The 72,089-nt window shown below is 46.3% G+C and overlaps 1 pseudogene; it reads left to right on the forward strand.

The window, feature by feature from the left end:
• Positions 1–16,183: 16,183 nt before the first annotated feature.
• Positions 16,184–56,937, forward strand: LOC147737801 (uncharacterized; annotated as a pseudogene).
• The last annotated feature ends 15,152 nt before the right edge of the window (positions 56,938–72,089 follow it).

Raw genomic sequence — 72,089 nt, forward strand, 5'->3', positions numbered from 1 at the left:
TTAACCAGAGTCATTGTGAGCTGTGGATAAAGCTAGAGTGATCCCTCGCTCTGGTGCCTCAGGAGAGACATAGCCATCTCCCCAGCTCAGAAAAAGGATATTGAGGTGGGCAATCTTTGATTTTCTAAAATTATTTGTAGCCCATGTGAGCAAACTCCAGAATTATGCGATTTACTCTTGTCAGATGTTCCAAGAGGTCATCATCCGTCAGATATAGGACATCGACACAGGACAATACCTGGTCATTAAAATCTTTTACTAGCTTTGTTACTCTGGCTGAAAACAGCCCGGGTTATTCTCATCAAAATCTAAATTGCGATCTTGGCGGTAGGGCTGAGGAAGAACACCCATTCAAGTAGGCCAGTTTTGGGGACCCCAAAGATCTTTATTCTTCCCCAGAATCAGGACCTTAGTTTTCTCTCCATTGAGTTTGAGAAAATTGGCCTGCATCCAGTATGCAATTTTACTCCACCCCATCTGGAGAGCAGATGTCTCAGACACCCTCTCCACAGAGAGAGAGAAGACTATCAGGGTGTCGTCAGCATAGGAGAACAGGGACAGCCCGCCTCCTCTGCAATGTCAGCCAGAGGTCTGACACTAACGTTAAATAACAAAGGGCTAAGAATGGAGCCATAGGGTTCCCCGCAGGGAGAGGAATGAGTAACAGAACTGGCCGTTGGGGCGAAGACCTTGAACGTTCAGTCGGTGAGAAAAGAGATAAGCTCGTGAGGAATCTATGTTGTATGTTGTGTGCGGAAAATAGTGAAATAAGAATTAACCTACAATGCAATCTAATCCTACATATACATAAATGAATAGTTTACTACATGTCCTGGTAGAGCCGAACCGCATTTCTGCGTTTGTGTTATACCAGGGTCTTCGCCTTTTCAATAGTGAGAGCTATTTCTGATCTACTGCCTTTATCACGTGGCTTAGCTAAGGGTAGATGAATGCCAAACAACCTAATTGCACACCTAGAACGCCCAGTCCTGCTGCAGTGAGTACATAGCATTTGTAGCACTGGGTTAGGAAAGGTTTACCTGTAGGGCCCCTAAGCCTTTGTAGCACTGTTAGGTTTACCTGCGGGACCCCAAGCATTTATAGTACTGGTAGGAACGGTGTATCTGTGGGGTTCCCAGGAACCCGTTTTGTTCATTTTATTCTTATTAACGAATCACATCTGAGAGGTGAGTGTTTCACTGAGGGTTGTGGTCTCTTTCTCATGCAATGCATGGGATGGCATTGTTCTCTCTAAGTGAGTGTGAAGACAGAAGACTTCTATTATCTGGTGAGTTGCCCTCCTGTTCATTGGCTCCTGTCCAGATCCTGGCCCTGGTTTAACAATTCAAGATTAATGTTCAGTAGTGGCAGTCACAGTATAAGGACTGTGAGCAAGACCTGCTGTATAGTTTTCGCTGTCCTAGGAAATATACCTGCGCTGATTGCAGTGTCCGATTTATTAAAAATTGCACACAGAGTACCCCTTAGAGGGCTCCCCTAAAATCTACCAATCCTTATTGTGGTCACCGACTGGCCTGAGCCAGCCTGCAACCACCAGAGTGTATTCTGTTCTCGTGGGGAGAGTGCCTGTGCACTTCGAGGTCAATAACAATGCCTTTCCTGGGTGGAGGTGCTCACACCTCCCCCTAGTCAGGAAGAGCCATCTTTGGTAAGGATTTTCAAACGCCTTGCCGCCTTTGTAATGCGACCCCAACCTCTCCTGTTAGAGGGAGCAAGCGATCTTCCTGTCCTCACCCCCTTTTAGGTGCAAGGACAGGTGGGAAACCTTAGATACAACAGGAGGTGTGCCCCCGCCCCCTCTGTTAACTCCATCCCTCAGGTGCTAGAGGCGAGGTGAAGTACACTTTGTAGTGCCCACCATCTTGAAGATGATGGGACTTATCCAATCAGGGCTAGGACTATGTCCCCTTCCCACAGGAGGTGGGCATGATAGAGGGTGTAGACACCCCAGGAAAGGGGCCCATTAGCCTCTACCTGTCACTCCCTTGTAACATCCTTAAATCAAGATTTTAGGTGTCATCCCCAGACCCTGAATTTCAGTTCTTGGCGACCTAAGGGCACTGCAGCCTTCTCTGCTGGTGAGGATCTGTAGAGAACTATTGTCTTGGTCCCAGTCATACTGGCCTGTCTGCATCCCTGGATGATCCAGAACCAAAAGTTAAGTCGTCTTGCAGCCCAGCGACCTCCAGTACCTTGGGAGGACTATCTGCCTTCGATAAAGGGCAATCTAGTTTTATGTAGTGGGATTTGGCCAGGGAGTGTCAGGACAAGCCAAGCTATGCTACTCACTCTATATTTGCAGACTTTGTGTTTTTGGTCTAATCACTCTCACTAATGTGCACCGTATTTTCGGTGTCAACACCATCGATTGAGCACTTGTTCAATAAAAAGAGATTTACAAAGTACCTGTGTCTTGGCAAGATAAGCAGCGTGCTGGTCATTTATTCAATCGAGTCTGTTGTTGAGCTCTGAGTTCAAGCTGCCCTTTAATGTAAACAGGGTCATTGATTTGGCAGTATCACTATCTGTAGTTAAATTAGACATAAATGAGTTCTAATTGCCAACTCCCTGACACCCTGAATGACCTCAACCCAATCGCCATCGCCAAGCGGGCCTAGATCCCTCTCCCACACAGCTCTCCGCGTCCCCAAGGCATCCAGAGAATTGTAGATCAACTTCCTATAGATGGTTGAGATTGCTTTTTCGGTCAGGAGATCAATTAGTAGCTGGTCCTCCAGTAGGGGTGCATCAGGCAACTGCCCCCCTTCCCGGATGTGACTTTGCAGAGCGTGGCCACCTGCAAATGCCAGAACTGTTTTTATTCCCCTAATTTATACTTTTGTTGTAGGATCGTGAAGGACACAAGCGCCTGTCCCCCCACACATCGCCCGGCTGCTCTAGGCTAATCAATCCCCATTTTGTGAAGACCTGCAATACTCCAGCTGCACCTAAGAGATCACCATCATACAGTGGAGTAATTTCAGTCAGCTTACCTTCCCAGCCTAAATACCTGGTAGCCTCTTTCCACACCTTTACCAATGTTTGGTTATGAGTAGGTATGGTGCACTCATACTTTCTTCGATACAGCACCAGGGTGGGGTAACCTCTCTTGCCCATGGCCAATCTATCTACCCGGTAAGCAGGATACTCACAGTCTGCAAAAACCCAGTTGTTGACTGCCACCAGCTGCGAGGCCCAGTAATACTTGTGAATGCTCCGGGCCGCCAGTCCACCTTAATAAACTCCCCTCTGCAACTTACTCAGCGTGACGCGCCGCCATCCCACAACAGGAGCCGAAGTTCTCAGACTACCTTCTGTAGGATCTTAAAGGACATTTTTTGCCCAATGTACAGGAGACCCTGGAGGGTCATCACTTTAAATAGGGCCACCCAGCCCAGTAAGGAGAGCGGGAGCGCCTGCAAGTGTGGGGCATCCCAGCGAAGACGGTCTAATTTCAGGAGTGTGTTCCTGCCTGTGCTCTCTTGTAATGAACACAACCAAATATTTAAAGCCATGTAGTGCCACCCTAACTGTGCACCTAGAGAGCAGCCGCAGGGTCCCTGCCACCAGCAGGAATATTAAGGACGTCTTACAGTTGATATTATTTCCTGAATAATCTCCAAGTATGTGAAAAATGTGTAGGATTCATTCACTCGAGAATGCTGGCTACGTGCCATATACCAAAACGTCTGAGTAGACGGAGATTCTCACATCCCACTCCTGATCAACTGGAATACCCCATATGAGAGGTCCTGGTGAACCCAAACATGTGTGAAGAGCATAGGAGACAAGGAACATCCCTGTCGGATGGCAAAGACTCAGTAGACTGTATTATTGAGGCGCATGCTCGCTAGAGGAGCCACATACAAGAGCTTAACAGCAGCGCCACTGGTTCAGCAAAGGAATCCCCTATTGCATATGGTACTCCATTAAGGTGTCGGAGATTTAAGCGCGTTCCCTGGTGTGGTATAAAGCCCAATTGATCAGGATGAACCACTGTTGCAATTACTGTCCGCAGGCAGATCGCCAGGGCGTTCGCAGGGACCTTAGTCTCAATATGAAGAGGGGAGATAGGCCTATAAGACCCACACTCAGTTGCTGGTTCGTCCTTTTTAGGGCTCGGGCCAACCGTCCCATTGCGTCCGCAGTGGGCGTGGCCTAAGAGTCATTTTCTCAGGGCTTCCGAAAACGTACCTAACAAATTCCTGGCTGCTCGTGGTTTTTCGTGCTTTTTTTTGCTATGTGCACTGCTATTGGCCTTCGTGTGCGTGTGCTTTAGAAATAGAACACGCAATAGGCCATAGGCGGTCGAGTAGCTCCACCTATGGCCTATTGGTGTCTGTTACGCGCACCAGAAGGCCATATATCTTCAATTATCTCAGCCGTCACGGCAGAGATAATTCAAGACATATGGTGGCAGTGGCGTGCGCGCGTGCACCACTCGCCGGCGGTTTACGATTATGTTTCTTTCTTTTTTTTTGCGGTTTCTGTTTTTTGTGGCGAGTTGCTCTCGTATCGGGCATACTAATATCTGTTATGAGATCGAGTAGGCAGGGGTGCTGAGAGATAGACTCGTATATTATATTTAAATTATATTTAAAACTTTTAATTGAGAGACTGGATACATTTCATGCCCATGATTTATGTCAGCAAATGGGGCCGCTTAGCTGTCTATGAACTGAATAACAAGAGCATTTGGGGCCGGCGCTTGCTTTCCAGCTGGAGTTGGTAAACTGCAAAAATTCCAAATATGTATTTAGAGCAAGGAGCTCTCTGTGTCTACGCTGGGCTTAGACAGGGTCAGTCTGCTCCCAGGGCGTGGTTCTTGCGACACAGAGGGGCGCTGGGCTGGGGCAGGGTCAGTCAGCTTCTAGGGCATGGTTCTTGCAGACACAGAGGGGCGCTGGGCTGGGGTAGGGTCAGAGAGTGTTGAGTGCAGAGAGTGTTGAGGGCAGAGAGTGTTGAGTGCAGAGAGTGTTGAGGGCAGAGAGTGTTGAGGGCAGAGAGTGTTGAGGGCAGAGTGTTGAGGGCAGAGTGTTGAGGGCAGAGTGTTGAGGGCAGAGGGCAGAGTGTTGAGGGCAGAGTGTTGAGGGCAGAGTGTTGAGGGCAGAGTGTTGAGGGCGTGCAGAGTGTTGAGGGCGTGCAGAGTGTTAAGGGCGGGCAGAGTGTTGAGGGCAGAGTGTTGAGGGCAGCGTGTTGAGGGCAGCGTGTTGAGGGCGTGCAGAGGGCAGAGTGTTGAGGGCAGCGTGTTGAGGGCAGCGTGTTGAGGGCAGAGTGTTGAGGGCAGCGTGTTGAGGGCAGCATGTTGAGGGCATACAGAGTGTGTGAGTGCAGAGTGTTGAGGGTGTGCAGAGGGCAGAGTGTTGAGGGCAGTGTTGAGGGCGTGCAGAGAGCAGAGTGTTGAGGGCGTGCAGAGGGCAGAGTGTTGAGGGCGTGCAGAGAGCAGAGTGTTGAGGGCGTGCAGAGGGCAGCGTGTTGAGGGCAGCGTGCTGAGGGCAGCGTGTTGAGGGCAGAGTGTTGAGGGCAGCATGTTGAGGGCGTGCAGAGTGTGTGTGAGTGCAGAGTGTTGAGGGCGTGCAGAGGGCAGAGTGTTGAGGGCAGTGTTGAGGGCGTGCAGAGGGCAGCGTGTTGAGGGCAGCGTGTTGAGGGCAGCGTGTTGAGGGCAGTCTGTTGAGGGCATGCAGAGGGCAGAGTGTTGAGGGCAGCGTGTTGAGGGCAGCGTATTGAGGGCAGCGTGTTGAGAGCAGCGTGTTGAGTGCAGCATGTGAATGAGTGCGGCAGAGTGTGAGTGAGTGCGGCAGAGTGTGAGTGAGTGCAGCATGCCACCATTGCTACAATTCCAATCCAACCCACATAATTCCACTACACACCACCTGCATACACTCCATAGCACATGGCTAAAAGACATTACCATTGACAATGCCATTAGCTCTAACTCAAATAAATCCGAGACCTATTGCATTTCTAATGCTTGTTGGGATGACCACCACCTCAGATGTTCTTTGGTGCTCCGGGAGACACCCTTATTTTCAGGCAGTCTGAAACCTACTCTGGAGGTACTCCCTGATTTTATCCATCATGCTTTTATATAATTCTGAGGGTAGCTCATCAGGCCCCATCACTTGTCCTGTTTTCAAGGTTCCTATTGTCTTATTTATTTAGTCTACTGTCAGGTCTTGGTCTAGTGCGTCTCGGTCCTCATTCGTTAGCATTGGCAGGGTCAGGTCTTTCAGGAAGTCTCTCCCAGTATTTCCGTCCCCTTGTTGTCAGTGTCCTCAAGGATCCAGTTCCGTTCTTTGTCCTGTCTCTCTAACCATGTAAGCAACTCATTGGCTTTATCACCGACATCATAGAGACAATGCTGGGTAGCCAGCGCATGAGTGCACGCTATTTTCCATTAGTGCTCTTAATGTGTGCTGCTTCAGTTGATGGTGCAATGGGAGAGAAACTGATTCCCCACTTGCCACACGAACCTCCAGGAAAGCACATTCCTTGTCCTGAGCCTCGCACTTCAATTTACGTTCCGTCGACATTCTCCCAATAAAGACTTGTGTCTGGCCTCGAATCACTGCCTTGAATTCACCCTATAGCACGCAAGCTGATTCAACAGGCCGCCCGTTCTCCTTAAAATAGAATTCTGCTCTATCTCTCATACGAGCTTTGAACGTCTTGTCTTTTAAATATCACGGATAAACCCTTGGGGGTAGGATAAAGTCCACAACCGGACCATCGAGTTGCACCTCCACCAGCGAATGGTCTGAGATTCCCCCTGCTATGTGCGTAACAGCTCTAAAATCAACTTTATGGACAGTCTGGGTGAAAGGATGGTGCAGGCATGCCAGACTACCATGTGCTGCAGATAGGTGCGTCCGGTTCTGATACCCTCTTCCCCTCTAGGGGAAGAGGAGAAGTGTGGCTCACCGATTAGAGCGGCAGACCCTGAGGTAGAGGTCTGGCCCGGGACCAGGGTTCAGTTCCCGACGCGGCAGGGTCTTGGGCTCAATGTCCACGGACTTGATAATTCTCGCCTAGGTGCCTACTCTAATCATGGATCCCACTCTGAAACTCTGGGCAATAGCTTGCTTAATCTCCACAACGGCCCCGAAAGCGCTAGGATGCCTGGCCTCACCGTGGAGGTGCCCAGTAAGGGGGCATCTCACAGGGAAAGCCAGGAAGGGTTCCACAGCGGTATACAGCACCATGATACCTTTCAGGTGATAGTGCGCTTTACAAGTATACCCACATTTACATTTACGTTTAGGAGTATCATGAATATAGTATAGGTGCAGTTCTGTCACTCCAGTCACCCCAATGCGTATATGCTCTGTCGTAAGCGTTTTATCCTTCCACAGGATGAGTCAGTCTTTTCTGGGTCTCTTTCCTGTTTCCCGGCACTTGAATGGCACGCCCGACACTCGAGAGAGCAGTGACCCACCAGCAGGCTTTTGTGGAGCGCTTTTGTCCTGGATGTAGGGCTGCATACAGTAGGGCATCCACTCTGTCTTTTCTTTGCCTTTGCCTGAAGATCAGCAGTCCCAAGGTAGAAGTCACACCTGGCCTGTCGGAGCCCCTCTGGAGGCCCGACTGTCAGCAATTAAGCCCACACTGTGGCCGGCTGGACCACAGGCGTAAGCTCATACAGGGTGTTCGACACTGGCGTAGTTGTAGTCACTCATGGGCCTCTGACACAGAGTAGTCAGAAATTCAGCAGCTAAAAGCCCAACACAGGCTCTCCAGGAAGCCAGTAGATTCAGACCCTTTTGTGTTAGGAATTTGGCAAATGCAACCTTGAACGGGGTGTTGCCAGCACACAATCGTCCAACTGGGCCTCAACAATCACGTTGTGGTAGAGTTTTATTTCCTGCCTTGATCTGTTGGGAGAGTCTTGGCGGGGGAGGAGGGGGTCCCTCAGACTAGCTGGTCCTGCTGGATGGCTTTCCGGCCCGCCCTACAAATAACGAGGATGTGTCGGACCTTGCTTTTTCCAGGACAGCCTTGTCCTCCTGCTGGATAGTCAAACTCATTTCCCTTTCTTACCAGAGTATAAAAGAGGGATAGATGGTCCCACTTGTATACACACCTGGCAGGCAGGAGATGCAGTTTACTCTGTCGCACTCTCACATTGCTTTTATGCTACGCACACCAACACCCTAAACACGCACATGATGTTAGCGCAAAGTCTGGGCACAGGCATAGAAATAGAGCATTACATGGGTGTGTCATCTATTCCAGGTGTAGCAGTTCTGAATAAACCCAGGGCATTTTCTTTTGACCGGAAGCTTCTCCTGGATGAGCAGTTTATTGTGTATATGCAGGCTTGGATGGCTGAATTCCTTCGTATTAATCGGGGTAGTACTGATCCTGAGTATGTTTGGGATGCATTCAAGGCTGCTTTTAGGGGAGAAACCCTTAGTTATGGTTTGTATAATCAGAAGCAACAGGCATTAAAGGAACATGAGCTATATCAGGGTCTGGTCAGAGCTGAAGAGGCTCTAGTTCAGGGTATTCATATGGGTAGGGACATTGGGGCATTTGTAGTAGAAGTGTCAAAGATCAAGGCGAAAATAAATCTCCAATGGAGCCAAGAGGCTGCTAAAAAATATGTAGTAAGACAGCGACTTAACTATGAATATGGGGAGGCCAGCGGTAGGTGCTTGGCGTAAAAATTAAGGATGTAGGAGGCAGCTGAGAGAATCAATTACATTTGGGATAGTAATGGCCAGTGCGTTGAGGATGAGAATGGTATTCTGGAGGTGTTCAGAAGTTTTATATGAAGCATTATACACGGATGATCAATATGATGTCCGGAAAGTCAAGGAATTTGTATCTCAACAGTGTGAGCAAGATATTGGGGAGGAGGACGTAACGAGATTAGAAGCTCCTATTACAATGCTGGAACGCGAACAAGCTATTAAGGAACTTGCAATTGGTAAGGCTGCGGGCCCTGATAAATTACCATTGGAGGTATATAAAGCTTTCTTCGAGTTTATAAAAGATGATATGTTATTAATATTTAAAAGAGCACAAGGTGGATTGGCACCGAAATCACGGGGCGAAGCCAGTATTATTGTGTTTAGAAAAAAGGTAAACCAGCGTAGCTTCCAGCATCGTATCGCCCCATATCTCTTTTAAACGCGGATGGCAAAATGTATTAAAAAATGTTGGCCCCTCGGCTTGCCACCGTAATATCGCCACTTGTGTCTATTAGACAACATGGCTTTATCCCTAAGCGTGGCACTACAAATCATGTTAGTAGAGTTATTGCATTATTAGATAACGCCAACGCTACTGGGGACCCGCTGAGCCTTATTTTGTTAGATGCCGAGAAGGCGTTTGACCGAGTGTCTTGGTGTTTTTTATGGGAAGTAATGCGGCAGCGGGGTTTTGGGCAGCAATATATAGTAGCAATACAAACGCTATACTGCCAACCTGTCGCTAAGATCTGTACCCTGGGCCTCGAGTCAAAAGCAGTGGTAATAAAGTGGGGTACTAGGCAGGGCTACCCCTGCTCCCCATTATTATTTGCCCTGTATATAGAGCCTTTTTTGAAAATGCTTGACCATAGCCCACAAGTACAGCCTGTTATTGTTCAGCAGCAACAATATCGGGTTCTGGCTTACGCAGACGATGTTGCGGTGCTTTCTGTTAAACCTGCAGCAGCAATACAGGCAGTAGAACATCTCGCTGCAGAATATGGGTCTGTTTCGGGATATAAATTAAACACCGCCAAAACGCAAATCTTGTGCCATAATGTTAGAGGTTTTAATGACCCAAGGGTCTCACAGGAAGTAACATATCTAGGAGTGCTATTAAGGACGTCGGCACCAGCATTAGTTGGCGCTAATTGTTGGAAGCTTGTACAAGGGGTGTGTAGACAGCTTGATCGGTGTGAATGCTTGCATCTGTCATTAGTTGGCAGGTGCAATATGCTGAAAATGATGATCCTGCCAAAAATACTGTATTTTAGATGTGTCTCACGCACTCATTTGACACAATTACAGTCATTATGTATGAACTTTATATGGGCACGAGGGAAGGCCCGCAGAGCTGCACGGTTTATGGTGTTACCTAGAGCGGTTGGGGTGTGGTCTGTACCGGACTTTACACTCTACTACTATGCATGCATGCTCCAACATATGAATATACTCTTTACTGGAATAGGGCCAAGTGTGGCTGCTGAATCTCCTGCTATATATCATATGTTGCTGGGGTCAGATGCAAAAAACTGTTTGTTCATTCACCTAGACTGGAGCTATTATTAGCGCACAAGATTCAAGACTGTATTAGCAGCTTGGAAGGTTTGGAAAGCTATTAAGAAAATGTTCATGATAGAGAAAGTCTCCTGGTATACCCCATTAACTGTTGTTACTTGCTTTCTGAGTGTATTTTGGGATAGGACAGTGCAGAACTGGCAGAGTAAGGGTATAAAAATAGTGGGGGGTTTGTATACGGAAGGGGGTCTGAAATCGTTTAATCAGATCATGGAACAATACCATATACCCGGGCAGATTTTTTAAAATATTTACAAATTAGGAACTATCTCCTCACTGCCCGGTGGAATATTCAGACTAATTCTCTTATTGAAGCTAGCCGAAAAGCAGTAAGAATAGGGGGGTTATATAGTTGTATGTTAGAAACAAGATCCAATGATTTGGAAGAACATAATCGTAAGTGGGAAAGCAGGTTAGGATGTTCTGATATTAGTTTGGAGACCTCCATTGAATTAGCTAGTCGATTATTTATGACTGCTAACCTGTCTGCCCAACATTATAAAACTATTTTTTATTTATATATGACACCTCATAAGATTGCCAAATGGGGTGGTGGACAGGAGGGGAAATGCTTTCGCTGTGATAACCCTGATGTAGATGTGATGCATATCTTCTGTACGTGTCCACTATTAAAAGAATTATTAGAGCATGTTGATAAATTTCTAACTGCTATTTTGGAAACACCTATTGATTTGTCGCCTACGCAGCTTTTGTTGGGTGTAGAGATGGGGGTAAATGCTGATAGTGTACCAAGGAATGCTATATATTTGAATTTTTTAGCAACAGCAGTATTAAGGCTATGTATAGCTTCAAGCTGATAACAAAGGGATCCCCCATAGTTTGAGGCTTGGAGGGCTAGGTTCTAGGCTAAATTTAATTTAGAGTATAGTTTGTATGCATTAAAAGGTAGGCGTAAGCGAAAGCTGGGCGTACAAATTTGGGGTCCTGTTTTATCTTATTTGGATTTTTGAATGGCAATTTTTTTTTTGTTGTGTGTAATTCTATGTACTAAAGTTGGGCATACCAGAAGAAGTCGATCTGCTATGGAACTGTCCGAGTTAAATGTATATGCTTAAATGTGGTGTGATGGTTAAGACGCATGTACTCACTATACTTTAATTTGTTTGTACTCTTGTGAGTTGAATACTCATGTATTGCTAATAAAAAACAAAAAACAAAAAAATAAACATAGGTGTGTCAGCAGGACGCCACTCCACTGACCATGATGCAAAGATCTCATCAGGCTATTGATCCTTACAACAGGGTGCATTGCCACCACCGCTCAAGCTGTTAAACCCATGATAGTCCTCTGGCTTAAATAAGGGAACACTTGGTGTGACCCTCCAGGTCACAGGACCGGTCCAAGACCGCTCATAGTCCCTTGTTAGAAGTTGCACAGTGCTGGAGTGGCAGAAAAATCTCATGTTATTGTTTTTTTTTAAACTTTGTGGTATATTTACCCCAGCAACATGCAGTCACAAGTTTGACGCCACGGACAGGGGAGTTGCCACGAGGAACAGATTCGTCTGCCTGTCAAACCACATGCCATTCACTATTTCATAGTGTTTTTCTGCTTTTATTTACCACTTGTTTTAAGCAGGTGGTAGATAAATGCATGTGGTTGGTTGGGCGATGGGTGAAGCAGGGGAGGGAAGAGGAAAGCATTTTCTAACAGAGGGGAGAATTGTGTGTTTCTCCCAGTTTGTATATAAACAGCATAAGTATTGGCTGCTTCTGCTGCACCCAGAGTCTTGTGCGTCTTTTCAGTCTTATTTTCCTGTCTGGAAAAAAATGGTGTCCTGTTTTTTTGCACCCGGTACATCCAGGTGCAGAAAAACCTAACAACTGATAATCAGGTGGAATAAAATGAGCACATGAAAGTACTCCTTAATTTCATTGCCCTTGATTCATACTCTGGGCCATAGTTGAGGGATATGTCTAGGCATAGTCCTCGCAGCACACAATAGATTTGTGTGCGGCAGAGGCCAAACTCAAAAGTCAGGATACCAGATACAAGTAGGTGGTAACTCAGGGCAGGGGAAACGCCTGTTGTCCATGGAGGGGAAATTCCCGTCCCAGAAATCTACATTAAAAATTAATTAATAGTATCCTTTTTTAAATATCTGTTTGGTGCCAGTGCATATGACTTTAATTTCTGCCTTTGGGATTCAATGTTACAAGTCCATAGGGTGGACTTGTAACATCAAGCGGGCCAAGGCGACTTTTATACAAACGTCCCTGCTGCAGGCGCCTAATAAATCTCAAGCCCTGTTCAAAATTGTCAAGGACTTGTCTCATCCGGATTGTGCGGCTAATTCGGTCCGGGCGTCACAGGCTCTGTGCGACTCGTTGGCTCTTGCCTTCGAGGAGAAGACCGCTAAGATCCTGGAGGGCTTAACACATCCCGTATCTGCGGAGGCCAGCCTGGGAATGGCCTGTCTAGTCGATCTTGTATTAGTGTTGCCGACCGGGGGCTGGGAGCTCTGGCTAGCTCACCCAGCCGACCGCAGACGATCGGGGTGGGAGCTCCGGAGGAGCAGCCCAGTCGACCCCAGACGTGCATTGTTGCCTCTGATCTGGGAGCTCCGGGCAGCTCACCCAGTCGACCCCAGCCGATCGGTGTGGGAGCTCCGGTGGAGCAGCCCAGTCGACCCCAGACGGCTACCGCTGCCCATTTTACCCAGGCTATCCCGGCTGAATTTCCCCCCCCCCCCCCTTCCTTTGAAGAATTTTGTAAGATTGCTCATTCGGTGTCATCGGGGTCTCCGCTTGATCCGCTGCCCCCCAAGTTTTGGAAGGCCTTTCATGCAGAACTTCTTCCGCCTCTGTTTTCGATCTGCCTCCAATCCTTGGAATCGGCGTCGGTGCCAGAAAGCTGGAAGTTAGCAGTTGTGTCGCCTCTGCTAAAAAAGCCAACTTTGGATCCGGCCTGTTTCTCCAACTACAGGCCGATCTCCTTGCTTCCTTTTCCGATCAAGATCCTGGAAAAGTGGGTAACTCGCTCTCTCTCTGGCTTCCTGGAGAACATCGGGTGGTTCGACGAGGCCCAGTTTGGCTTCCGCCCTGGACATGGGACGGAGACCGCGCTGGTGACCGTATTGGACAATCTGCGTTCGCGTGTCGACAGTGGTCGGGCAGCCTTTTTGGTGCTGCTCGACATGTCGGCCGCGTTCGATACGGTCTGCCATCGGACCCTGGTCCGGAGGCTGGAGGAGTGCGGGGTCACCGAGGGGGCTAGAGACTGGCTGATTTCATATCTTGGTGGTGGGCAACAGTTGGTCTCACTTCCGCCTTTCAGCTCTGAGCCAAGGAAAATAGGACAAGGGGTTCCACAGGGCTCGGCCATCAGCCCGATACTGTTCAACCTGTACCTCCGCCCTTTAGTCCAGCTAATAAAATCTTTCGGTGTCTCGGCATTTAATTATGCCGACGACACCCAGCTGGTCTTCTCCTTGGAAGGGAATAATGCGGTCTCGCTGGGCACCTTCCATCGCTGTATGGCAGCCACAGCGGACTGGCTACGAGCTAACTCTCTGCCATTCAACAGCTCGAAGACGGAGGTGCTCCACTGTTCTACTGATCGTATTCCGCGGGTACTGCCCGAGAACTTCTGGCCCAGTACCTTTTCCGAACCAGTGCTGGCATCGAAGTCAGCACGCAACCTGGGGGTAATGTTTGGCCCTAATTTACAACTTGACATACACGTCAACAAAACCACTGGAACGTGTATGATGCTGCTACGCATGTTACGCAGAGTCCTGCCTTTTCTCCCTGTTCATGCCAGGCCGGAAGTAGTCCGTGGGACCATATTAAGTCGGCTTGACTCCTGCAACGGACTTCTTTTGGGGGCCCCAAAAAATTTGATAGGGAAGCTTCAGCGGGTGCAGAACATGGCCGCTAAGCTGGCCCTTTCCCGGCCCAGGTCTAGCTCTTCCACTCTTGCGCTACGAGATCTGCATTGGCTTCCGGTAGATCTACGGGTTCAGTTTAAAGCGGCATGCTTGGTGTTTAGAGCTGTACACCTTTTGGGCCCTATCCCTCTGCAAAATATGTTTGCATGGTACTCGGCCCCACGGCTTTTGCGGTCTTCGTCGGCTCACCTCCTGGTGGTGCCAAGGTTTCAAAGAGTGAGGATGGGTGGTCGCTCTTTTAGCGTGGCTGCAGCTAAATTATGGAACTCCCTCCCACTCTCTCTAAGGAGTCACAAGGACTATCTTCCGTTCAGGAAGGCCTTAAAAACGCACTTATTCCCTAAATAATGGTTGCGCGACTACTTCAGTCAAAGTGCACGGTTCTCTGATCAAAGCGCCAGGATGCCCTTTGGGTGACAGGCTTGCGCTCTACAAATATATTAAATAAATAAATAAATAAATAGGGTGCATGTATCCTTTGTGAGCTTAATAAAATGTTGAAAATTCTATAAATCCTCACTCCTACATCCAAGTACTCTCAGGCTACAATTCTACACTCTGCTCTGTATGAAAACCAGCTCAACATTTTCAAAATTCTGCAACTCTGCATTGATTTGGCTTGTAAATTATATTTTGGGAAATTTTCATGTATTAACTATTTAATTTTAATACTATAGGTGATTGAAATTACTGACGAAGAAAGCAAGATTTAGCACCAGGCAACTGAAGTCTGTGCCTTAAGAAGGATTATTTTGAAAAACTGAAGGACATCCAGCATTCTATGTTTAAACAATTTCCAAAATCTAAGTGTGTCGAGGAAGTGGGAGCTGAGGAAAGTACTATACTGTAAGTGAAGTCTCTAATTTAGCATTTCATTAACCCAGAGCAAAGCCATATCTGTGTACAGAATAACCTTCATCTAAAACATCATGTAATTCCAGAGAGGAAGCACACACTGCATAAAAGAAAGTTATAACAAAAGGTTTCTTCTGCAGACCATCAAAGAAAAGACGCTGAGAGAAGAATCTGAAGCTGACACGTTAACAACCGAAAGATTGGAAAATCACCTTTGTTCAAGAACTGTTTTTAACCAGTTACACAAGTTTGAGACTATCTGACTCTGGGTAGAAAACCACGACCCACTCTGCTCACTCTTGTGAAAACCTTAAAAATTCACCACTTTATTGTGTTCATAACCATCTCAGATTGTTTATTTTTTATTGTGTACTGTTCTGTAATTCTATGTAAATCGCCTCAACAGTATCTGCTGTGAATGAGTGATATGTAAAACTGTTAAAGATAAAAATGGATTAAATGAGCACAGTTGCGCTATAGGTAATGTAAATAAATCCTCGTCTTCAGAACTACAAACCTTAACCTTACACCAAACATAGAAAGGGTTAAAGGAACTGATGTTCTGAGACTCGTGATCCACAATCGTACTGTGCACGTTCTAACGCCCTCAGTTACTGCCATTACACCAGTGCAAAAAGGTACTTATCAGTTTAATTAATAAATATCAGACTAACACCTTATCACTGCATTGCTAAGAACCTATACAAATAGATTTGAGAAAATCTTCAGTCACAAAATAAGTTGCTGCCGGATAGGCTATAACCTAAAGACTATTATCTGCTAGAAATATTTCGACAGGTGTTACAGGGCTGCTTCCAGACATAGTTTGCTCAATTCAAGTGTTAAAAAGATTACAAACAATTTCTTTTAGAGATAAATGCTGAACATTATCTAAACAAGCCTAACTCTAAAATCGGGTTCACTCTTACTGTGGCATATAAGCAAGAGAAAACTAAACGTAGAGATATTAACTCTAGGAATACACCTTATAAAAACACGGACTGTGAGAACAAATTCAGTGTTCAAAACCGCCTCAATCAAGGCAAAATAACCTACGTCGGGGGAAAAAGTTACATGTGCCAAAAAAGATACAGCCATAAATCTTATCTCACAGAATTTGACACAATGCACACTGGGGGAAACCACTCTCAGTGCAAAGTATGCCAAAAAAGTTTCAGGCGTAAATCTTATCTCACTGTGCATATGAGAATCCACACTGGAGAAAAACCTTATCAGTGCTCTGAATGCCAGAAAAGGTTTAGTGTCAAAGCGAGTCTATATCTACATGCATTAACCCACTCTGGGGAAAAACCTTACCAGTGCTCTGAATGCCAGAAATGTTTCAGTGACAAAAGAAGACTTACTGAACATACAAGGACCCACACTGGGGAAAAACCTTACCAGTGCTCTGAATGCCAGGAAAGGTTTTGTAACAAACAAAGCCTTTCTCAACATGCAATAACCCATTCTGTGGAACAACCTTATCAGTGCTCTGAATGCCAGAAATGTTTCAGTGAAAAAAAGAGTCTCACTCGGCATACAAGAACCCACACTGGGGAAAAACCTTATCAGTGCTCTGAATGCCAGAAATGTTTCAATGACAAAAACAGTCTCACTCATCATATAAGAACCCACACTGGGGAGAAACCTTATCAGTGCTCTGAATGCCAGGAAAGGTTTTGTAACAAACAACGTCTTTCTCAACATGCAATAACCCATTCTGTGGAACAACCTTATCAATGCTCTGAATGCCAGAAATGTTTCAGTGTAAAAAGTAGACTCACACGGCACATACGAATCCACACTGGGGAAAAACCTTATCAGTGCTCTGAATGCCAGAAATGTTTCAGTGTACAAAGTAGACTCACACGGCACATAAGAATCCACACTGGGGAAAAACCTTATCAGTGCTCTGAATGCCAGAAATGTTTCAGTTTAAAAAGTAGACTCACACAGCATACAAAGATCCACACTGGGGAAAAACCTTATCAGTGCTCTGAATGCCAGAAATGTTTCACTGACAAAAGAACTCTTTCTCAACATACAATAACCCACACTGGGGAAAAACCTTATCCATGCTCTGAATGTCAGAAATGTTTCAGAGACAAACTCAGTCTCACTCAGCATATAAGAACCCACACTGGGGAAAAACCTTATCAGTGCTTTAAATGCCCAAAAGATTTCACACTTAAATCACTTCTAACTGGGCATGTGAGATTCCACACTGGGGAAAAACCTTATCAGTGCACTGAATGTGACAAATGTTTCAGGGTAAAAAGCAATCTCACTCAGCATATAAGAACCCACACTGGGGAAAAACCTTATCAGTGCTCTGAATGCCAAAAATGTTTTGGGCAAAAAAACAGTCTCATTAATCATATAAGAACCCACACTGGGGAAAAACCTTATCGGTGCTCTGAATGCCACAAATGTTTCAGTGAAAAAAACAGTCTCACTCAGCATATAAGAACACACACTGGGGAAAAACCATATCAGTGCTCTGAATGCCAAAAATATTTCTGCCAAAAAAACAGTCTCATTAATCATATAAGAACCCACACTGGGGAAAAACCATATAGGTGCTCGAATGCCAGATATGTTTCAGTAAAAAAGGCAGTCTCACTTACCATATAAGAACCCACACTGGGGAAATACCTTATCAGTGCTCCAAATGCCAAAAATGTTTCAGCCTTAAATGTAATCTCACTAAACATATGAGAATCCATACTGGAGAAGAAAAGTATCAGTGCTCAAATATTCAGAAAAGATTCAGAGGTAGAGATAATTTCAAGCGCCATAAGAAAACACACCATCAAAATATTTTAGTGCCAGAAAAGCATCAGTTTTAAACACAATCTCCCTCTACATGAGCAGACGCACACAGGGGAAAAACATTACCAATGCTGTGAATGCCAGAAATTCCTATCTGATAGGCACAGCCTCACTAATCATAAGCGATTCTCCATACTGATGAAAAACTTTATGAGTGTTCTGAATGCCAGAAGAGCTGCAGAGAAAAACGCTATCTCACCATGAGAAACTCCACACTGGAGAAAATCCTTATGCCAAAAAAGCTAGTATCTGAAAGACAGAATCTGAAAGAAACACGTTAGTGTTAGATTCCTTACCTTAGAATTACCCCCAGGCGTCAGACTGGATACGGAAAGTTTTTCGTCAGCAGTACCCCTGCGCGTCGGTAGGCGTCGTCTGCGGCTCCGTGTCCGTCGTCGGTGTCGTGATCGCCGGAATGATGTCGCTGGAGTACTTAGACGCCGCCCTCGTGCGCTGACGTCAGTTCTTCTTTTTTCCGCGCCAGCTAGCGCAGATCCGGGAAGAGCACGTACCTTTAGTCATTTTTTACTAACTTTTTGGACATTTTTGTCTATCTTTGTCGAGTCGACTCGACTCCTGGTGCCAGTAGGGATGCCCGGTTTCAAGCTGTGTGACGCCTATCACCGACTGATGTCTGTTACCGACCCCCTCCGCCGGTGTTCCTACTGTTTGGGGGCGACCACGATGACAAGTCGTACTCCGACTGCCGGGCCTTGACGTCGAAGGCTAGGCGGGAGCGTTCCCGTAAGCTCCTCGAGCTCCGGCAGTCGACTCTGTGCCGCTTGAGGTCCCAGTCAGGGAGGAAGTCGAGGAACTGGTCGCGGAGCCGCAGTCATCACCGATCATCCGGATCCAAGTCCTCGCACTCGGGTAAGCCGAGGCATGTCAAAAAGAAGCAGTGAGGACTCCCCTCGCCACTCACGCGGCTCAGGAGTCGCATCCTGTCCCACACCCTCTGGTCCCTGGACTGAATGCGACTCCGGGCGATATTAGAGACTTCCTCGTAGCCAAGAGGACTCTCTTCCCGCCGTCGACACCTGCCGGCGTGGCTTCGGGCCCGCGGGTCCGACTGGGAGTCCTAACTTGCTGGCGGCTTCGGCCCCGGTGCCGTCAGCAACTTCGGTCTCGGCGTGCAGGACCCCGTGGGATCCAGGCCTGGATCCCGGTCGACGCCAGTTGACCTTATGACTCCTCCGCTGGTGCTGACCCCGGCGCCATCCTCGGACAACACCGTCTCAGGTTTTAGCCCCAGTCCCGGTTCGGCGTCGGAGCAGTGCCGTCCCTGATGTCGATGGGTGTGAGCCCTTCACCTATGACCCGGCTCTGTCATTTATGCAAGTGTGGCTCACTGGTTAGAGGAGGCAGACCCTGAAGCAGAGGTCAGACCCGGGACCAGGGTTCAATTCCCGACGCGGCAGGGTCTTGAGCCCAAATGTCCACGGACTCGACAATTCTCGCTTCGGTGCCTACTCGAATCACGGGTTCACACTCTGCAACTCTGGGCAATAGCTTGCTTAATCTCCACTACGGCCTCCCAGCGGCGGGAGGCCTGGCTTTCACCTTGGGGATGCCCAGTAGGGATAATCTCACAGGGAAAAGCCAGGACGGGTTCCCAAAGCAAGCGCCTTGAGACCTATCGGTGATAAGGCGCTATATAAGAACCTTTGACATTTGACATGCCTGTTAATCAGGACACGGATCAAGGGGAGGACTGGGAGGGGTCTGAGGACCCTCTGGCACAGCAGTGCCAGTTAAGTCAGGACTAGGATGATGAGCTGGGCGATGCCAGTGGTCTAGCCACTTCGCCTGACACTGGTTTTCTCTCTCCTCCCTCCGTGACTACGGAGGAGGGGGCTACTTATGCTGTGGTGTTGCGCAGGGCGGCCAAGGCCCTAGCCCTTGAGCTCCCTGCAGCAGCGTGAGGACTAACTTCCTCACCGAGGTGCTTCAACCGCCAGTCGTATATATATGGGGGGGTTTACCCAAAAATAGTCACTGGGACCTGGGTTGAATGAGTACTGAGAGAAAGGGGTCCCAGTGTGGAAGCAACAATGATTTTACCATTTCACACAAAAAAAATTCAAAAACAACAAATGAATCCACATTGTTTTAATTCACAATGAGGATGGGTATAACAAAGTATCGTAGGTTGTACAGTGCCCAAGGGGGGGGGGGGAGGAAGTGATTGAGTGAGGATGGTGTGGTACGGGAGTTGTGACAGTAAAATCAACCTGAGTAACAAAATTACATTTGTATGTTAATTCAAATACAAAAATAGGACCAATGGTTCAATGCAGCAGTATATACATGTCATACTCCAGAAGTGCAATTAATGTCAAATTAGGTATGGAGTTGACAAATATCGGGACAGTTGTCGACGTTTCGACCCTCAATGTAAGGCAGGGATTAGTGCAGCCCTTGCAGCAGGGTCTTCATCAGGACATGGAACTGGGCGGGCAACCTAATGAATATATATAAGTTCTATTAATAGTTCAGGCCCCAGTCCCTTTCTTTAATTATCAAAACTACGGCTACCAGCAACATCATTATAACCCTATTTTAGGACAACGCCAAGCACCATGGCGTCCATCCCGTGGCAGAGGCAACAACTGGCGAGGTGGCCAGCAACGCGGCCAACAGAATACGAACAATTGGGACGGAGGACGAGGCCAGGCCCCGAAGCAAGTGCACTTTCAACCGGAACAGCATGGGGAGAGGGTAACACGCAACAAAACCTACCGATGGTAGACACTCCTGAGATCCTGAGCCCCGTTATCAACATATCTCAACACAACTTGAACGAGGATGAAATCAAAGTTCTAAACAAAGGGTTATCATATGTACCGACCAACAGACCTGATAACTTTACAATACGAACTGAACTCTTCAAGTTCTTTCGAAAAATACGGCTGAAATATTTTTTTCACAATTCTGATGCACGGTCCAACCCTTCATTGACAGGATTACGAACACCATCTACCTTTGTACCGCACGCCAGTGTCATGTCACACAAAATACTGGCCTATGAGACCGTTGTTTGGAGAGATGTGCAACAAATTCTGGATACAAAATCATTCACAAAGTACAACATCTGTAAAACTGAAAAGTTGGCCCTGCAATCACTCGCCCGCAACAACGATGTGGTGATTAAGCCAGCGGATAAAGGCGGCGCAATTGTGATCCAAGACATGTCCGACTACGAGTCCGAGATCTTGCGCCAATTAAACGATGGGACCAGTTACCAACTACTAAGATTGGATCCATCAAAAGCCACCGCCATCGAAATTCAGCAGCTGACGCAAGCTGGCCTGGACCAGGGTTTTCTGTCTGAACACGAATTTTTATATCTTAATCAAAAACATCCACGACTGGCAACCATCTATACTATACCCAAAATACACAAAAGCATGGACCACCCCCCGGGACGCCCCATAGTCTCTGGCTGTGGGTCCATACTGGAACCACTTGGGAAGTATATCGATTTCTTCATTAAACCTCTCGCAGAGTCTACTCAATCATACCTGCGTGACACCATGCACACTATAAACATTGTCGAGAATCGATCCTTCGACCTACAGTGTCAAGTACTAGCTACATGCGATGTGGTATCGCTCTACACCTGCATCCCTCAACAGGAAGCTTTAGCTGTGATAACCAGGTGTCTAAACCAACGACCTGCTCCAGTGCAAGTTCCAACAGAGTTCATTGTAGCTCTTCTGACGATTGCAATGACAAAAAACCTTTTAATATTTTAAAATCAATTCTATCTTCAGATCTCTGGCGTAGCGATGGGGGCTCCCTTCGCCCCAGACGTGGCAATTCTATACATGGCGGCATTTGAAGATGATACTGTACTAAACAACTCCAATCCATTCAGAGACCAACTCAGTCTCTGGATGCGATATATTGACAACATACTGTTAATCTGGAGTGGCGACACTGAGGTATTATCATCGTTCTTCATATGGTTGAATCAACAATCACCCCATCTCAAATTCACAAGCCAATTGGACAACAAAACTATCAATTTTCTGGACATTACCATCTACGAGGAGTCTGGAACCTTATTCACTACACTCTATCGCAAACCTGCTGAGAGGAATTCACTGTTACAATATACCAGCCATCATCCTCGCGCACTCCGTGACAACTTGCCATTCGGACAGTTCCTCCGTATCCGGAGGAACTGTTCCAACAAAGATCACTATTTCAAGGAATCTGAGGACCTTGCGAACCGTCTTCAAGAACGGGGCTATCCTAGACGACTAGTCAAGAAGTCAAGGAAACGTGCCTGGTTTTATCTAAGAGATGAACTACTCACTCCTAAAGACAGGACAGAGGAACAAAATAACAGGATTGTGTGTGTGACAACGTTTTCGACTAAAAGCAATCAAATCAAACGCATTGTAAACCAACATTGGCAATTGATATCCGACAATGTCAATCAAATGGCTACACCATTACATGCTTTCAAAAAAGCCAAAAGTGTGAAGGATTATGTAGTGCGGTCCTTTCTACCAAGTCCTGATGACCCCACCATTACCTCATTATGGAATCTTCCACCAGTAGTTGGCCACTTCAGGTGTGGCCACTGCAAGACCTGTGACACCACCATACCAACAAAGGAATTCGTACATCTCCAACACAGAATCAAACTCAAATTCCACAGCAATTGCAATACATCTAACATCATCTATGCAATAGTATGTCCATGCAAATTGATTTATATTGGCCAAACCCAACAAAAGGCTAAAGTAAGAATTCTCCAACATATGAGCAGGATCAGATGTATGGTCCAAGGCGCCCCACTTGTAGACCATTTCAAACTCGCGGCACACCCCCCAGATAGTCTCCGGTGGGTGGTACTAGAAAGGGCAGTTTTGGGACCACGAGGTGGTAACATTGCTAGTATTCTAAATATACGCGAAGTAAAGTGGATGCTTCTTTTTCATTCTATCCATAATGGACTCCACGAACAGGATAGCTCTTTTTCCCAGTTAGCAATATTACCCTAATATGTTCCTATGTAACTGACTACCCTGGGGTGGTAGCATAATCCTGAACTGATCTGACTCAGAACTGGCCTATACCCTCATGTGAGAGGTACGCCAAAAATAGCTAAAATCGGTTAGAATTAGTTAGATCCTTAAAGATGCTCCTCTTTGATTGGTTGTTACACACTGCAATGGCTTCACCAATGTGTCTGGGGAATTCTATATCTAATCCTTTTTGCAACTATTGTCTGTGGTTTTTCTATGTCTGATTAATCATCATTTCATCATGTCAATGACCTTTTCGGCTATTATAGAGCACTTCAAACGAACTTCATTAATTGCCGCTAAAGTATTATAATCGTACTAAACGCGCAGTCTTTTTTCAATGTCTATTCATGACCCATAGTCACGTGACACCGTTCCCTAGGTTACTAACCTAACCAGGAAGCTCGTCTTGCGATTGCAGACGCAGACACGAGCGGGAGTACATGCCCGATTAAGTCGGCGTTCGGTGAGTTCCATCCGCCCTGCCACTCCAGCTTTTGAGATCGTGATCTCCGATGAGATCCTCCATTCATGATAATTTTTTAACTTATTGCCTCACAGATAGCACGGAGTGATCCCCTTCAGACCACCTCTGGACTTATTGCTGAGCTACCGCATTAGGTAAGCGCCCTTTTCTCCACACGTCTCTGGTGTCGAGTCACTCCCACGGGACGGTGCTCGGTGAGCCTCATCCGCCCTGCCACTGCAGTCTTTGAGATCGTGATCCCCGATGAGATCCTCTATTCACGATCATTTTTTAACTTATTGCTTCACAGATACTACGGAGTGATCCCCTTAAGACCACCTCTGGACTTTTTGCCGAGCTACCGCATTATGTAGGTAAGCGCATGTTTCTCCACTCGTCTCTGGTGCCGAGTCACTCCAACAGGACGTTGCTCTGTAAAGTCTAACTCAATGTCTTGTTCCAGATACGGCCAAATCCACCGCCCGCGGGCCGGTCTCGACCTCCACCGCTCTCTCAATTTCACAAAGTGAGTACACAACGCTTGTGTATATGATGACCGGTAATCCATTTTGAGCCTCTGAAAAGAATAACAGTATGTTTATTCTGCTGCTATCGGAACCTTTGGTTCCCACAATTCTAATTTAATATGTCTCCCACCCTTAGTAATGAATATGACCCACGGCGATGAAAGCCCCTCACAGGAAGAGCAATAATCATAACGGTATGCTCTTTGTTGATGTGTGCTTTTTGTTACAACTCACAATTAAGTTGTGTCCCACGATTATTTTGAACTATTAATAGAACTTATATATATTCATTAGGTTGCCCGCCCAGTTCCATGTCCTGATGAAGACCCTGCTGCAAGGGCTGCACTAATCCCTGCGTTACATTGAGGGTCGAAACGTCGACAACTGTCCCGATATTTGTCAACTCCATACCTAATTTGACATTATTTGCACTTCTGGAGTATTACATGTATATACTGCTGCATTGAACCATTGGTCCTATTTTTGTATTTGAATTAACATACAAATGTAATTTTGTTACTCAGGTTGATTTTACTGTCACAACTCCCGTACCACACCATCCTCACTCAATCACTTCCTCCTTCCCCCCTTGGGCACTGTACAACCTACGATACTTTGTATATTCGTTATACCCATCCTCATTGTGAATTAAAACAATGTGGATTCATTTGTTGTTTTTGATTTTTTTTTTGTTTGAAATGGTAAAATCATTGTTGCTTCCACACTGGGACCCCTTTTTCTCAGTACTCAACCCCCAGTAAATGTAAATGTAAATTGATACTTGTATAGCGCACTACTCACCCGCTAGGGTCTCAAGGCGCTTGTACGAATACCGCTGTGGAACCCATCCTGGCTTTCCCTGTGAGGTGTCCACTCCTGGGCACCCCCAAGGTGGAGGCCAGGCATCCTTAGCGTTGTGGGGGCCGTTGTGGAGATTAAGCAAGCTATTGCCCAGAGTTGCAGAGTGGGACTCCATGATTGGAATAGGCACTGAGACGAGAATTATCAGGTCCGTGGAATTTTTGAGCACAAGACCCGCCGAGGCGGGGAATTGAACCCTGGTCCCGGACTAGACCTCTGCATCAGGGTCTGCCGCTCTAACCATTGAGCCACACTTCTCTGAGCCAGTCAGCTCTACGAAGCCTCTGCTGCCGTTTATTGAGGCCCTCACTGACTTTCTGATGGGCACTTGGTCCAAGGCCTCCACAGTTCTCCCTGTGGATCAGTACGTGGACCGACGCCAACGCCCGGCTCCGGGCGACCCCTGCTTTCTGTCCACCCACTCCACCCCCGAGAGTCTGGTTATCCAGGCCTCCACGTCCCAGACCGCATTCCCGACCGCTCTGCCATATCAGGAATCCAAAAGGCTAGATCAGTTTGGCAAGAAACTGTTCTTCTCGGTCAGCCTAGGATTGCGGTCCATTAACACTTCATGCCTTTTGGGCTGTTACACGCTCTCTCTGTCGGATACGGTGGTGGACGTGCTACCCCAGTGTCCGGCGGAGGCCCAGACACAGCTCGCCCAGGCTGTCGCTGGTGGCCGAGACGCAGCACGGTATTCCATCCGATGTGGACTTGACACCACAGACTCGCTGGGCAGAGCAAATTCAACGACTGTGGCGATTACTCGTCACGCCTGGCTGAGGTTTGCCAGTTTTTCAGGGGATGTCCAGAACACACTCATGGACATGCCCTTTGATGGCCGTCTCCTCTTTGGCGACAAAGCAGATAGCGAGCTTGAACGCTTTAAGGACTTCAGGGCTATGGCCAAGTCCTTGGGCCTGTCGGGCCAGCGCCAGCAAACTTCTGCTTTTCGTCTCTTTCGTGGCCACGGAAGGGGCACCCCCACACGTTTGTACAGCCTCAACGCGGTCGCGGACGTGCTGCCCGCCGTGGTGGAGCAGGGGGTCAGAGAGCCAGTCAGTCCACATCAGCTCCCGCAGCTTCTGCCTTAAAGCCTTCCTAGTCTGAGCTTTCAGGCTCATTCCACGCCAGTCGGAGGCAGGGTTTACCATCACGTACTCCACTGGCGTTCCATCACTTCGGACAGGTGGGTGCTGCAAATCATCCGAAGGGGCTACTCCCTCCCCTTTGAGGTGACCCCTCCAGCCATGCCACCACAGTATCATGTCGGGGGATCACTTGCAACTTCTGCGAGAGGAAGTTACGGCCCTCTTGGCCAAGGGGGCCATCAAGCGCGTTCCTGGTCCAGAAGTAGGACGTGGTTGTTATTCCCACTACTTTCTGGTTCCAAAGAAGGGCAAAGGGGGCCTGTGCTCTATCTTGGACCTCAGGAGCGTCAACGGCTCCCTCCTGAAGGAGAAGTTCAAGATGCTGACTTTAGCTCAGGTTCTGGCTGCCGTAGACCCAGGAGACTGGATGGTAGCGTTGGACTTGCAGGACACCTATTTCCATATTCATGTCCTGCTGGCCCACCGGCGATACACGCGGTTCATGGTAGGCCACGAGCACTTTCAGTTTACCGTGCTCCCCTTCTGCCTTACCAGTGCCCCCCGGGTATTCACTAAAGTGATGGCAGTGGTTGCAGCTCATCTGCGCAGATTAGGGGTTCCAGTCTTCCCCTATCTTGACCACTGGTTGTTGAAGGCGGGCTCGCCCCAGACAGTCATCTTCCACCTCCAGAGTACGGCCGGCCTCCTGCACTCGCTGGGGTTCTCCATCAACGTGCCGAAGTCACACCTGAGTCCCTCTCAGAAGATCCTCTTCATCGGAGCGGTTCTACACTCGGCGCAGTTTTGGGTGTATCCCCCCGAGCAGCGGGTTTGGGATATTCAGGCTCTGTTTCCAATCTTTCAGCCTTTATCCAGAGTTTCGGTCAGAATGACCCTGCAGCTCCTGGGGCTGATGGCCTCCTGCATCCTGCTGGTACATCACGCCAGGTGGCGGATGCGGGCTCTCCAGTGGGACCTGAAGTTCCAGTGGGCACAGCATCAGGGCAACCTGACTAACCACGTTCTGATCTTGAAGGGCACTGCGAGACAGCTGCAGTGGTGGCTCATGGACCGCGATTGGGCCAGTGGCAGATCCCTCTCCCTTCCCCAAGCGGAGCACACAGTGGTGACGGGTGCATCCCTCCTGGGATGGGGTGGCCACATGGGACAGGCGGAGATCCGAGGCCTCTGGTCTCCGGCTCCATATCAACCTTTTGGAGCTGCGGGCGATCCGACTTGCACTGAAGGCATTCCTTCCCTCTGTCCGGAGAAGTGTAGTGCAGGTGTTCACGGACAAAACCACCGCCATGTGGTACTGCAACAAACAAGGCGGGGTGGGGTTGTGGACCCTATGTCAGGAGGCTCTGCGCCTCTGTACATGGCTGGAATATCAGGGCATCACCCTGGTGGTTCAACACCTGGCAGGTTTGCCGAACACCAGGGCGGACGAACTCAGCCGCCGGTGCATGATAGATCACGAATGGCGTCTGTACTCGGACGTGGCACAAGGTCTCTTTCAGCAGTGGAGAGAGCCTTGGTTAGATCTATTCGCCACCGAAGAGAATGCGCAATGTCTTCAGTTCTGCGCGTAGGAATTTGCAAGGTGGCACTCGCTCGGCGACACTTTTTGTCGCGAGTGGAGTTGCGGTCTGTTGTACGCCTTTCTACCTATCCCACTTCTGCCCAGAGTGCTGAAGAAGATCAGGCGCGACCGGGCCCAAGTCATCCTTGTGGCTCCGGATTGGGCACAAAGATACTGGTATCTCGAGCTACTCAGAATGTGAATCGATTCCCAGATTCGACTGCCTCTTCAGGAGGACCTTCTGTCGCAGCAGCAGGGAACGTCCACCACCCGAACCTATCCAGCCTCCACCTTCATGCGTGGAGATTGAGCAGCGACAGTTGAGGCCATTTGACTTGCCTCCTGAAGTCTGTGATGCTGTTCTGCCAGACAGGCTTCCCCCCACAAAAACGGTATATGCCTGCAGGTGGAACACATTTGTGGCATGATGCACAGCAAAGGCTGTGGATAATCTCTCTGCCCCTCTTTCAGAGGTTTTCCTCTTTCTTCTTTCTGTCGCCCAGCAGGGCTCTGTCCTGGGCACTATCAAGGGCTATCTTTCAGCCATTTCAGCCTCCTAGTGGCTTCCTGGTCAGCCTTCTATTTTCAAGTTCCTTGTTGTCAATAGATTCTTGAAAGGCATCACGCACATGTTTCCTCCTGTTCCTTTCGTGATGCCTCAGTGGGACTTGAATCTGGTTATTACCCTTTTGATGTGCGCTCCCTTTGAGCCACTTCATAATTGCCCTCTCCGTCTTCTGACCCTAAAAACTGCTTTCCTGGTTGCCATCACCTCGGCCAGAAGAGTAAGTGAGCTCCAGGCTCTTAGCCTGCTTTCCTCTCTGTCCATCCGCACAAAGTTGTTCTGAGGACTCGCCCTTCATTTCTACCCAAGGTGGTTACTGCCTTTGCTCAAGCCTGAGATTGTGCGAGTTATGTATCATTGGTGAACTGTAGCTGCTCTCACATGTGTGGTCTTTCTATCACACCAAACAGACCGGTTCCCTTCCTGTAGTTAGTAAGGTTACTGCCTTTCACATCGGACAGACCATTACCATGCCCACCATCTTTCCGCCTCCACATCCCTCGAAAGAGGAAGAGAGGCTCCACTGTCTGGACCTAAAACGTGCACTCTCCTTTTACCTGAACCGCGCACAACAGTTCCAGGTGGACGACCAAGTCTTTGTTGGCTAGGTGGGAGCTAAGAAGGGACAGGCAGTGCACAAGCGGACCATCTCTCGTGGGTCGTTTTGTGCATCAAGATCTGTTATTCCTTGGCTAAAAAGGAACCTCTTGTGGGGCTGCGCTCCCATTCCACTCAGGCTACAGCGGCTACTACTGCTTTGAGACGGGGAGTCCCTTGCAGGACATTTGTCAGGCAGCTAAGCGCCAGGATGCCCTCTGGGTGACAGGTTTGCGCTCTATAAGTATACCTACATTACGTGGGCCTCGCTGCACACGTTTGCCAAGCATTACTGCCTGGAGAGCCAAGGCCGGAGAGACTTCTTCTTTGGCCGTTCTGTTCTCCAGGACTTCCTGGTGTGATTTTGGTTCGCAGACCCACCACCGGGGTTGGTATTGCTGGGGTATCTATTCTAAGGTAAGGAATCTAACACTAACGTGTTTCTTTCAGATGCACAATTTACTTACCATCGGTAACGTTATATCTGTAAGAAACATTAGTTAGTGTTAGATTCCTTACCACCCCACCCATCCTCCCCGTTTCTGCGAACCGATATCTAGGGTTCAGGAATTTCCCTGTCAGGGCCCTAGTTTCATGGTACCAGTGTCTGTTTCTTGCATGGCTCTGCGTTCCTGGCGCGGACATAATGTACAGAACTGACATCAGCGAGGGTGGCGTCTAAGTACTCCAGTGACGTCATTTCGGTGATCACGATGACGGACGCGGAGCCGCAGACGACGCCTACCAACACGCAGGGGTACTGCTCACGAAAGTCAAATTCCACCAAGCAGTTCCAGCGCCTGTTCGTCGTACCAAACAACTGCAGCCAATGAATCCTGGGCTCGTTGTCAAACAAGTTCTAATGTGACTCCTGATGAGACCATCGCCATTGACTGTCTTGTCTGTGAGAAGCTGCTCCAGCCCTCCTGTGATGGTGGGCCGGAAGACCTTCACCGCCAAGTGAAATGCTCGCAACTCCAACAGCTTGATTTGGAGTTGGGTATCTGCCGCTGACGAGGGTTCCCTAATCTCTGTCTCCCATAGGGCCTTCCCATCCCATTCCAGAAGAGATACATGCGTCCCTGTGCCAGAAGTAGGTCGTGGTTGCTATTCCCACTACTTCTTGGTACCCAAGAAGGACAAAGGCCTGCGTATTATCTTAGACCTCAGGGACATCAACCGGTTTCTCCGGAAGGAGAAGTTCAAGATTTTAACCTTGGCTCAGGTCTTGTCTGCCCTCGACCCTGGAGATTTGATGGTAGCGTTGGACTTGCAGGACGCTTACTTTCACATCCGCGTCTTGCCTGCCCACTGGCGCTACCTACGGTTCATGGTAGGCCACAAGCTTTTTCAGTTTACCACGCTCCCCTTTGGCCTTACCAGCGCCCCTGGGGTGTTCACGAAAGTGATGGCGGTGGTTGCAGCTCATGTGCGCAGATCAGGGGTTACAGTCTTCCCCTATCTTCATGACTGGCTGTTGAAGGCAGGCTCGCCCAGGCTGTCGTCTCCCACCTCCAGACTACAGCGGACTTCCTGCATTTGCTGGGGTTCACAGTTAACGTGCGGAAGTCGCACCTGATTCCCTCCCATAAGTCCTTTGAATCAGAGCGGTTCTGGCACAGCGCAGTTTTGGGTCTATCCTCCGGAGCAGCGAGTCCAGGATATTCAGACTATGATACCAAAGTTTCAGTATCCATCCCGGTTTTCTGTGAGAATGACCCTGAGGCTGCTGGACCTCATGGCCTCCTGCATCCTGCTGGTGGATCATGCCAGATGGCATATACGGGCTCTGCAGTGGGACCTGAAGTTCCAGTGGGCGCAGCACCAGGGGAATCTTTCCGATGACGTTCAGATTTCGGAGGGGACTGCAAGTCAGTTGCAGTGATGGCTCACGAACCAGGATTGGGTCAACGCAGATCCCTCTCCCTTCCTCAACCTGAGTTCACAGTAGTGACATATGCTTCACTCCTGGGATGGTGTGGCCATATGGGAGAGGCGGAGATCAGAGACCTCTGGTCTCCGGCGGAGTCCAGGCACCACATCAACCTTCTGGAGGTCTGGGCGATTCATCTTGCACTGAAGGCATTCCTTCCTTCTGTTAAAGTAAGAGTTGTGCAGGTGTTCATGAACAACACCACCGCCATGTGGTACTGCAACAAACAGGACAGGGTGGGGTTGTGGACCCTATGTCAAGAGGCTCTTCGCCTTTGGACATGGCTGGAACATCAGGCCATATCTCTGGTGGTTCAACAACTAGCAGGTTCACTGAATGCCAGGATGGACAAACTCAGTGCCTCATGGATCACAAATGGCATCTTCACTCGAAGGTGGTGCAAGGTCTCTTTCAGCAGTGGGGAGAGCCTTGGTTAGATCTATTCGCCACTGAAGAGAGCACGCAATGTCAGCAGTTCTGTGTGTTAGAGTTTCCAAGGCGGATCTCGATCGGCTACCCTTTCCGCCGCGAGTGGAGTTGTGCCTGTACCACTTCTGCCAAGATTGCTGAAGAAGATCAAACGCGACAGGTCCCAAGTCATTCTTGTGGCTCCTGACTGGTCACGAAGAGTCTGGTACCCCGAGCTCTTGAGCATGGCCATCAATCCTATTGTTATCAGATTTCTGAAGTGCCTTACTCCTCTCTTTCCTCCTTCTCCTTTCGTAATTCCCCAGTGGGACTTGAATCTTTTCCTCACTTATCTTATGTGTGCTCCCTTTGAGCCCCTACATAATCGTCCACTTTGCCTCATTGGAAGACCGCTTTTTTGCTTGCCATCACCTCTGCTCGCAGGGTGAGTGATCTTCAGGCTCATCTTCCAGACCTCCCTTTCTTGCTGTCCATCCGGACAAAGTAGTCCTCCATATAAGCCCTCTTTTCTGCCCAAAGTGATTGCCTCTTTCCACATAGGTCTCACCATCGCTTTGCCTACCTTCTTCCCGCCTCTGCACCCGTCCAAAGAGGAGGGAAGATTCCACTGTCTGGACCCAAAACGTGCGCTGTCTATCTACCTTGACCGCACTAATGACTTCCGGGTGGACGATCAACTCTTTACGGATTATGTGGGCACCAAGAAAGGTCGGCAGTGCACAAAGATACCATCTCTCGATGGGTCGTCCTATGCATTAAGATCTGTTATTCTTTGGCTAAAATGGAACCTCCAGTAGGACTGCGCACCCACTCTACCAGACCAACGGCAGCCACTACTGCTTTGGGACGTGGAGTTCCGCTGGTTGACATCTGTCACACAGCCACGTGGGCGTCCCTGCACAAATTTACTGTGCATTACTGCCTGGACAGCCAAGTCCGGAGAGATGGCTTTTTCGGCCATTCTGTTCTCCAGGACTTCTTGGTGTGATCTTAGTTTGCAGACCCTCCTACGGGGTTGGAATTGCTGGGGTATCTATTCTAGGGTAAGTTATCTATAACTTATAGTCTCTTTCAGATTAACTAGTTACTTACCTTCGGTAATGATGTATCTGTAAGAGACATATATTAGTTATAGATGCCTTACCGCCCCACCCGCCCTCCCCATTCTGCACACTGACTTATAGGGATAGGGATTCCCTTGCAGGTCCCTAGTTTTGTGTACCAATGGCCAGTGTCTTGCATGGGTCTGCGCTTCTGGCATTGAACGTTGTGTCAACACTGTGGTCAGCGCTCAGGAGTGGTGTCTAAGTAGACACCGCGGCGTCATCCCGGCAACCACAACGCCGATGACGGATGCGGAGTCGACCGATGCCACCTACCGACACGCAGGGGTACTGCTAAGAAAAAATTTCTTCGGATCCAGTCTGACGCCTGGGGGTAATTGTAAGATAAGGAATCTATAACTAATATATGTCTCTTACAGATGCATCATTACCGAAGTTAAGTAACTTGTTCGTTTTTTGCCTGCCAGGTATGGTGCATCAATTGAGGGCAGATAATGAACAACATTAAGATATAAAGAAAACTGGGTGGGTGCCAGGGCACAGCCTTGGCAAACACCTCAATTGATAGGAAATCGTTCAGTCACCTGGCCCTGGGTTCTCCAGCCAACCTGGGCATAATCGTGGATATCTTCTACCTGAAGCCTGTCTGAAAGGAAGATACTTTGGCCATAGCAGCAGTCCATTCCTCAATCTTGCTCAAGACCAATTGGGCAGAAATTTTCTTTGCACAGTTGATCGAGCTGATCAGCCTGTAATTGGCTGGATGGAATCTATCCCCCTTCTTATATATGGGATGACGTCAGCTCCCTTCCAAGAGTCTGGTACTGGGGCACCACTGATAATGGCATTAGTTAAGAAAAGGTTATACTAAGACAATTAATCTCTTTCTAGACAAAGGATATATGCTGCAATGCTGTCTAATCCTGGAGCTCTACCTCTGGTTATTGCATCCAGAGCTGCGGATGTGAGCCAGGTCAAGGAAAGGGCCAGGTACAGCTATAAAGTAGTCTGTTTACACAGTCCTCAGCACAGTGTTCGGCTCATTAAATGGAGTTACTGAATAAAGATTGTAGAAATGATCTTCCCAGGTCTGGGGAGAAATTTTATTTTGCAGAGGTGAAGCAGAGACTTTGAGAAGTTGGCCTGATATATGATAAGGGCTCCCGGTTTTATGGTATTTATTTTTTTGCCATTTCCGTATGTATTTATCCATATTTATTTTTGGGACATTATTTCTGTATTTATACACATTTATTTTTGCCACAAGCAAAATACAACGGTACAGCTAGTATTTTTCCACATTTATTTAAAGTGACACTGCACTCTAACTACACAGGGAGAGCATTGAGTAACACCAATATAGTAACAAGCATATGATCATCCTTCAGTGTTAGCAAGTTTTTATTTTTTTTTAGTTTTTGTGGCATATATATTTGTATTAAAAAATAAAACAAATCTGTTGCACCAGTTTGCCAGAGTCAGACCTATTGACTTTGCCAGTGCTTGTTTTCCTTCAACGTTATATGTTGCAGTAAATAGCTGGACTGCAAGTGAAGTGACATAATCGTAGTCTGGCCAGGTGTGGTTTTGAACTGTGGATGACAGATGCAGTCAGTAGGACCTAGCCAGGTGTGATCTTGTTCACTTTTTATCCTGCCCAGCCCGTTCTGGGGATTGAGAACGTCGTGGTGAAAAATGGCTGCATTCTTCGGCTGCCATGCAGATATTTGCAGCCAAGGATAATACATTATTAAAATACCCTCTGATTCCCTCACGTCCTTGCTGCTGAAATAGCTCATACGGTTAAGCGCCAGCTGCTGAAATCTATGTTCACACTGCTATTACGGGTTCCTATCCTGGCTGGTCCACTCAGCCTTTCATCTGAGTGAGGTCGATTCAAGCCATTGAATTTGACAACAAAGCATCTATTACAGTGCAGATGCCTGTATGTTATGCTTTCTGCTGCCCCAGCTGGAAGTTGGTCTTATTGCGTGAGGACCAGGTGCTGCTTAGTATGGCACATGCCATGTGTGATCGTGTTGTCTGACTGCCATGTGTAGCCTGGTTGGAGGTTACATCAACAGGGTTTACCTTGTTCCCCGGATAAAATGTGTGGCCAGCTTGAAGGGGGCTTGCCCCGTTGCAATCGTCCTGCCTTCTGCCAATCGTAACTGCATTAAATTGGGCACGCCAGGTGTGATCATGTTTCCAGACTGCCACAGGTTGCTAAGCAGGTCACGTGCCAGGTGTCAGCGTGTTGTCTCTGACTCCTCGTGGTGAGGTAATTCCAGAGAGAGCCCCGCCTCCTCCGCCCCACTCTCCCCCTGCCCCCTCTCTATGTGGTCCCTCGACTTGCTAAGATCAGAGAAGGATGCTAATAATCACACCTCTGCTGCCCTCCCGTTTAATCACACCTCTGCTGCCCTCCCGTTTAATCACACCTCTGTTGCCAGCCACGGGAGTGAAGTGCAGACTAGAGCATTTTAACAGACTTCGTTGTGCAGCCCCAGAGGAGAGAGATCAGAAAAAACTCTAATGGGACACAGGGAGAGTGTAAGAAAATGGTAAGTAAATAAAAAATATTTTTTAGCAGATTATTACAATCCATGATGTCACGCAGTCTTTATCCTCCACCGCAGTGGTCTCAGGCTTTCCACGCGGGTGTTCATGGTGTCCCAGGGTATAACGCACTCCCTCCAAGAGACTTCCTGGAGCGAGCTGCGTTTCTTCAGTCTCGCAACAATGGTGTAAATAGAGGCTCCTAATCTGACTCTGGCTGGGCCTCTTAGAAGGGGTGAAAGAACAACAAGGACTCATCAAAAAGTAAACGGTCTTTTATAGACCTGTGAAGTACTCGGGTGCGGCTGGCAGCTCTGTGTGTGCCCGGAAGCTGTCTCAGCCTGGGCTGACACCTCTTAGCCCACTAGTATTTTCCCGTTTTTATATATAAATACAGATAAAGGAAAACGTGTTTTCCGTCTGTATTTATATGTAAAAATCCGTAAAAACGGAAAACCGGGAGCCCTATATATGATGTTCTCTAGTTCTAGTGACCACCTTGTATCAGTCCAAACAACCCTTATGGTGATTGGTTGTAAGTCAACCATATAGACCAGCTATCCTATTGGTAGCATGGACAAAGCAGTCTTAGGCTAAACTCTTTTGGCATGTGAAGCCGGCTGTATTACCATATGTAACCCCTTGAACAACAAGTGAAAGGACGCCACACAGGATATATATAGAACATATATATGTATTTATTTACTACAAATAGTCCCCTGAACTCTTTATGAGCACAGAAGCAATCACGTTAAAACAATTCAATTGATAAGTATACAAAGTTGCACAAAATATGGATAGGCCCGGGTGGCCCCTAAAACCTATACTAAAGAAGTGGTATAAGTACCACAAGTCGAAAGGAAGTAAGGCCTAGGGCCTTGGGAATCGCTGGGGCTACGAGGATCTAACTAAGGTTAGGAACTAGGAGGCCCACGGGATCTGGTTTGCAGTGCGCAAAGTTAGAAGCAGTTCACATTGAAATCAATGGATGTGTAAACGTTTTAAAGTTAAAGGTAGGAAGTCTTCCGGTCAGTCTAGAAATTAACCCTTTGGAATCTGGGCACTAGGAGAGTGGAACTACTCGGGAGCACCGGAGTGCTTGCGTTACCTCACCCGCAGGAAGCGGGTGCAGTGGTGCCAAAGTGTGTCGGGATTCTGCAGGAGTTCAGATGGAGCCTTGGAGTGTTTATGCTGCAGGCGACCTAATGTGAAGAGTTCCGGTGGATCCAAGGGTGGATCTGAAGAGGTGAAGACCTGAAAGCAGAGGGGACAATGTTCACAGTCACTAGCCAGTGACCGGCGTGGAACCAGGAAGGAACCAGGCGTTGTCGGGTATAAACAGGTGATGTCGTGAAGCTTTTCTCTTCAGCCACGTGGACCAGGTGACGATGACGACGACCAGGAGTCACTCACGAGCTGTCCCACGAAGGCTCTAGTTGATGGCGGTGTCGGCTTCTTGATCGGAGCAAACAGGCCTTGGCTAATGCAAGCAACACAGGAAACAAAGAAGGCTTCTCTCTCGGACCAGCAAGGTCAGAGGGGTTGCTGCTTTTAGGAGCAGCAAGGGCCAGTCTGGAGCAACCAGACCAGCGGTGGAAAGTTGTCGTTTAGTTGCCAAAATGGCCACTAGCCAGCGGGCTAGCAACCGGGAAGGCGCGTCGAGTGGAACAAAGCAAAAGGGCCCCACGCAGATCTCGTTAGAGCTGGGGGGCTGGTCCTTGGTGCAAATGTAGCTCGGTGGTGGGGCTTCTGAAGACCCCAAGCACAGCGGTGAGGGTGCCTCAAGTGCTGCGCAGTCAGCTTCTTGTGGACTTTCCAAGAGGTCCGGTCCCACGTCTCAGGTCGCCTCCACTCGTCTCAGCTTTGCAGGGACTGTGGATCGGGCTGGTAGATGTCTGGGAGTCTGGTTCTTGTCGGGCTCTGGCTCAAGGCGGCGGCAAAGCAAGTCATTGATCGCTGGATCGTGCCTATGTTCACAGGGTGGTCACTCCTTGGCCACAAGGGAGATTCTTCAGTCTTCTGAGCAGCAGAATGTCGAAGGTCCAGAGTTTCTTCTTCTTCAAGCGTAGTTCAGGATAATCTAAAGTCTGGGGACACAGCTCCTACCTTTAAACCAAATCAAGGGGCTGGATTACCTACTAGGTCCCTCCTATGGGTGGGACCAGGAAGGGGGGTGGTTACACCCCGTTTCCATTGTCCAGTTTCGCGCCAGAGCTGGGGCTGGAGTGCCCCAGCACCGGTTTGAACTGGCATATGCACGGTGACACCTTGTGTGCCCCGGGCATGTCTGATTCTATTCAGCCCTCCCTAACCCACTACACAAAATCCTGTCTGGGGTGGTGCTAGCACCTCCCAAGGCAGGAAACCCTTTGTCCAAGCCTCCCTCGCTGGAAGGACTCCCAGCAGCAGGAGGTCAGACTTGTGTCTGTGGTGGCAGCATCCATTTTGTGATGCTGAGGCTCTGTTTAACTTTAACCGGGGTTCAGGTTCTGTACATGTTGTGTCCCTCTAGAAGGGTGTAATGCTACCCCCGTCGCCATAATTGGCGAGGGGGTAGTATTCCAATTCGTATGACACCTTACTCGACATGTTTTGATAATGTCAAACCAGAGTTAGCATTTAACCTCAAGGTTCATAATGCACTTAAGAGTATATGGTATGACGCTATCAGGAAACAGCTAAAGGACATTCTTCCAAAAGCTGCAGACAGGCTCAGCTCATGCTAGAGCACCATCTCACACATAACTAAGCACTCTGCCTCCAGGATTGGTAAGGCCTGCCATAGGAGTGACTTATAGGTTACTGTGTGTCCTTTGTATGTTAGATATAGAGATACTATACCTAAAGCAAAGAGTGATTACACCACCTTGCCACAGCTGAGTGATCAGCCAGTTGTGTCAAATAGTAAGGCCAGGCCAGGGGTGGCACAATACGTGCTGCAGCCCCTGGTAGGCCTTGGATGCACCTATGCCCTGGGTACCTAGGGTACACTGTACAGGGGCTTACAAGGTGATCCATGTTCCAATTGGTAATGCGCCTAAAGTGCATTGGCATACATTTAGAGAGAGAACATGGTGAGGAAAATCATCTTTTTAAAGGGATATTTCATCTTAGCTGGGTCTTAATTTGCAACAGTAATCCTCATAAACCCAAGGGTTTCTTGATTGTGGTAGAAATACATTTTTACCCCTTCATTGTACGTTTAAGCACAGACCATTGCTTGAAATGTTGTGATCAATGTAGGAAAAATACTCTGTGCACTGAGAAAATGTGTTAAAATAACGGAAAGTTGATAATCGCAGTTAATACCTTCTCAAACCTGGATTTAGCTAGAAGAGAAGTCTGTTATTTCAAGCAGATTTTTAATACCACAAGGTATAAGAAATTAGGGGATCTTTATCTGATATCTTTATCAGTAAATTATCTGAAATTATTTAATATAAATGTTTGCAAGTATTATTTCTAAAGATAAAGGAAGGTCAATATTTGTCTTTTTAAAACGAACCCCAGTGCATATGACTCCATACCCACCTCTCTCAAATCAATATTGTGCTTGGTTTAGTGAGAAAGCTAAATGATCTAGGAGAAACCAGGAACTGGCGTCAGTATTGTTCTTAGGAAGCTTTAAGTTAAAGAGTGAAAACACTTTTTAGAATGCCCCAAAAATTGTGATAAAGATATTTCAATATGTTTGACAAAAAGAATAGGTACATTTCATGACAATATTGAAATGGGAAATAAAATAACAGAAACAAATATTTACACCACATGACAAAAACATTAGAGACTAAATTTCAGCAATATAGGAAATACTGAGGTTCATGTATTAATAATCAATTTGGTAAAAGTGGTTGCTTGTGGAGTCAGCACACTACTGTGTCTCTGATTGCTTTTAAATAAAGGCATTTTTTAATGAACCCCATTTTACTTTCAGATTCACAAATGTCCCCATGGGTTACTACCTCCTGTTACTGTTTTTGAGCCCACGTACGGTTTCAAAGCTTAATACATACCTTAAGGATGTATTACAAAGTCGGAAGGGACACTATTAAGATTCCCCTTCCAAATTCTGAATTGTTAAATGGGCTTAGTATATTTCAAAAAGGAGTTTTAGCATTTGCAAACTCTGTGAATTACCGAACTAGTGGATTTTTGAACAATAAAACCCTTGGTACATGAGGCAATTTTTCTCAATTCCCTCCAAATTAAGTTTGCTAATAATGTTAGTTGAATGATAACCTGTGCACATAGCTATTTTGTGATGGTGTTGCTTCAGATCAAATAAAAACCATCACACATGACTCTTACACAATGCTTAAAGACAGAATTTCTGACATCCAGCTTTAATGTTTTGTTAAGTATATTTGCAAATGTTGTCACTTAAACAGGAAAGCATCTAAAGCGGTCTCTGGACATAAATTGGATGTAATCATAATCTTTAGATACATTTTCGGAGTTTTAGGACCAATGTGTGTCTTCTGGGTTTACTCTAAGCCACTATAATAAACATATTCAATCCTTTTAGATTTGATCTGTTTGTACTGGTTTCTATTGCAGACAATAATCTACATTTAGACCAAGGATCAATTCTACCCATGGCTTTTAAAATCTATTTTTCATTGATCTCTTTTAGTGTTATTGCAAATAAAACGGTAATAGAACTGATCTGAGAGATGGACCTTCAAGTATTATGCCTAGTCAATTTATTGAACAAACTATGGAGTTAAAATCTGAATAGATTAGATCCACAAACATTGCCTGACCACTGTATTTTACATCAATAGATTACTAATCCGCACATGTTGTCTAAGTACAATTCACTCATCTTTAATTTTTCGCGGAGCTCGTGCTGGGTCTGTTTGAACTCTTTTAAAATATGACATTTAAATGTCCAAACGTTCAGGAACTCTAATTTCAAGCCTGGTCAAACCTTAATGAATGCTATACCTAAAAATGCCCTTCTGTTCCTACATTTTATTGTGCACCATGATTTAGAAATGGCATGTTTTTCCTTTCAGAGGTAAAATTCTAAACATATTTATTGTTGTTGCCATCTGAAACATTATCACTAATTGGGAAGATAACAACAAGTGGTCCTGTGATGCTTGCGGAATGGGAAGTGTTTAATCAAAAGGTGGATTGAATTCAAGTTTAGGTGACAATTTTACAAAAGTGTATGGATTTTGTATATATTTAAAATTGCTGATTTCCAAAACGGCCTAAATCAATTAATTGAATTGAAATTCAAGTTTATCATTGTAATCCTATTGTTGGAAAATATGTGATTTTGAACCCCATGAGGCAGTACCTTTCCAGAAAGCATTCAGTTTGTAATCATGAGTCAAATAATGCTGAGGAGGTTAAACTATTCAAATTGAATTCAAATTTCACATGAAATGTTCATTGTTCAATATATTTCTCTTAGTATTTTAGTGTGCAGACATTATTGCTTAAGGAAAATAATTAATTTTGTTTTTCTATATGTAGGAAGCATTACATTAATGAAATTACTGTATCCCACCTTCTTTCTTTCCTTTCCTGTTCTTTATGAACGTGTCTATCGTTGAACTTTAAAGATTGCCCAAAATTAGGAATTGTGCTCTACATAACTTTGCAGTGTTACAGTATGTTGATTTTTATGTACAATTTTTGTCTCTTTTGAGTATGGCAACTGATGTTCTGTTTTGCTTTAATAATCAGATTATGTTTATTAGGTTTTATTATTCAATAAAATGCTTCAAACACAACAAATGGTAGTTGATATGTATTTACAAATGCAGCATTTTTATTGTATGGGCAGTTTCAAAGAGGCCAAAAATGTGGTCTGTGGGTTGACGGAGGACCACATTGGCATCATCAGGGGAAGGTTTGGGCAGGTGATTAGGGGTATATGTAAGGTTGGAAGTAGGGGGAAATAAGCATGTACATTGTGTGGACTGTGACTCCTGGAGTTATTGTGAGGGATACCATGCTACCCTGTAAATGAATCCCCTAGTGATTATTATCAACAAACTTTATTCGGTTTTACAAAGGAAAACCATAAAAGTCATACAAAAAATGATAAAACATCTTCCAAATTGCAGATTGACAAATAAAATATGTCCAAGTTAATCAAAACATAAAACAAAAATTCATGAATTACAGTACAGAAGTTAATCGCAGCTTGACCGGAGTCTAACAGCGACCCGTAAAAAGTAAAGCGTATGCGAAACAGTGTCAGAGAGGAGTTGTAAAAAGATAAGAGCTGGTCTCACACGCCTTAAACCCGCTTTTTTGAGAATGGGAATAATAAATAACTTTCTAGGGACAGCATAAAAACTACAAAACATTATAAAGTGCATCATGTCTTGAGGAGACTCACTGTTGCAGCCACAGGGCAGGAGGCACTGGCCTCTGTGGAATCCGCGAGGGTGTGCCATGAGGTAATGGATGAGGTTGAGCCGAAACCTGGTCAATAGAAAATGACTATGGATGCTTTTAAGCCCTAGAAGATAAGGTTCGCTGGTTGGTACAGTTTTTAACACGGTGTACTTACACACTCGGCTTACGCGCTTGTTAGCAGTACCAGCTTGCCAGTCACCTCCTGCTCTCCCGGTGTTGCCATGAGGGGTACGGCTCCGAGAGTCCACCCGGCTACTTAGCTGCCCTTGTTTGTTTCCTGCCACGGACCCTGCACTCCCGCGCCCGCAGCCCCCGTGACTACACCTCCCAGGGGGCTGCGTGAGGCGCGCGCTGCTGTCGTCATCAAGAGGGCGCCGGGGGCCTTGAAATTCGTCCCGGCCCTCCCGCAGCGCGGGACACGCTTGTTAGCAGTACCAGCTTGCCAGTCACCTCCTGCTCTCCCGGTGTTGCCGTGAGGGGAACGGCTCCGGGAGTCCACCCGACTTCTTTGCTGCCCTTGTTTGTTTCCTGCCACGGACCCTGCACTCCCGCGCCCGCAGCCCCCGTGACTACACCTCCAAGGGGGCTGCGCGAGGTGCGCGCTGCTGTCATCAAGAGGGCGCCGGGGGCCTTGAAATTCGGCCCGGCCCTCCCGCAGGGCTGGGCTACCCCCTAACTCTGGATTTTACGGACCCCACTACAAGGTCTATAAGGACTAAAAGGTACTGTGGGGTCATTGAGGGGGTTACTTTAAACAACAAAAGGTGTGTTTATCCTCCGACTACGTCGAACAGTGCGCAAAGAACCATCGTTTGCGTATAAAAGCGATTGAGAGTGCCCGTTCAAATTTATTTGATTAATAATGGGCAAAAGAAAGTCTTTGGAGGGGGGGAGCTCAATTGTCACAACCAAAAAAGGGGAAAAAGGCAAAAAGTGCTTTGCATGCAGCCTCTAATTGTACTTTGACAAGAATTGAAACCATTGTCAGTGAATGTGAGGAGGTCTTGGCAGGAAATTCCAGTAATTATCGGGTGGAAACCCCGGATCCCCTCTCTGAGGTGTTAAAACAGCAGCGAGGGAAAGTGATCCCTGCAATTTTTGCCCCAAAACCCCCATAAACTATCACGACGTGTGAAGTTCATAATTCATTAGAAGGGCCCTCTACGGTAGACTTAGCAGAGGAACCAAAGGGGGCTAATCCGTCGAGTAAGATGCTGGAAAATTCGAATTATGGTATGCCAAAGGAAAATGCATATGAAATAGGCATCAACTGTTCTAATAGATTTGCAGTCTTAGAAGGAGAAGCTGGGGACCTAAATGATATCACAACACAGGTAACCATCAAGGCTCCTAGGGCCCCAGAGCCATGTGGTGTAGATGCTGGGGGATGTGTGAGTTGTGCACATTCCAACAGGGCACTCCTCAAGAGACTAGAGAACGTGGAGAGGGAAATGATTGCGATTAACAAATTGTTGGAGTCAGCTCTGAAAGGAAATACCTACAGCATCAATTCCCCCCCCAAACCCCAAAACCCGCTATAGTACCAGCACTAATTAATGTAAGAGAACCCTTACTCTCGAATCCAGCGATAGAAGGTGGGCCTAAAAAAAAAGAATCCCAGGATCAAAAATCAGATGGTAGAGATCTGTCTACTGGCCAGCATAGCCTTAGGCCTTATGCTGAAATTATGAAAGTACGGGGAATAGCAGGTGGAATTAGGGTTGCTCACACGAGTAATTTAACTTCCAATGGAACTCGTGAGGGCAAAAATGGAAAACACAAGGTTGACCCCTCAAACACTTCATCAAAAGGCACAATTCCTAGAAACCCCACTGCAACAGTTTACATGACCGGAGTCCCAAAACTCAACAGGAACTCCGGCCATGAAACTAGTGAATCTATTCACAACAAAGCAATTCACTGGCTCCGCCATGTAAGGGGGTGCAGATCCATCATCAGGGAGGACATGATTTGCGTCAGGAGATTATCCCTGTTCAGCTCCCACACAGATTGCATTGAAATCCAACTATGTGATGCAGTTTTTGCAGACAACCTAGTGGCTTTAGAGTTTCGGACGTGCCCGCCTAAGCACTCCAGCATAGAGATTAGACATCTCTCCCTTTGGTCCATAGCAGGGGTAAGGAGGATTCAGATTTAAATCATATAGATTGACTATCCAATGCTAATTGTAGGTCTTACCCGGTAATAACACCTAACGCAGATGACGTTAGGAACACGCCTTGCGTAACCAGCCCAACGGCTAGTTCGTTGGGCAGGGAAATGTCGGGTCTGGAAATTGTAGATTCATACAAAGAGGGTGAAGGAAACCCAGGGATGATTCAATTCCTCTCATGGAACATTGCAGGCCTCGAAAAACAAACTGGTAATGCCAGAATGGAATGATTTCATCAATAATTTTGAGGTCTGCTTGTTCCAGGAGACTTGGAGCACGATCCCCCTATACAAGTCTCGGTATTCCACCTATTTTGCACCGGCGACAAACTCTGGAAAGGGTCGCCCATCGGGGGGGCTTCACGTTTGGGTCAAGGTGGCCCTGAATTGGGACATCACCGTCCATAATTCAGCTTCAGAGGATATTCTACACCTATCACTGAAAGGTCCCTTGAATGATTGCAGAGTGGAGTTGTTTAATATATATGCTAGAGGAACACCAGGGGCTCAAATTTCGCATACAGTATCACTACTTGAAATAGCCTTGGAAGGTATTCCCCCTCTCTCTAATATTATTGTGGGAGGAGACCTGAACTGTACGTATGAACCTTTAAGCGAAGAAGACCTTTTGGGAAATAATGAAGAAGACACAAGACATTCCATCCCCACATTGAGCTTGAGGCCAGTTAAAAAATGGTCTGCTAGGGCGATGCAAATCAATGCCCTAACAATGGAATACAACTTACGTGCATTGAATGGTAGAACGATTTCGGACCCACATGGGGCTATGACTTTTAATAGACTTAGTGGCCCCTCGCGAATTCACTATATTTTGTTGGATACACGACTATGGGGGAATGTAGTCGACATGGAAGTTAAACAAACAGAGGATAGTGACCATAATCCCCTCTGCATGAAAATTAGCTGGGAATGTAATAGGAGGACATTAAATGTACCGCTATTATCAACAAAATAAGTAGTGCCATCTAACTCCAATCGCAAACTAAAATGGCCTAAGGTGGCATGCCAGGAGAATGTCCTAACTAGCATAGGTGATCTAGTAGAACAAAAAAGTGCGGAACCCTTATTGCTCATTACTTCCCAGGATAACGAGCAGGGTTTTCAATTGAGTGAATCCTATGGGAATTTTATAGTATATCCGGGTACTTATTTTATGGTTAATGATTTTAGTGGACATAAAAGTAGAGCACTTAAATGTGGCAACTTATGGTATACAGCAGCTTGTAGGAAAAAGAGAGGCCATCTCCGTAGCCCTCCGTAAAAAGGACCAGGTAGCCGCTAGATTGGCTAGAAAGGAGTACAATAAAACCTTAGAATCTGCAAAGCGGGATTGGGAGGAAGAACACTGGCAGGAACTCAAAATGGCGGCCTTTCTAAAAGACTCAACCTTATTTTGGGAATTGATCAATAAACTAAACAGAAGGGGAGCAGACCCTCTCCCAAACCTCATAACCGAGCAGCAATGGCACTCCCACTTCTCAAGCTTATATTGAGGTGAGGTTGAATCTGACCAAATACAAGGTGAGCACTTGAAACTAGAATCAGACCATGAGAGCCTTGAACCAGTAGAGCCCTTTACATTCCAAGAGGTTCAATCTGCCATTAAGAACATAACCCCCGGGAAGGGCGTCGGTCCGGATGGGCTCCCAGGTGATTTATTACTACATGATTTCACACGGTGGACTAATTTAATTGTCCTCCTGATGAATTTGCTGGTTCAGGGCCATTCAGTCCCTGAATCGTGGAAAGGGGCAGAAGTGGTAACAATATACAAGAAGGGCGCTAGAGAGGACCCTGCCAACTACAGGCCGATTAGTTTAATCGACATGGTACAGAAGGTAGTTGGCAGAGTCATCATCTCCAGAATTGGGTCATGGCTGGAGGGAAATATATCCTGACGCACCTACAGGCGGGATTCAGGCAGAAGGTGGGTACGATGGACCAGGTTTTCATATTCTTTGCGGTGTACTGGAAATCTGTGTCCATCGCGAAAGGCTGTTTGTACTTAGCCTTTATTGACCTGAAAACCGCCTTCGATCTGGTCCCTCGCCCCAAACTTTGGCAGGTGCTGCAGGATATGGGTTTTCCACGATATCTCCTGGAGCTTATAAAAAGACTACATGAGGGTAACTATGCAAGAATCAGATGGGGATGCCAGGGTCAACTGACCAGGAGGGTACCAGTGAATAGGGGGGTCCGCCAGGGTTGTGTGATGGCCCCAACTTTGTTCTCTCTCTTTGTAAATGGTGTGGCAGACCATTTGAGAGAGGACCCAGCTGATGCCCCCACCTTGGCGGGCGAGAAAACACCAACCCTCCTCTTCACAGGTGATACCCTTCTGATGTCCAAAATCCCCTCTGGTCTGCAGAAACTACTAGATAGGTTTAGTCAGTTTTGTGAAGAACGAGGTCTAACTATCAATACTACTAAAACAAAACTGATGGTATTGTCCCGGTCTAAAAAATCTAGGAAGATTAATGTTGCCCTCAATGGATCTCCGCTAGTGGTGGTGGATGCTTTTGAGTACCTGGGGGTCAGGGTCAACAGCAGAATGAAATGGGACTCCCATGTGGCAAAAATGCTCCTAAATCATAACAGAGTCTCGGGAGCCATCTTAAGAGATTATCGGGCCTCTATTAGTAGACCTATAGCCCCGGCTCTAGCCGTGTATGAAGGGAAGTCACTGGCTTCTGCAGTCTATGGGTCAGAATTGTGGGGGTTCGATAACACAGCGGAGCTAGTTAAAGCCGAGAATAAGTTAATGAGAGACCTAGTTGGGCTCCCACTCTTAAACCCCCTAAAACCTCTTTTTCATGACCTGGGTCAACGTTCTATTAGAGACATAGTTCGCCTGCGCCCATTACTATACTGGGTACGCTTGAGAAGAACACCGGAATTGGCATTCTATGCAGCAGTGTTTGACGAACTTATTAGTTTGAACAGCTCAAAGAATATCGTATGACTGAACAAACTAAAACAGTTGTTCATAAACATAGGGTTGGGTGAATCGTGGTCAGCCCATTTCTACCCCCCCGAAACAAACAATCAGTTAAGAAAATCTACTGGGAGTGGGTGCAGGCTGAGGAACTAAAAGACACTAAGTGGGGGACTTTAACCGACCATTTTCTGGAGCATAAACCAGCCAGGAAGCTTGAACCTTTTTTGGATTTTATTAAAATACCCAGAGATAGAACTCTTTTTTTAAAAAAAAGCTGAGGTATGGGACCCTCCCATTGAATGAATTTACTAGGAGCTGGAGAAATTCCTTGTCCCATCAAGCGACCTGTCCAGGTTGTGCAAGCCCCACTGAGTCCTTAGCGCACTTCCTGTTCGCCTGTAGCGCCTACAGGGGGGCTAGGAAAAGGTGGTTAAAACCAGTATGCAGGGAGTTAGGAGTTAGGCAGTATACGATGGCCTTGCACATCCTAACAACAGACACAACATCTCTGACGATTGTTTGCGGGGTTGCAAAGTATCTGGGGAAGGCATGGCAGATACGCTCGAAATTGTCACAATCTAAAATGAGGTAGAAAATCTGCAGACTAATGTTATTGGTTGAATAAGACATGAATCCCACAGTACATTAGGGCCATTGGCCTCTTTAATTGGTTGTATAAGACATAAGGTCACAGTATTTTATGGCCATTCACCTTTTTATTTTTTATTTTGTATATATTGGTTTTTTATTGCATTGTTTATTGGTTGTATTTGGGACACAAGAATATTATTCCTTTTATGATGGAAATTGTATCTACTTTTGTGATAAATCTTTTATCGAATAAAGTATTACAACACTAGACTTACACCGCTCATTTTCCTCTCTATCAAAGTGGCTCATTCTTAAAAAACACTATTTGACCAGAGAAAGGTCCCTCTTACATCTGCACTCAGGGTTAGCGAATAGTTCCTAAAGCGGTACAAAAGGGGGTGGTGATGGACGGAGCATCTGAATCAATCAAACACTCACACCCAGTCAAAAGATCTGGGTTTAATCCATCACCGTTCTTTAGCCCACTCTGCCATCCCAGTTGCATATGCAAATCAGTCTGACCCTGTGCCTCATGGGATCAGTCCAGCCCGAACTGCCAAGCCATGTCTTCCATGGACCGGAAACAAGCTTCCGAGGACCGGTTTCTGGCATTCCAGCCGTCTTCAGCCCGGCTTGCTTGAATCCAGTGGCAAAGTGAGCAAGGGACTCACGTCTGAGCATACCCTGCCACACTTATGGCGGCCAAAAGCGGTACAAAAGGGGGTGGTCATGGACGGAGCATCTGAATCAATCAAACACTCACACCCAGTCAATAGATCTGGGTTTAATCCATCACCGTTCTTTGGCCTACTCTGCCACCCCAGTTCAGACATGGCTATATGCAAATCAGTCTGACCCTGTGCCTCATGCGAGCAGTCCAGCCCGAACTGCCAAGTCATGTCTTCCTTGGACCGGAAACAAGCTTCCGAGGACTGGTTTCTGGCATTCCAGCCGTCTTCAGCCCGGCTTGCTTGAATCCAGTGGCAAAGTGAGCAAGGGACTCACGTCTGAGCTTACCCTGCCACACTTATGGCGGCCAAAAGCGGTACAAAAGGGGGTGGTGATGGACGGAGCATCTGAATCAATCAAACACTCACACCCTGTCAAAAGATCTGGGTTTAATCCATCACCGTTCTTTAGCCCACTCTGCCACCCCAGTTCAGACATGGCTATATGCAAATCAGTCTGACCCTGTGCCTCATGGGAACAGTCCAGCCCGAACTGCCAAGCCATGTCTTCCCTGGACCGGAAACAAGCTTCCGAGGACCGGTTTCTGGCATTCCAGCCGTTTTCAGCCCGGCTTGCTTGAATCCAGTGGCAAAGTGAGTAAGGGACTCATGTCTGAGCATACCCTGCCACACTTATGGCGGCCAAAAGCGGTACAAAAGGGGGTGGTGATGGACGGAGCATCTGAATCAATCAAACACTCACACCCAGTCAAAAGATCTGGGTTTAATCCATCACCGTACTTTAGCCCACTCTGCCACCCCAGTTCAGACATGGCTATATGCAAATCAGTTTGACCCTGTGCCTCATGGGAACAGTCCAGCCCGAACTGCCAAGCCATGTCTTCCCTGGACCGGAAACAAGCTTCCGAGGACCGGTTTCTGGCATTCCAGCCGTCTTCAGCCCGGCTTGCTTGAATCCAGAAGCAAAGTGAGCAAGGGACTCACGTCTGAGCATACCCTGCCACACTTATGGCGGCCAAAAGCTACCTACCCTTGAGAGGCCAACTCTTATATACTGGAGCCATCGGATGCGTAAGACACGGTCAAGTGAAAGGCATTCCCGTAGGATGTCTTTGCTAAGTGCATTTTCTTGCTTAACCCAAATATTAAGCCACAAAGCCAGGGGACGGAAAGCCAGTACATCTGAGAGGAAAGGCATTCCGAACCTTCGTGCATGACATAAAATGAAGTACTTTGTGGGACAGAAAGGGCCCTTCGGAGGAAAGAGTTTTCAGCACTTTGCACTGCTCCTACCCAAATGTGGCCCAAAATCTCACTCCCATAACTAACCTTTTTAGATATATTTGTCTTCATATGTCTTCAAAAGAGCCCCTATTGGCTTCCCTCCCACTCTGGTGGCAGAGTTAAAAACAGCTGCAAAAGCTTTCACTAGATCCCCTTTCTTCCAAGTGAGCAAAGGGCACCAACTGAGGGAATCGTCAAACACAACTCCCAAATAGGAGAAAACATTGGTCTTCGGTATTGATGAAGTCCGAGTTTAAAAGTGAACTGCTTAGCTTTACGAGGTCCCACCTGCATAATGAACGACTTGGCATGATGAAACAAAAGGTCCAAGTCCTCCATAAAAAGGGCAAAATAATTCAGAGGAAGTTGTAGGCCCCTAGCTGTCTTCGCCAAGAGGACTGCGTTGTCTGTGTATAGGAGGACTGGCAGGCTAAGCTTGCCTACCTGGGGACAATCCGCATTTGTGGCCAAAAGGGCCTTCCCTAAGGAATTAATATATAGGTTAAAAAGAAAGGGTTCTAAAATGCACCCCTGAAGCACCCGTCTCTTGATGTCAAGCTGACTGGACACTTTCAGTTCCTTTGAATAGCGAACAACCGCGGTTGAATCACGGTGAAGATCCCTCAGAAATAAAATGATGTTACTGTCAATGCCAATGGAGGACATCAACTGCCACAGCTTGGACCTATTAACACAGGTTTATTTTTTTATTTATTGCCATTTTGAACACAATTCCATTACATTCCAACAAGCCAGTACGAAATGGATTGAAAAGGAGCGTCTACAGTCTGTCTTTTCAGTACACAATGCTAATAATAGCTCACATCGTACCCACCTACAATAAATCTCAGGCATGATAATAATCAAGCTAGGAATATTGCACACATTTCAACAATTATTAGCACAAATGTAATGATGTTACATATATCTTCCCAGATACGGCCTTTGCTACAGTTGTACATTGTGGCCTCTGGCCGGAGCTATCTCTTCATGTGCTCTAGCATTGAAATTGGGTGTGGATATATCACGCCTGGGGAGCAGTTTGCGTGCCCTCCGCGTCTGTCACTTCAGTCGTTATTTGTAAGCCAGCATTCCACGTTAAGAGCGGCTCCCATATATTGCGGGGTCTGGATGAGGGTGGCATCAATTCCCAAAATGTGCTCAATTGTACGTGCCCATATGTGACGTCGCTAACCCAATCTTTAAGGGAAGGCATTCGCTGTTTGCCCCAATTAATTACAACCTGTCTCTTAGCAAACAGTAGGAGGAGTGCGTGCAGTTAACGCAACTTTGGCGGAGTGTCCTTTACGTACCCTAATAGGCTAAGGATGGGAGACGGGGCCAGCGACACCCCCAATATGCTGTTCACCGACTCGAAAATCTGCACCCAGAAGTCGGCTATCTTGGAGCATTGCCATGCAACATGTAAGAACGTAGCTGAAGCACAGCCGCATCTCCAACAGTTATCCTCATCGCGAATGCCCATGCGGTGAAGGCCCACTTGGATCATGTAGTATCTGTGCAAATATTTAAAGTGGATCAGCCTCCATTCATAATTCGGGGAAAGGTCCGACCGCTGCCACAGCAATAGTCCCACTGGGCTTCAGTCAGTGGCGTTTCTAGTTTGTCGTTCCAATGCTTAAAAGAGTTTGGCGTTACTATCAGAGCAGTGTCTTGCATGCGGACATAGAGGTGTGTAATAAGTGTATGGGGAGACGGGAATTCAAGCAGATTTTCGAATGCAGGCAGGGTCGGCGGCACCCTCAGGAATTCCTCACAGAGGGCACTACATACCGTGCGTATTCTATGATACAAAAAGATCTCAGTAAACGGGACCAGTTGACCCTCGGGTGCCACAGGGGAGGTCTGAATTAATCTCCGGGGTATAGGTCTTCGAATGTGCGAAGATTCATTTTCTGAGCTAAAGCATTACTCATACTGTCCCTTATGCAAGGCATCATTGGGTTCTGAGATAATGGGATGAAAGGGGCAAATAGCAACGGGATCCCCGCTCGTTTGCGCTGTTCATCCCATGACCAGCACAGGGTCCCAGCATAGTCTATGTCACCATGAGGGCGGAGTACCGTCCAAAAGAATACATCTTCATTGAAGGACTGAACACAGTAGTAAGAGTTACTCACAATTAAAGTAGTCACAGGAGGGTCAGCAAACTCCAGTGCAAGCACTAGAGCACGTAGATCTGCCAACTGGGCGGTACAGTCACCTAATGTCTGCATGTGCACGACATCGGACTTTAATTCACCATTCACTATGTTACCAGCCACTATTGTGCAGGCCGCTGAATAAGAATGCTTAGAGCCTATCGCCGATTGCGAAGAACCGTCAGTGTAAATGATACAATGGTAATCATCAAGCGGGCGCATGGGCAGAGGAAGCGGAATGAACAAACTCATACTGTAAGAACTCCTGAGTCTGCAATGAGGGGTCGAAGATAAATGTGACATCCGGAAATGTCAGCGAGGTGGCACATTGTATCCAATGAGGATGTAAAGCTTTAGAATTTGGTACACTGACTGCTTCAAGTGCAGGAAAGGTGTAACAACCAACATGCGTTTTCCTTGTGACAGCGTTCTCTCTTTTAAAATCTCCATCTGCACAGCCGTCAAGACTTTTTCAACAGAAGAAAATCGCATTTCAGCCGGTGCACAAGTGCGACTTGTATGCGATAGGCACTGTGTCTCCTTCATTAAACGCCAAGTACGTGAAACCCACGGCACCTGGCACAATTCCCATTACCAGGTAAGTGTGGTTATCACGAGTCAATAAGTACTTAGATTCAAGAGGATCAGACTGTAAAGATTGCAGAATAGCTGAATGTTCAGGCAGCCAGCTTGACTTGGTAAAAGTTAGTTTTATCAAAGCATATATATCGACTTGATACGCTGGGCATAATCGGGAATGTAAGTACGCCCCAAATTCAAAAATCGCAGCAAGGATTGTAGCTTTTTCAGTGTTTTAAGAGATTGCAAACGTGCGCATTTCTCCGGGAAGTGAGGTGCAAGACCCTTACCTTCATTGTTGAGCTCATAGCCCAGGAACAACACTGTGTACTCTGCAATATGTGATTTTTGCAAAGTTAAATTTATAACCGAAGTCCGCGAACGTAACTATGATGCGGTCAACGCAACACAGATGCGGCCATAATTCGTCATCCGTGACCTAAATATCATCAACGTATGAGTATGTATCAGGGGCAATGCCATCTAACATTCAGAAGACACACACGGCAAAGATGCCTAGGCTGTTTTTATAGCCCATGGCCAATCTTTTAAATTGTTTGTGTTTGCCGCCACAAGTGAACGCTGTCCATTGACTACTAACAGAGGACAGGTTATGACTAAAAAGGCAGTTGGAAATGTCTAGTGTGGTCCTAAATCTTTTTGGCACCAGACTGTCAACGAGAGCTGAACTGTGGGTGTTCTGTACCACACATGTACGACACTGTGAATTTAAATGTCGATAATCCAAAACCAGGCGGTATGACCCATCAGGTTTAGTAACAGTGAAAAGAGGATTATTCATGTGTGACACACATGTCTCTATCACATGTTGGTATTCTAATTGTTCAAGGATTTCTGCAATGGGAGCTTTAGCCTCTCACCCGCATGGGATATTCGGGTTGTGGTTGTGGCATAGACCGCAATGGAATCTCGTGGCTGGGAGAAAGTTTATCCCACCTGACCTGAGTACGATACAACGCTGGTGCAAGCACCAGAGCCCACTCTTCTGCAAAGTTATGCGCCTGTTCCTTGGGCGCTGTGTGCGAAAAACTAGGGAGGATCACCTCCTCCCCTCTCGGAGGGGCCAAAATGAGAGGCGAGTGCCAGTCTGCCTCAGCTAACAGAATGTCATATGTAGAGGTAAAATTTTCCCCAAAAATCCCTTTTATTACACGTTGTATGTCACCTTCTATCAAAAGAACAATATCATATAGTCTATTAATGTCCATGTCAGGTTCCGAAGCTGTGTTCTCACTATCTGTGGCATACCTTGCAGTTAACGCAGCAACTTTCTTTTTCTGAAACTGAGGGCGTTGACATGGAAAGTCGTCCTGCTTGCCTTTACCATCAGTCGGGCGGGGCTGCTCACGTCCTTGTTGGGCGCCCCAACTTCTGCTGCGTTCTCCTCCACCGGCTTACATGCCCGATGTTTCCTGTGAAGAACGAGGAGAACGTTGATCAGGAACCTGAAATCTATCAGCAGACCTAATTCTCGTGCAGTTGCGCAAATCATAAGTGTTCTCAGTAGACACTGGTATAGGTGACGCAGGACGTGACCCTTGTTTCTGTTGCTGCTTCCCCTGTTTTTTATTCTTCCAATTCTGTTTTGGAAAATTTGGACGGTCGTCTTTAGTAGACTTTGCCGTCTGAGTTTGCGGTTGTGCTGCTGATTTAGTAAAACACCCAAACTATGGTGGCCAATGGTCTTATAAGCCTCCACAATAATTTTCGGTAATGCTCAGGGTTTGTCCACGTCTGGGACAAGGTGCAAAGCATTTGACACCTCAAAGTTAACCGCAGCTCCCTTTACATTCAAAAGGATGAGATCAGCAACTACGTCAAACACTCCAACAAGCCTCATTCCCAACACGACACCCGCCTCCGGACCGTGCTCATCTTGAACATGTTTGATCACGGAGGGAGGACAGTCATAGACGGTGTGCCGAAGCACTTCGCATATACTGCTGCAAATACTTTACCCCAATTCTCACAATCTGTTACCTCTGGCACTAAGTCTTTCAGCAAACTAATTGTGATGATCCTGTGTTTTTCCACAGGAGTGGTATTAGGAAATATTGCTTCCTGTTGGTCAAGTTTCTCAGCAAGCCAATAAGGCATATCGTTCTTAGTTTGGGGGCGCTTGCCCTTTACCGAATTAACCATGACAGGACTAATTGACAGCCCGGTCCAACTGGTTGCGCCGCAACCCCAGGTGCCCCCACCTGGACATTGCGAGAAACTTATTGAACTAAAGCCCTATGTACCCCAATCAAAGAGGTATAAAGTTGACGCAAGTCGTCAATCTGGACATTTAGATAACGTGGATGTGGTGTGAACCCGGAAGACTGGCCAAGTGGCCCCGGGAGTTGACAAGGGACCTAACCGAACCGGAGTTACGGTGTGGGGGAGGGCGCCATTCAACCAAACACGATGCTGCCATGTCTAAATCAGAATCTCTTATGTCCTATATGGAGTATAGTTCACAGGTATCGCAGTGTGAGAGAACGTATGGAATGTATGATCATCCGCATTTACTGTAGGAAACATAACCCAAGAGTAGAAAAGGTCAGAAGGGAACGCTGCATCGGCACTCACCACAGAGATGACAGACATATCATCATCAGGCACACTAAACTGCGTCAAATGATGCCGGAGCGCTGCGTGACTATGCTGAGCTATATTAATGTCGCCCATAAGATCACCGAGAAGGAAAACAATTTATATAAATTGTAGCACAAAAAGGGTAGTAATTCAAAACGTGAACCTTTTTATAAATCTGAAGCTTGAATGAACCTATAACACATTCGTATATGTTGGTTAATCCGTCACTCCTGTTAACCGGAAACAGAAGTGAGGGTATTGTGGACAGATACAAGCACTAATCAATTGTCTCGAATATAAGACCAAACGTTAGGTGTGCCATGTTGCTGGGATTCTGCTCGTGCACTGAAGTATGCGCAGGAAACCAGAACCTCAGTGTATTATGGTGTTCCAAGAACCCACCTCAGTGCCCAGAACCCTAATCCGACTTGCATCCGTGTCTTATTCGTTCTCCGTACTACAGCAAAGCTACCAATGATTAGACAACCCAGAACAAGCGACTTAGGAACCTCTCAGGATTGTGGGAATCAAGAACACTCTTTCAGTTTTTATTCTCATAAAAGTACACAACTTGAGTAATCAGAGACACGGTATAGTTTAAAATGTTTATTTCAACTAAGTGCTCTAAGAAGCAGTATCTTTCCCAATATAAGTAAAAAGATGCATAAAATCAATACAATCAGCATTGTTACAATTCCATAAAATACAAAGGAAAAATCATATTATAATGATAGTGGAACCAGGTCTACAGTGCCTTGTGTACCACTCTCCCTTGGCTAGGAGCTATGTATTATAATAATAGAAGATCTCTAGTTTAAAACAGGGAACCCCATACCTCCAATATCCGGTGAAGTGAATCACATTCCAGATCAGCACAGCTCTTTGTCCATGGAAGGGTTTCTTCCAAGTGCCTGAAAACATGCCTGCAATGTAATATTAAAGGCACTTGAGTTTCAGATATTTGCAGCTGTGTGCATGTTGTGTCTAGAGCGTGGGCCGATCAACCTGGATCAACAGCATACATTGTTATTATGACCTTGAAGACTTCTGCACACAGTGTACAGACTTGAGGTCGCAGTGTGAGTCTAGAGATGTGAAAAACAGACTGTTCTCATGTGAATGAAATCAAGCAGTTTGTCTTTATAAAAACTGAGACATGTAGTGCTGTGTGCAAAAGCAGCAAAATGGCGTTTGAGCAACTAACTCACTTATGCTAACATAGCATTGTCTGCAGGCCGAACCGTATCCGCACTACAAGAGTTCTGCCAGTAAGTTCACAGGTAACGCTGGTGCCCACGGGATCCAGGTGTTTCTCCACACACCAACGAACCCATCATCTCCAAGCCACTTAGTACCTCCTGGTAGTTCCTGGGGCCCACGCCTGCTGGATGAGGAATTCAGCCCCTTGCGAAAGTCTGACGTCCTGCCAGTGTCCCCTGGTAGTGTCACAGAGAAAACCTCTGTGCCTAGAGCTTATAGCTCAGTGAAGCACAACGTGCCCCAACCTTACACAGGACAAAGCATGTCCTTTTAGAAGACCCCTCACTCACCAACCTAGTTGGTGACATGCTTCATCATCGGGGTCCCACCCCGAAGGCCGAGTGCCAACAGGGTGTGCTGCGACAACTGACTACAGTGGAGTGGGTATTTGTTTTTCTTTTTATATGTGCAGAAATTCTAAGGTGATATGTAATTTAAAAAGGGGCCAATACTACTTACCACAAGACTTTATTCTCGAGGGATTGAACCCCCATAAAAAGGAATGTGACACCTATGCCTAATTAGGTAGGCTGCGGTGTCTACGACGTGTAGTGTTTAAAAATAGCGAAGTGTGCTATGTGATTTTTAAAAAGAAGTTTGGTCTACATGTTTCAACTATTTAGCGATTGTTGGTTTTCTTCAGGACCAGTGTGGCTGACCTGGGTACTCCTCCATTTGTTGTAGAAAACTTAAGCAGGGGACCGGGAGTTCAGGGGACGGGGAGTTCCCACCTCACCTATTGGTTGAAAACCCTTATTCTTTCCTGTTGATTTGCAAAGTCCTGCCAGTGTCGCCGGAAATCCGCCATGCCATGAGATGAAGATGGCCCTCGAGGACCAGTGGGTGCGGCTGGACCAGGTGATTTGTCAAGATCTTGGCAATGGTTGGAAGACGTACCGGCGCGGCCCATGCAAACTCCAGAAGGGAAGGGAACCATGCTTGTGCATGCCAAATCAGAGTGTTCAGCACCAGAGAGGCCCGTTGACGCCTGGCTTGGGGTGAAGAAGGTGGCCAAGAAACTTCACCGAAATGCTGCGTCGACCTTAGTTCTTTTTATATTGTCTTCTTATATTGTAATTGTATAATGTCACTGTGCGCCAACACAGTTTTTATCTAAATCATAGGTGTATTTTGATTTAATATTGTGTATTTACATGTTGTGACATGGATATGTAATAAATTGCGTTCATGATAACTTGAATAATTTGCTAAACTCTTCTTTTTTTTAAAAATTGTATGGTCACCCCCGGTCCTAATTTCAATTAATTTTGGTATTGCTTATGTACACTGTATCAATGATTGTGTAGGGCTTGGCACTAGTGCGTATCCGTCTCACCAACCGCAGTATCCTTAAAACTCTCTCCTCCTTTGAGGAAATCAGAGACCCCCCTAACTTCAAGTGCTTATCTTACTCCTTGTCCCTATAGGATTTGTAAAGGAGTCCTCCCTCACATTTGTCATCCTCAAGAGTACGCAGCAGGATATCCTGTCCCTCGTGAGGTATTGTATACCAAACGAGCTTGCAAGAAGCTCGAAGCAATTGTTGTGGAGGCTGAGTTCCTCCTCCGTCCATCTGCCTCCCATGGAGATCGAGCCGCATTTGGTTCCCCAACCCAGACGGCGGGCGTCCGACTCTTTCACCAGGTCCGAAAATGATCCGAAGATTGCCTGCCTGTTCCAGGCTTCCATGTGGTCTATCCACCACTGCATTTCCGTCCTGACTTCCATTGTCAAAGTCACCATCTCTAAATAGGTAAGGCCCCTCCCAAGGTGAGCTGCCTTCAGCCTGTGGAGAGCCCAGTAAAGTAATGGGCCCGGGAAGATAGCTTGTATCGAGGACGATAATAAGCCAACAATCCTCGCCAGTTGATGCCGCGAAATCCTGTCCCTCCGGAGTACCTTCCTCAGTTCTTTTTTGATCTTGGTTATCTTCTGGCTGGGTAAGCTCAGGGTCGCAACCCTGGAGTCTATACAGAATCCTAGAAAGGTCATGGTCTTTTGAGGCGTCAGATCCGACTTCTATTGGTCTATGTCAAATCCTAGTTCTTCCAGGAAATGTATGGTGGTGTTTGGGTGGGCTATTAGGTGGTTCCGTGATTGGTCCATCAGCAGAATGTCGTCCAGGTAGATGATTAATCTGATGTCCAGAGTCCGGAGGTACTTAACTACTGGCTTTAGGAGCTTAGTGAAGCACCAGTGTGCCGAAGATAGGCCGAACAGGAAAGTCCAGAACTCAAATATTTGCCCTCTCCGTTCAAATTGGAGATATCTGCAGTGAGGTGGGAAGATGGGAACCGTCAGGTAGGCGTCTTTTAGATCCAGACGCTCCAAACAGTCATCTTGAAGCAGCAAGTCCCTGAGGAGGTGAATACCCTCCATCTTGAAGTGGCGATAAACCAGCCACTCGCTGAAAGACCTGAGTTTGATCAATGGGCGGAACCCCCTGTCCCTCTTCTCTACCAGAAACAAGTTGCTGAGGAAGCCACTGGGATGAAGGTGGGAGAAGCATATCACACTCTTGGCCAGAAGGTCCTGTACCTCTTGATCTATTAGGAACATCTCCTGGGTGGAAGAGGCCAGAAAGTGGGGTCTCTCTGTTTGTGACCGGGTTCAGTAGAATTCTGTGTGGTACCCTTGGACGGTCTTCAGTACCCACTGGTCCACCATTATCTCTGCCCATTTGTGCGCGAAAAGGCGTAACCCCCCCCCCCCCCCCCCCCCCACAGAGAGGTGATAACAGAACAGGGCTTACCGTTGTATCCACTGTTGTTGGATCCTCCTCGAGGTTAATTATCAGTTTCAGTTTTTAACGTCTTTATTTCGAATTTTCTTCATAAAAGACATACATATATACAAACATAGTAATATAAACGATATAACAGAATCATAAACATTTTTAAACAGACTAGAAAAAGATAAAGAAATTGTTTAAAAAACTCAATTAAATGTGCATATGAAGACGTCTATAAAAGGTTTTTAAAACATTTAAGTATAAAAAAGACAGATCATCAATACTGGCCAAAATATAGTAAGCTAACAAACTGTTTAGATTTTTCAGGTCGAAGTGGTACGAACTGACCTAGTTCTAATTAACCAGGCCCACCCAAGGAATTTAGCCAGTCCAATGGATAGCCATTCGGAAGTATTAGTTCTCAAGATGAACAATGCTTCACTACTCACCCGGGTGTTTAATCTATTGCATATCGGCTTTAGCCACTTACGACGTGGCTCGTGGTAAGCAGTGCATACAAATAGAAAATGGCCTATTGTTTCTTTGCTTTCAGTACAACAGGGACAAGAAGTGGACTCCGACTTCTGCCAACCACTAGTGAAAGCCCTTAGTGGCAGTGTACCTAGACGAAACTGATGGTAAAGTTTCCTGTCTAAAGTTTTAAGGATTACATCCCAATAGGTCTCTGTATGAGGAACTGCTTTATGGAGCAAAAACAGGCCTGTCAAGTTCGGTTTCTCCGAAAGAGCAACGTGTTCTTCTTTTACCATGGACCAAAAGAGAAGTTTAAAGTCTTTCTTTGAAGGAAAAGTATGAGAGCCCGGCTCGGACCAAAGCAAAGGAAGGCCCATTCCAATGAGAGTATTCCTAATTAGCTTAAACCATGGTATTTCACCTGCCCCCTGTTGCGCTCTAACATCCTGTAGCTCTTGGGCAAACATGGCAAGTTCCGGGGTAGACCATATGCGTCTCCATAACGCCACCATCCTATAATGGGCTTGATGTTTTATAGAATAAAAGCCCATGTCCATCATGAGTGGTAGTGCTGGCGTTGAGGGTGGAAGACTGACTAAATTTCGAAAGAATTTATTCTGAATCCTATCCAGGACAGCCAGGTCCACAGAGCCCCATATGTCGGCCCCGTATAATATGGCTGAGCTAATTTTTGCGCTATAAATTTTAAGCGCGGGCAGATCTCTTTTGGTCAAAGAACACCGGTGCTCCTTCACTAAGCAACCTGACAGACGAGCGAATTTCAAACTGAGCGCCGCTATTTGCTCTTTCCAGCGTAACCTATAATCCATTGTAACACTGAGGTAAGTCATGACTTCAACCTGTTCAAGACTAGACCCATTCATCGTTACATGGCCCCTCAGTGGTTTATTTTTTGTCAGGACCATGAACTTAGTTTTAGTAATATTAATTTCGAGGTCATTCTCATTACAGAAGTCCACAAATTTATTAATAGCTACCTGTAGGCCCTTCTGAGTTTTAGCCAGTATGAGGGTGTCGTCAGCGAAGATTAAAAGGGGAAATTTGGTCCCACCCAGTGATGGAGCATCCGTAGGGGTAGCTGAGAGGAACTTAACCACCTGATTGATAAAAAGTATGAATAGGGTGGGGGCCAGGACACAGCCCTGTCTCACTCCACGGGCCACGGGGAAGGAATCTGTAACCTGGCCCTGGCGGCCCCATCTGACTCTAGCAAAATTTCCCTCATGCATCCTGATGGCAAGTTCTAGGAGTGCAGTTGGAACACCCATCCTTCTCAGAGCTGCCCACATCTTTCCTCTGGGGACCAAATCAAACGCTGATTTGAGATTCACAAATGCAGCGAAAATCGTGCCTCCTCTCAAAAACACAGTTTTCCAGTAGATCATAACAAATCTAAGTATCTGATCAACTGTGCTAATGTTAGCCCTGAAACCAGCCTGCAATGGAGACAGAATATCAGAATTTTCCTAGCAGCATTCTGGCTATTACCTTTTGAAGGGCGTCGATAAGGCTGATGGGTCGATAGTTTCCTGCATCAGTTCTATCCCCTTTTTTATACACGGGCAGAATCTCAGCCCCTTTCCACGAGCTTGGTATCCTAGCCCCTCTGGCTATAGCATTCGCTAAGGTGTTTATGTACGGGACCCAGTGCGCTTGGTCAAACTTAAAAAGATCCGCAGGGACACAGTCCATGCCGGGGGCTTTGCCATTCTGCACTTGTTTTAGAGCAATGGTGGCTTCTATTTCAGTAAAAACAATGTGATCAAGTAAGGGCACCACAGTCTGTACACTGGCATCTTCCCTAGTAGTAAGGGAGATCCGTTCCGTGTTACTAAACTGTGCCGCATACTTGACCCATTGCTCTGCGGGGACATAGTTGACAGGAACTTGCTGGTCCCCAGTCCCTCCCCATTTAACAACCTCCCAAAATGTTTGTTGGTTGGTTGAGGTACTTGCTTGATATAAATCCAACCAGCGCTGTTCATCCCAGTTAATTTTTGCCTCTTTAAGCACTTTCCTGTAGTTAACCCTTTCTAACTTTATATCCATGGCTGACTTGGATTTAATAGCAGCTATCAGGGAGCTATGGGCAAGGCGGCAGGTTTTATTATACCATTTAGCCCCCGTTTGAGCTGTGCCATTTTTTCTTCCTTTTACAGGTTCGATAAAAAAAGTTTTAATTTTGTTAAAAAGGGACTCATGGATCATCCCAATTTGATCTAGTGATGTACCTTCGTTTGATATGGGTACCATCAAGTTTGTAGCTGCTAAAACCTCAACTGCAACCTTATCAATAGTGGTGGGATTATCTAAAAACCTAGCCCAGCGTACCCTTCTGCAATCGTTTGTAAGAACAGCCTCGGCTGTGACAAAATTGGTTGCAGAATCCATAAGAAAACCCCCATTCATTAATAGTTTTATTGCCAGAGGATTGTGGTCGCTTTCTGGTCTTGTGACTATTTCCATATCCTCCAGTAAATTCCAAAACTCTAACCTTATTAGAAAATAATCAATACGGCTAGAATGGAGGGAATTGTCAAATGTAACCTTTCCCATCGAATCTGATTTGGTCCTACCGTTCGCTGCTCGTAAATCCCATTCAAGACAAAGACCTAACCACTGCATAGCAGCCTCAGTTACTTTTTTAACTGGAGGGATAGATAGAAGGGGAATGTTCCAAATTTGATCGACTTCCCCATATCCCCCATTATCAAGATTGGGAAACGGTTCAAAAGAACAGTTAAAATCCCCTGCCACCATAACACATTTATCTCTGCTAATATTATTCAGTAGGGAATCTAAATCATCTGCCGCTCTCATAGGCTTCCCACCAGGTTGCCCTCTTGCATAAATATTAATCAGGAAAAAATCCTGGTTATTTTTACTGGATAGTTTCAAGGCTAATATATCATTACTTGAAGTGGGAAGGTCTGTGATTTTAAATGCTAAGGATTGTCTGATCCAAATGACCAGACCTCCAGATGGGCGACCTTTAGGGCCTTTACAGGCTGGTTTATAATAATTAAGGTAACCAACCCGGTAGATGGCATCAGTTGACCAGCTTTCCTGTAATATAATTACATCATGAGAATCCACATAGGAGCCCCAATCATCCTCTGACATTTTCCCCTTTAGTCCCGCTATATTCCATGACAAGACCGTGAGGGTATATGTAGATTCTTTGGCAGATTAACAGCTGGATTCACAATCTCCCCAGAGATCAAAGGTCTAGGAATGTAGTTTGAGGGTTTATCCCTTCCTTTCCCCCTCTGGATGCTTTTGCTAGTCCCTGAGACAGTCTCTTCCCTAGAGGATGTAAAATTATTAGGAGAGCGATTCACTACTGCTCCAGTCAACCCAGAAACCGGAGGTTCATTATCATGTCAGTCCACACCTTCCAGACCGGATAGGGTAGCAAACCGGTTCGAAAGGTGGGATTGAAACATTGGGTAGATTGGTGTTTCAAAATGAAATCTTCCTCTTGGTCTATCCCTTCTGGAATGATGGAACGGTGTTTGGGCTCTATTTGCATATAAGGCGGGATAAAAATAATGCAACGATAGTGTTTGCACATCCCCAACTCTTCCAAATCTTGGTTCCCTATTAATGAATTCAGCCACCCATGGCTCTCTAAAGCTGATTACCACGCAGTCCCCCTCAAGATCTTTCTTACTATAGCCTACCCAGTCCACCCTCCTTACATTAAGGATTTCAGGATTTGAGTTAGGAGGAAGTGGGCGATTTTTATTTAGCCAGAATGTTACCTTGTTGTAAAGATCCTTGTGTGTTTCTCTCTTACCATCTCCAAGAGGAGCCACGCCAGTTAAGATAATAGTGTATGGTAGTGACTCTGGGGGGAGGTTCACACATTGTTTCCTCGGGATAGGTTTGATACTGGGCCGAATACTTTGGTCGTGACTACTGGTGGGAATAGGGTTTTTCTTAGCCAGGGGATGCTTTGTGGCCTTGTGCTGGGGTATGCTCTCAGTGATGGTTGTTTTCTTTGTAACAGGTATGGGTATTTTCTGCGGGACTTTTGCTGTAGAAGGTCCCGCTTTTGAACTGTTACCCCCTGCTTTATTATTCACGATGGTAGTCTTCGGAAAGGTCGGGGCAGAGGGGGCTAAACCTTTAGAGGCTAGGGTGGCAAGAATTCTATTAGAAGTCGCTATGTTATCATTTACCAACATATCTAAAGAGTCCATTTTTGTATTTAATAATCTTGTCCTTTCAAATAGCGTTAAGAGTAAAGATTTAATTAGCAACTCTATCTTAGCCAGGAGTATTCCTTCTACAATGCTAACTGTGGTGTTATGTTCCTCAGGCTGGACAACCGCCTTAAAGTTAGGTAGCTGTGTGGGGGATATAGTGGTATTTCCCGAACCCTCAGTGTGTTCCCCTAGATCAGGCGAGTCTATCCTTTTACGTTTCCCAGGATTATGAGTGGGTGGATGTTGTGAATGGGTAGAGGAATTCACTTGCTCAGTACTAATATTAAGATTTGGGGAGTCTGAGAGACCTGATTTCTCACCAGACTGGTCTAGGTAAATAGTCCCACCATTTAACAAATTGTCATGTGCAGTGTCATATGCGCTTTCTTGACCAGTCCCCTCTGGCTACAAAGTTTGATTCTCAGGAGCCGTTACTATCACTGAGTCTACATTAGCGTCGTGACTATCTTTGTTCAACAAGGAAAGTGGGACAGGGGAGACAGCCTCATTAATTTTACCAAGAGAAGATCGCTTGCCTGTGATTATATCAAGCGAGAGGCGTTTTTCAGCTAGAGCGATCTCCTTCTCCAATATAGTAGTGGTGCGTTTAAAAAATTGGTCAACCGTTCCAGTAAAAGTACCATTGGAGGTGGAGACCTGAACTTGCCTTTCTTTACCTGACCGTAAAGTCATTTTTTAAACATACAAAAACAGGATTAGCGCCAACCTCAATGTGCAAACAACAAAGTACAAACAGGCCAAATATGTTCTACCAACAGTGAAGGCACTACCGTAACTTTAGCCTGGAACTGTGATTAGAAAGCAAACAGAGGATACATCAATTAATTGATACCATGAATTAACGTAAAAGTAGGAAGAAAATGTTAGAGAAGTGGCCCGGCCCGACCTCAGCCGGCCCCGGACGGCCACAGACGGTCCCCCCCTTGTCCCGGGCTTCTCCCGGGACGCTCCCGCATGCTCCCGCTAGCGGGTAATGGCCTTCCCTTAAATAGATAGACCGTTGGATTGTAGGTGGGCCGTGGTGGACAGGGAGAGCGGCCAGGTGTCGGTAGGCGCAGTGTGCAGAGGCTTCGGGTCTTAGAAGTCCTGCTGCGCACGCTCGCAGCCCTGGTCCAATCCACGCAGCACAGTCAGGCTCCCCAGTGACACAGGAGCGCAGCGGGACCCGCGAAGCGGGTTCCGCAAGTTGTTATGCAAATTAGGGGTCCAGGAAAGCCCTCGATCCTCGGCAGCAAACAGTCAATTTTCAAAGGTGTCCCACGTCGGTTTCTCCACTCAAACCTTTTGTAGGATTGCAGGCGGGGCGTGGTGGACAGGGAGAGCGGCCAGGTGTCAGTAGGCGCGGTGTGCAGAGGCTTCTGGTCTTAGAATTCCTGCTCCGCACGCTCGCAGCCCTGGTCCAACCCACGCAGCACAGTCAGGCTCCCCAGTGACACAGGAGCGCAGCGGGAACGCGAAGCGGGTTCCGCAAGTTGTTATGCAAATTAGGGGTCCAGGAAAGCCCTCGATCCTCGGCAGCAAACAGTCAATTTTCAAAGGTGTCCCACGTCGGTTTCTCCACTCAAACCTTTTGTAGGATTGCAGGCGGGCGTGGTGGACAGGGAGAGCGGCCATGTGTCGGTAGGCGCGGTGTGCAGAGGCTTCTGGTCTTAGAAGTCCTGCTCCGCACGCTCGCAGCCCTGGTCCAACCCACGCAGCACAGTCAGGCTCCCCAGTGACACAGGAGCGCAGCGCGACCCGCGAAGCGGGTTCCGCCAATTGTTATGCAAATTAGGGGTCCAGGAAAGCCCTCGATCCTCTGCAGCAAACAGTCAATTTTCAAAGGTGTCCACTGTTGTTGGATCCTCCTCGAGGTTAATTATGTTTCCCTCGACTGCCATTACGGGAGGGAAAGAAGGTTCTTAGACACTTCTGGCGACGGGGGTAGCATTCCACCCTTCTAGAGGGAGAAGACATGTTAAACTTACGATACCCGGTTAAAGTTAACCAGAGCCCCAGCATCACAAAATGGACGCTGCTGCCACCGACACATGTCCGACCTCCTGCTGTAGTGTAGTTCCTAGTTTCCCACTAGGCCCTGCGCATTGGAATAACATAAACAGTAGTATCGACGTGGAACTGCGGATATTCCAGGCCTCCACTGACTATGCTAAACTTAATTGGGTTGTGTTACCAACTAGCTCAGAGGTCACTGGAAACTTTCTTCTCTGCATAGGAAGTGATCAGCTTCCTTGGCACAGACAAGAAGGGATTCAGTTTTCCAACAACCGTGCAACATGACAACTTTGCTCCTCAGATCAAGAGTCAATCTCTAGGGTCGTGTGAAACAATAGACATGTATTTCACTCAGTCAGTCTAGTGCAGTTTACTTTCACGAGATGTAGAGAATAGAGAGACGGGCGTGTATCAATAAAGGGTTAACATTTATTGAACAGTCTTTCTTCTCGTACAAGAGAAATGTATTGCCACAATTGTAATAATTGTTATTATAAAAAGTACGTACAGTAAGATAAGTATTGCGAAATAGAACTGTAAAAGCATTGATATGGTTTCTTAGCCATACAATGGTTTAAAAGTAATAAAACATATATACAGTCATATATACATTAGGCTAACATACTCAACCGGTGCTTCTAACTAAGCCTACCCCAGTGTGCCTGACCTAAGCCTAACACGTGGAAGGGGAGTAAGTAAGTAGCTTTAAGTTAAGTTGGTTTTGCCAAGGTTTGTTTCAAGAATTCTCGTCTAAGGGTTTAGTCAACACCATACCTCTGAATAGAATGATGGAGGATTGGTATCTCCTTCAGGGGTCTCTCTCGATATCCCAGTCACCCGCGAAGGTAGACCGGAAGCGCCGGGACTGGATTTCTCTGCACGAGAAAGGCAGCGGCTGCTCTTCAGCGCGTCGAGGAAGGAGGGGGGACAGCGTCCGCGGGCAGCTGGAATCTGCTGGATGTCTTCGCATAGGGACGTCTGTTCAGCTCCTTAAGCGTACTGCACCATAGTTCGCGCTGTAGCGGCGATAATGGTATCAGCAGCTTCACCACCACAGGATAGCAGGCTGCAGCGACAGAGTGCTAGATTTACCAACACAGGGTCGTGCAGGCAGCCAGCATCAGCAACAGTAGCTTGCAGCTCACAGCTCACATTGCTTAAGGCAACGTTGGTAATATTTATACCTGACAGGTGCCGGGTTTGACGCAAGTTTGCTGGACATAAGACGTCAATTAAAGATGTCACTAGGAAGTGATAGTTATCAGTTGCTCATTAGAGTTCCATTACTAATCAAAACATAGCAAGCGGGGATTTCCAGGTTTGCTAAGTTTTTATCTTGTTGAAGAACTCGGAGTGTTATCTAGGAATATCAGATAGTGACTACTGCTCTGTCATTGCACTAATTGGTTGCAAAGGAAGTGGCAGAAGGAACTATGCTGGAATGTGGCTCTGTTCGTGTGAGGCCAGAGATGACTTTTCAGAAAATCGCACTTGAACGGTTATGCCAATATAGGGAATACATGGATTTATAGCCGAATAGGGGCATAAGGTCACAGTATCGATCAGGAACCTAGATAAAACACGCAACACCCACTCCACGGGTTAATGTCCATCAAAATTACTAAAACTAAGCAATTAGATGCATGTGTAACATTGCCCACCCCAAAATACATAAATGCATTCGAAATAGGCGTACTCGTAATACATGGAATATAGGTACTGTACGTTTTTTAAAGCATAGTAATCATTCAAAAATTATTGCATATGAAATCAATGAACGATTATGCAAAAGGAATTACACATGAAGTATCTCTGACAGAAGAAATGCGAGATAAATCATCACATAAAAATGCATTGTAATAACATGTGTGCTAGAGGCTGGTGTAATATTGTTATGTCTCTAGATGTGTTTAGAAATAGAAGTGTGAAGCTTCTGTTCTCTAAGAATAGTTTTTACGTTAAGCAAAGAATTGTTCGTGCCAAAAAAAGGTCAATATTAAAAAAATTGTCCAATTCAAAAAAAATAGATTTCCAAAGCTCCTGGCAGTTTTTGTTGATCAAAACTGAAGGCCGAATTCAGAGTTCATGGGAACGCTGTGTGTCGGAAAGCTTCTTAAAAGTTATTGTTTCTCTACGGGTGAGAACATCGTATCAGACAGGCTCTCAAAGAATTGGTCTACAAATTCAGGTGATAGTTCAACCAAATTAGATAGCGCTGTAACTTGGCAGGTGTGAGAATGATTGCTGTCATCGAAGGCAGGACCAGCAATGCTCACAGAACGTTGTACCTGGATGATGTTGCTTTTGTCACTCGCTCCACTGTTACCACTTGGCTGTAGTACAGGAGTCTCCACGAATGCCGTCATCAGGATTGGTAGCCGCTGGGGACAACACAATGCGTGAGCCGTTATTGGACTGAGCAAAGTATCGATGTCCATTGGTACTGCTGATGGAAGTGAAAGACAGATGTCCAACACGCATTCATCGCCGCAAAGCATACACCGTAGCACAGGTAAAATGCAATTTTGCCATATCGGTCTGAATGAAAGGAACCAGGTCATGTTTAGATCTCTCAGCCTGGCCAATCCGAGGACGTTAGTTATCCTGTCCCGGTAGCGCATTGCTAGGATTGTCTCTTCCATTCCCATGGGAGCTATGTCTGAGCCGAGGCTTGCCTTAACGTAGCAGGAGGGTCAAAAATAGAATCCCTGCGACGAGTCCCAAAAATAATGGTATGCCGCTAAAAATGGAGTGCAGAAAATTAGGAAAGATTCAAAAAATTGCCTGGAAGGGTGTTAGCAGTCCCGTAAAGACTGTCTTAAATATGCCTGGGATGCTTGTTGCACTAGACATGTTAAGGAGTTGGCTGAACATTTCTACGAAATGCACGGGGCAATTTGTTGATAAAAGGTCATGAACCTCAGTAGCTGTCCTTGCAACTGGAAGATCATACGTCTCTTTAGATGACGTTATAGGCACTGTTGTCTGTAAAAGTACAGATTTCATTTTGCTTAATGTATCAATTCGTATAGAATAGAGATTCAGACGAGGCCAGAGGGGAGTCACTATGTCTGGAGGCCCACTCGGGAACAATGCTTGCATACAGCATTTGACCATGGACGTTACTTGTACTAGATAACTTTTCCCTGGCGCGAGGCCACAACATCTGTGATCCGTTCTAAGAATGTAACTCCCGTTTGCGAGTTGCATAAAGAAGGGCTCTATCTGAGTTGCAGGTGTGACTAGCTGGTGGCATGAAAGGTTGTTTGAATTTCCATCACATGCTCCGTGTAAATTAATACCCTGACACAAAAGTATACCGCTTAGTGAATGTTTACAGTTCTCACCGCTAAGAAATACATTTTTGTCACTGTCACTATAGCAAGAATGAGTGTATGGTAATTTCCATATAGATTTTACATATCCTTTACCCAGTTGTTCATACTGGCCAGCAGGTATGTATTCAAGGCACTTTTTAAATCGGAAAGTTGTTATCGGAATTGTGATAATTCCGTGTATTATCCATTCAATGACAGGACTCTCTGACATTGTCAATGGTAATCCCTCGAGTTTTTCGATGCTCAGGATTGTATAGTCTGCTCCTTTCTGTGCCAAACTGATCTGTTTATCAGTAAGGTTAAAACTGGAAAATAATGACGTTGTGTTTATCAAACGCCAAGGCACATAGCCTGAACGAAGATTTTGCAGCGTCCAGCCTAATTCTATAATAGAGCGTAATTGAGACTGGCCCTGTTGTAACATAAGCAAATCTCTGTCTATCACATCAAAGGCAGAGGATACAATATTGTCCAACGAATAAATTCTGGAAGACAGAGTCATTAACCCATTGTCTACTACAGAAAGTGATTTCTCCAAATGAATACGATCAATTTCTCGTATTTTTTCAGCAGTTTCAATTTGCTTTACTTTCCAAGCCTCGTTGTAAGCAGCATAGATGCTGGTCGCTATGAAACGCTTTTGGCGCTGTTTGCGTGGTCCAAGAATGAAATCGCGCAAATCAGCACCATCTTTTAGCAAAGACAAGTGTTGCTTAATTTCAGCCAGTGTGGATGATTTTAGCCATTCAAGGCAGAGCTTCCCTACACTGTATGTTGTTATAATCCCTGGATGTTGTCTCTGGGAATATCTTGAGTCTAATCTGGTCATTTTTAAACCCTGTGTTTTGTTCAGGAACCTATCTTGACAGCTATTTGTGTCTGTAGGCCAGATTAACCACTTTTTCCAATCAGGATGTGTTCTGTTGAAATGTAAAATTTGTGACACGGCTAACTCAATATCTGTGGTTGTATTTTCTGGTATTGGCTTCGGTATAGACGGTGTTCTAAGGTCTTTGATCTTAGCTAGGCCAAGACAAGATGTTTGGTGTATTGTGTCATTTAAAAATAACATTTTTTCTGGTATCATGCAGGTTCTAAATAGTGCTTCAATGCCTTGCACCTGCCAATCTTTTGTACCCCAAATTGTTTTCGTTTCAATATTATTTTTCCAATAATCAAAACCAAATGTCATCATTTTGTCATAAAATGCTTCTGAATATATCAATTTAGAATTTGTCAGCATTGTTTTCATTCCTGTTTTATCTAACAGTTTGTAATAAAACGTTTCTGCATCACTGGTGTTAAACCCTGAGAAGTATATGAATTTCTCAAAAATGCTTTAGAACTGCTTTTAGGTGGTGTAGAACAATGTTCCCATTGATTATACATAAAAACATTTCTATGCTGTGCAGATTTATGCAAGTAGTGATCCCCATAGTGGGTGTAACAGAATAACTGCTCATAACTAGATGAACCTTGTAAATAATCATGATCTGTGAATCTAGCTGACATTACTAAATCAGACATCATGTCATTAATACTGTTAAAGTCCCAATCATCAGAGAATGTACTAGGAGTCACAAAGTCACTTAAGGAAACCTTTAGTTGATGAGGATACTTCAGGATTTCGACCGGACCATAGATCTCATAGTCTGTTTTCTCCCATACTACCCCACCAGGTATTGGAATTGCTGTGACATTTACTGTTGACAGTTCTCTTTTCTTCACGTGGGATGATCAGTGTGGATTCAGGACTAGGTTGATGTTCTGACTTGCTGTGTCCATTGTAATATATTTTCCTTCAATGAATTTTCCCAAACACAGTACCATGATGAGCCAAAGCAGGAGGAAAAATACACCTAGACCGAACCAGAACTCTAGCCAAGGGGAAATAAGGTAGATTTCCTTCAGTTCATGAAAGAGTTCTGTTGCTTTTTCTTTAAAAGACTTTTCTGTTTCCGGCATCACTTCGGGGTCGTTTTGATCTTCAGAGAAGTTGTCGAAGTTGATGAAATAACCAGAGGCAGTTCTGTCAATTGATGGGATTGTTCTTTCAATCTGTCTCTCGGTAGCACTTTCTGATGCCACATCATTGTAGACTGGTGTTGTTTCTTGACGAACTGTTTCAATCTGTGTCTCAAGAGGCACGAGTTCCATGGCATTATTGCATAGTCCTTCATTGTGCACTGCAGGCTGATCGAATGTGATTAGTCTTTCAGTTTGAACCTCTTGGATTGTTGCAAGTTTGGGTATTCTGTTGTTTCTTGGCAGTCCACTGGGCCTACTGTTGATTATAGGCCACATGCTTGTGGTTTTACCAGATCGATGGACACGATTCTGTTCTCCTTTTTACCAGCAAGGGGCGGTAGCACAACTGATCTTGTTCCGGTGACTGCCAAGACAGGTACTGCTTTTCTGTAAGAAGGCCCAAATTCCTTCTTAACCGCGATCTTTTCTCTGACTAGATCCCCAATCTTTGGAATCCAGACAGGCCTTGCTGGGGCTGTTGCGGGTGGTGCCTCGTCAGTGGTACTTGGCTGTTGCTTTAACTTTATGTTGCTTAATGATTTTCTTGTTTCATTCAGTTCCTGTAAAACAGCCAAACGATCCTTTACATCAAAGTGCGTTGTTTCTTCTTGTACCACTGACATCTGACTATCGAGGTCCTGAACTCGCATTCTAATTCCGAACAATAGTTCGTATGGGCTGAAACCTTTTAGAGAATTTCTTGGCATGTTGTTAAGACTAGTCTGGACACTTATTAAATGTTTGACCCACCCAGCGCCTGAACCTAATACCTTCGCTGTTATAGATTGCTTTATGTCCCGGTTTTTTCTTTCTACCACACTATTCCCTTCGGGGTGCGACGGACAAGAATACCGCAACCCAATTCCCATGCTGGCCATGGCCTCCCTATAAGCTCGAGAGCTGAAAGCAGGACCCTGGTCAGAATGGAACGTGGTAATTGCGTATATGCCGATATGGACTCGCAAATCTTTTATAACCGTTCTAGCGTCAGCCGAGCGCTGGAGGCCTCATTTTTTAAGTGCTTTTCGTCTTAATGGTGTACACTGGGACGCGCTTCTCTTCTTTGATTGCGCAGATAGACCGCCTTATGCTGTCTAGAAGGGATCCTGAAACTACACTGGCCTGTTCATTACTGCGATCTCTGTTGCAGTTTTCACAATTTTGAGCAAAACATTGAATATCTATACTCATTCCTGGCCACCAGTACTCTGATTGTAATTCTTTCAGAGAGGCTTTGATTGTTTGGTGTTTCAGACCCAACCCCATGTGTGCTTCCAGTAAGAGGAAGCCGCTCCTGCTCCTGTTTGGAATTACTCTGTCCCCCACTCCAGGGATGCGAGCAAAAGGAACGGAGTTTGCATCGATTACGTATGCATAATTGAGTGGATAGTTTACGGGTAGTGCTGCACAGTCGCCTTTTACGGTCGTTTTTACTGCCAGCATGGTTTCCCCGTCTATGTACTTATCTGTACGCTTTTTTGTGGCTACGGAAGCCGGTTTAGTTGCTTCCGCTTTGGCTGTATTAGCCAATGAATTCCCTGCAACGTGAACGCCATCACGTTGAAGACTCTGTGCGTGAATCACGTGAGTCTTTTGTAGTTCTTTGTGTAAAAGAGCTACCTCGTTCCAGAGCAATTTATGCTTTATTGTGGCACCTGTGTCATCTTTGTAGTCGTTTTCGATCCAACTCTGCAGCTTATTGTTGTAAGAGTTGACGCAAAAATGAGAATCGCACACGATAAGTGTGGGGAATTCGCGTTCTGCATTTTCGAGCGCCATCTTTAAAGATCTGATTTCAGTTCTTTGAACCGAACAGTTTCTTACAGATTCAGTTTTTGTTACTTTCGGTCTGAATTTACCGCACAGCCAACGACCTTTAATGATCGCACATGCTGCATCGTAGGATTTTTTCTCTACATTGAAATGCTGTACAAAGCTATCTGTATAGATTATACAGGCGTACAGTGGGAGAGGCAGAATTTCGATTGG

Source organism: Lissotriton vulgaris, chromosome 1_1 (genome assembly GCF_964263255.1).
Source record: "Lissotriton vulgaris chromosome 1_1, aLisVul1.2, whole genome shotgun sequence".
NCBI lineage: Eukaryota > Metazoa > Chordata > Amphibia > Caudata > Salamandridae > Lissotriton > Lissotriton vulgaris.